Here is a 71,224-nt window from a genome sequence, read left to right as displayed (position 1 = left end):
GCCCCTTCCAACAAGCCAACAAATCCAACACTCTTACACATAACCTAATGAACTCCAAACAAAGAAAGGACTAATGTCCAAAGTTTTCTGGCCATAGAGCAATGTAGCAGTAAGTGATTAACTGACTCTCCCTCTTGCTTACACATGCAACACCAATCTACTAAAATAATGCCTCGTCTTCATAAGTTCTCAGAAGTGAGAATCTTCCTAATGCAGCAGACCAAACAAAAAAAGCCACTTCGAGGGGAGCTTTTACCTTCCAAACACTATTTTTTTAGGTAATAAAAGTGACTGCAAGTATACTAGCAACACGCAGCACATCAGACTAAATCTCTAAAATTACAAAAATCAATAAGCTCAACTAAATTGGAAAAAGAAAACAACCCTGAAGTTGTCATCCACCCTAGAAGTGTTTTCATAAAAAGACCTTCCTAACACTCTTCCAAGGGAAAGCATCTACGCCATCACCACTCAGCACTCTATGGTAGGATTTAACCTCAAAAAGTCTTCTTTTTGTTGGCATCCAACGGATAATATCTTCTTCATCCCTGCAAACCTTACTGGATTAATTTAGAGCAAAGAAATCTGCCATCAACCCCTGCTCCCAATCATGAAGGTCTCTGTAAAAGGAAAGTGTCCTTTCCGTGCACCAGCTATCATCCTATAGCAATCTGTGTACCATATCCATCCTCCAAAGTAATGAACCCAGAAAACCTCCAAAGTAAGTGCATAGTTTTGATTTTCATTTTTGATTTTTTTTTTATGTATATATGTATAAAGCTAGCATATTTCTTTGAATTGACTTTTATTGAATGTGTAGGCCCCTCTCATTTAACATTCCAATGCTACATAATAACTTCACATTCATTGCTAACTTCCATATACTAAGAAATTATTAAACTAAATAATATTGATGAATATATCACAATATCAGAAACTCCTTCATGAACTTAAAATTGAGGTCTTAAGTTTTCAAATTTGTAGAATTATCTCTATGCACACATTTACTTATATGGTGGTCTAGGATTTTTGCTCTGAAAAGCTCATACTGTTGTTTACTTGATTTGTGTCAATAGCCATATCTGCTTTTAGCATTTTTCAACTATTCCAGTGGATGAAGGTTACTAGCTTGTTCAGTTTGTTTGTTTTTCTTTTTCTTTTTGGTTACTTTTTGCTTTTCAATGGGGGTTTTACTAACCTCGTAACTGTTGAGCACATGTAATGTAGGATGTAGCTAGACTTATTATGTGGTTTCTGCTTTTAGAAGTCAATTTTGAGATGTTTCTATATCTTGTTTATACATTGAGACTTTTACCCTGTCTTCTCCAATCAGGTTAAGATGGCAGTACAGTACATGCGGCGGGTAATTGAAAAGAAGGCAAAGTTTGATATTATGGATCTTAATTGCTTACAGGTGCTTCTAAGCTTTCTTACTGTGTTGAGTTGAAAATTTTAAGATAGCCTTATTAAGTATTTAGCTTGGTATGTTGTTTTGTTTACCAATATACTAGTTGTGACTGTGAACTCAAAACAACAAATTATGGTTTTTTCCCTTTCCCAGCACGATATGTAATAACAAGCTAATTATATGCAGTTATGTATTGTGTTAATGGTCTGGAATACTTGCAGGTTGCACCCAAAACATATATCCCTGCTTTATTTGGACATGCTAGCGATGATAGATTCATTCAATCCCACCACTCGGACCTCATTTTTAAGTCTTATGCGGTATTTTCTTATTCCAGAGATATTTTACTTTTGTTGAAAGTAAAAATTTTCAATTTTTCACATTTGACCATATCCCTGATTCTTTGCAGGGGGACAAAAATATTATAAAATTTGATGGTGATCACAACTCTTCACGACCCCAATTCTATTATGATTCTGTTTCCATTTTCTTCTACAATGTCCTCCATCCTCCTCAAATTTCTACTGCTCATTCAAGTAAACTTGAGAAATATTATGATTTGGGGGATTTGAAGGTTGGTGCTGGTATGGATGAGGTAATTTCAATTTTATATAGCTACTTATAAAACTTTTATAGAGTATTATCCTTCTATATTCAATTGTTAGCATCGGTACTTGACTAGTCAAAAGGACATTTTTATCTGTTTGTGTTAGTATTGCATGTGTAAGTACACCTCTATTCATGCCAATAATGCATTGTAGCTTAATTTGTAGCCATAGTGCACCCTACTGATTTCAAAGGAAGGTTCTGGAAGTTTGTTATAAAACTGAAGCTTCAATTTTTATAGTTTTTGTATGATTGGATGGCTTCTACTTGTCTTTCCTTTTCTAATTCGTTGGGGTTTATTGACCTCTTAGTTGTCAGAAGTTAGATTAATTTTAGGTTTATTGTTGTACTAGGATTGCGCCCTTTGTGCACATTTCTTAACACATTATATATAAAAAGCTTTCTTTTTTTGTATAGAAGGAATAGGAAATCACATTTTATAGTTGTGGCCATAGATTTAATTACATATTAGGCCAGGAGCCTTGCAGCTTAGTGGCATCGCTTGCTCCTTTATTAGGAGAACCAGGGTTCAAGTTCCCCCTCCCATGCCATTGAATTATATATATATATATATATATAAGTTTTTAATTAGGGCCTCCTCTGTATGTAAAAGTGACAGAAGTGTTACATTTGATCATTCGGTGATGAGATCAATTGAAGATCAAAAATGTGTCCATGTGGCTTCTGAATCACGTTTGATGTTATATGCATTTTGTGCTGACCCATGTTATTATTTTGTATTGTGATTGATTCATATCGTGCAAGTATAACATTACGATCAGTATTTCCTCATAACAACTATATGGGGTTTGCTATGTCATCATGATGTAATGGTAATTTGCAGTGTATTTTTTCCCCCCACCATTGTGATGTATCTGCCATAGAGATTCATATGAAATTGTCCCTGCCTTTATTTTCAGAGTCTCTTATATGAGATATTCACTGGTCTTCATTCTGCACGCGCTGATGCTGCGAGTTCATCTTCTGTTCCTCCTAGTGTTTCAACTGCAAAATCTGTGGACGAACTTCTTTCTGAAATTGCACCAGTGACTACCGTTGTATGAATCTTCTTTTGTAGTTTCGGCAAGCTTTTCACTTCATCTTTCTTCTTTTTGTGTTATAGCATTTTGTTAATTATTTATTTGTTAATCATCATGCAGGATTCCATGCTAAATGAAAATAATACACCTGGCAGTCTTGAGACATCACACTTACAGGTGATTTTGTTTGGTGCCGTAAATGAAATTTGGAAAATTTGACCTATCAATATCATATTGTGCTAAGTTCCAACAATGAGATGGGACTTACCAATACTTTTAACTTTAAGGATACTCGCCCCCCTCCAGTATGGATTTTTCTTGTACTGGCAATGGCTGGGACCCCAAGACGCCCAAACGAGGTGTCTAACTGTTACTTGTAGGTTTTCTGATTTCACTATATAGTTTCACTGGAACTCTGCTGTGCGTTTTTACAGGATAAGCCCAATGGCCAGAATGAAGAATGTTGCTCATATACAAGCTCAAATAGAGAAAGTTGGGGAAGGTGCTCATCTTTAGGAGGCAGTGATGAGGAATCCTCTGCAGACTGCACAGCGGCTGATAATGGCCATCAGGTCTCTCTCTCTCTCTCTCTCTCTCTCTCATAAATGAATTAGCATGCATTTGGCTTGACAAGCTTTTACTTTTTTCTGAGTATAAACCTTCAAGTTGCATCATCTTGAGGCCCTTCTAGCCAACTTTTTGTAAATTTTGGGTTGCTGGACAAACAAAAGATGTTTTGCCAGTATGTCATATTATGTAAAAGCCTCCATGTTGACACCCATCAGGTTGGGTTCCTGGAATGGGTAATAATTAATTCTAGATAATAGGGGTACAGTATGCGCTTGCATCAGGACCTCATTAATGTCTGGACCTGGAATAGTCACGGTAATTCTCTGCTTCATCTTTAAAGTTAGGCTGCATAGATGGAATGGGAAAAATTGAAAAACAAAATCATTAATCTTGTATCCCCTTCTGTAATTTCAATCATATAAATAAATAGTCTTCACAGTGGTATTGCTACCAGTGGACGTGTCTAATTAGAATGCCAAGATAAAGGAGCCGTGTAAATGCTAACTTAGACAGCAAGATTTGTGGGGGTTATAGTGCAGAAGTCTCTTCTTGAGCTTGAACACAATTAGCACATATTTTTATTTTGAAAAACATAAATAACACTGCTAGAAGGAAGACAATTGATTGATATGTTCTTGTTCATTGATTTAATCTTTTGGCATAAGTACTGAAAAAAGAAGGGAGTTCGCAAAAATGTATGTATGCATGTGTTATATATATATTAACAGTTTTTCTCCACCAAAAATTTATTTTTTTTAAAAAAAAATCTTTCTCCAAAAATGTAGTTTCTTTGATTAAAAGCTTTCCATATTTTTATTGTTAAATTTTCTATATTATTTTTATACTTTTCTATACCTTTAAGGGCTCTGCTGGTTAGTGGATCCCACCTAGCAATTATGCATGAAAAGTTTCTCAATGAGAGAGAATTGCTGTAGAGTATTTAAAAAGATAATTACAGAGACACTAGGGTAATTTACCCCTGCATTCTTCACTGATCTATATAATAGATGTGCTCAAATATTAATAGTTCTGTCCTTTTTAAAGATGTTTTTGTCTTCTTGTTAACAAACTAGTCTTTTTTTATATATATTTTAGAAAACTCTTAAGGCGTTTGCAACACCTCTTCGGAGCATGAAGAAAAAATCCTCGGAGCCATCAAAAGAGGACAAGAAGAAAACTGCACCAGTTCCAAAGAAACCTAAAAGTGAGAAGTTTGAAAAGTTAGAGGCCCTTAGCAAACGGCTACGGCTTTGCTTTCTGAGGCGGGTAAACCATCGGAGACAACGCTCTTCATGACTCCTGTAGTATAAAATGGTGTTTATAACTGTAACCTAGGTGGTATCCTTTTTAGCTTCTTCTGTAAAGGCATTGAGGCATGAGTGTTGCTGTTCTTTCTTGGTGCCATTTCATCTGACATGGGGTTTTCTGGGGATATGTTTTCTTAAATTTCTTTCTCTCTCTCTCTCTCTCTCTCACACACACACACACACACACACACACATGCACACTATGTTTTATAAATCATGTGGCAAACTTTCATGGAGCATGGAAGTGTTGTGGATGTTAGATAGGAAGGATTTCTTAGGATTCTGAGTTTGTCATTGTGAAAAGTAGCTGGAAACTGGACATCATTTTGGATGGTCCACTTTGGTCATGTAGGTTGCCCATATTGGCCTGTTTCATGTAGTAAATCATGTGAAGTGTCAGTGTCATTGATTGCAAATGTGCCAAGTGTCCTTATGTGGGAATGCAAGTAGCTGAATGGCTGGTCAAGGAAACAGCTGAATGCACTTCGGCTGCACGCAAAATGCTTATTTTACTTCCATTGTGGTCGAATTTCTCTCAACCTCATCATATATCTGATAGACATGTCACAAGCCAACCTCCATTGTTATGATGGTTGTACGCAGATTGTGAAATCACAATATATATGCAACGGGCATGGCATGAAATACAGTACTATTTCAAGTTGGAAATTAGGGACTTACTTCGAGCTTCAAGCAAATGCAAAATTTTAAGCTTGTTCCGAGTTGGAAACTCTTTCGATTCCTTAGTTGTTTTTTTATTATTTTTGGAGGGGCGATGAATGAGTTATTTTCATTTCTAAAAGTAAAAAGGTGTGCAATCAGTCCAAGCACAACAATATTACAAGCAGACTCCAGGCTGCAAACACAGCAACTCAACTCAACTCAAATTAGACTCAGCTATCAGAAACACTGAAATCCTCCACCTTACTGGAAAGAACTCTATTATGAGTGGCGTTCTGACTTCTGAGCTTTCTTGCATGCACTTGCTCAACCTCATTCACATCTTAAATCAAAATTAGCAGTCGCTGTTATTATTTGTCCATCATGAACCCCAGCATTTCTTTGCAACCACACATGATGAACTGCAGAAGCAAAAGCAAGCTTGAGTATAATAACTCTTAAACGGGTATCTTGATGTTTGGGAGTTTTTATATAATCAAAATACCAAGTCTGAAGACAAATGAAATCATTCATCACAGATCAGAATAACAATTTTGGGAGGCGTACAAGCTCGAGTATAGCCAACTCTTCCACCAAGTTGTTTTATGATTAAAAATATGCCTAGAGCCTTTTGGTTTAGAGTACAATGTTTTTGCCACAGCTGCCATTCTTTTTGCTATACATTATCCTCAACACCACAATTTTCACTTGACTAGAGAGGGATCAGATCATCAGAAATCTGGGTATCTCCAAGTACACATCAATGCAATAGTTGTAGGGTTCTATGGTATGAATATCACATGATAATAGGACCAAATCCCCTGACACTCCTGTTTACAATAATTATCTAAATTTAATGATACATCATGCCTCTACGGAAGTTCTTTGACACCAAAACTTAATTATAACAGAACATTTATCATGACGTTTGTTTGGCCTAAGTCTAACTAGAGATACATCCTCTGAAGAAACTAAAAATACAAGACAAATTGTTATAGCCTGCGCATAATCACAGATCACCACTGCCTACAACCTTTTCCATGTGATCTTCATTCCTGATTGATATCCCTGATGAGAGTTCAAACTGCTCTCTAGGCAGGAAAACAGAATGAGGTTGCTGGTAAGAGGAGCTTAAGCTTGACTCAAGTATCTGATGTGGAAGCACCATTTCTGATTTAGCATACACTCCACCCATGCTGACTCTTTGCTTCTTCATTGACCTTTCACCTCTAGGACTCTCAGTTGGGGAACCAGCATGGCAACTAGAATCTGGAGTCAATGGTTCATGGTGAGATGAGAAAGATTCATCAATGGAAAGGCTGGCTGGGGCACCTTCCTTTGCAGCCTTGTCTAGTAGGGGCGCCTCAGAGGTTGGGGCAGGGGTTGCTGGGTCAGTCTTGTCAGAATCCAGGCAATTGTCACCTGATGCTGGACCTGGGACCCCCGAATCTGTTGTTTCTGAAAGAACTCCGCTAAGTCGTTGCTGCTCCTCAATTATCTTCTTCAAGTACTTGCCCTGGGCTTCTATCCGTAACTGCAACTGTCTCTGGACCTGTCGTAATTTAAATACGCAGAAATTACATGCTTGCTAAGCATTCAGCTAATTTAAACTGATTACCTATTACACTAGGGCACCACAAATTACAATGAAAGGGACTAATGGCAGCTCTGTGCCATTTTCCTACTCAAATTTAAAAATTAAATAGGGTGATTCTCTCTCTCAAAAAAATCAGAACAACAGGATGCTAACGAAGATAATGATGAAAGAAAAACCAAATAATTATGTAATGCTTAATTCAATACTGATAGTGAAAAGAAACCATGCCTCTAATTGTTCATGCAGCCGCTTCTGCACCTCCATCTGCAACTTGAGTGCTTCAGTAATTTGCATCCCACTGCAATAAGGAAACATTTATTCTCATACCAAGTAGCCCACTAACAATCCATTTTAACAGTCAGATGTTTTGTAACATGAACATAATTCACAAATTTATGTTTCTACGCAAATATTGAACAAGGGAAAAAAAAAAAAAAAAAACTATATAATTATTAATTAATGTAATTTTGCATGCATAATGAGGGAGCTATAACTGGTTAATCACCTAATACATGTTTACTTATATATTATGGCATGAGTTCATTAGTCTTTTCAACCTTCAACTTCCAGAAACATGTGGCATGATCAATTAATCTATACATGAAACTGGAATAAAAAACAGAAAATCAGCAGATATACTTACGATGAACCATCCAAATTTGAAATCATATCCCCTGTTTCTTTCTTATCAGCTTTTTTTCCTTGCATTAAAATTTAAATAAGGATCAGTAACAATAATTTTGAGGGAGCTCTGATCAACATCTATTATGTTGATGTAAAATGAACATTGAACAACAGAAATCGATTAACTTACCATCTGATGAGGAGTCAGGAAGGTATTTTGCAAGTCGGTATTTCTAAATGCATCACAAAAGCAGAGTTAACATAAATAACATATGTGAATAATGAATTTTATAGTAGGAATTCCCCAAACCCATCCCTCAACCTCCAAAAAATACAAAAAGTACTAGAGAGGAATAGATGAAGGAAGTTTTGCATAGGATGGAATCAACTTTTATGTACCTGTAAATGACTTTTGACATGGTATATTGTTAGACCTTGAACACCCATTACTCTGAGGACACCTTTAGGTGTTGCACCTGGAAAAAGAATTCACAAAATAAAAAAAGTAAAAGGTAGGAAAAAAAAAAAAAAACTTTTACAACATTTCCAGTTACAAAGGAGTTGATGAATTTCTTCATTGAAATTCTGGTACTCCCTCAACAGTAAGTGTAGGAGCATTTTATTTAGATTTTGATGCAGTTCACACATTCTCTACTTCTCAACTGAATAACATCTTATGTAAATAAGCTTGCTACAGGTTCCAGCAATGACTTATCGAGAATCATCTCCCTCATTATCAAGTTGTACACAGGATTATATCTGTAAGAACCCATTCTGAGTCCAGTCTTTTTATCTATTAGAAAAAGAAAGGGAAAAAGTAGGGGCTACTGCAGCCCTTGCTCAGTGCATGATGAGTTTAAGTCACACAGCATTACCAAAACACCAAAAACTTTTATTCCTCGTTTCTCCTATCCTTATGTCACCTTTAACTTACAAAAACAGCCTGAAAATTTTCCACTTTCTCATGTTATTATCTATGACACAAGGGACAGGGAAAAAAATTGTAAAATATGTATGTGTGCACGTGTGTACAAGAAGTATTAGTTCCTATGAGCAATGAAGAAAAACATCTCTAATCTACTAGATGAATGCTGCATCTTGCCAAATAAACAGAACAGCTCAAATTAGGAGAAATACAGCAAAACCCAATAAACCAGATAGAAGTTGAGAAAACTCACGGTCTGGCCCACCAAGTTGTGCCACAGCATCAACAAAACGTTCATGAAGCTCATGTGTCCAACGCAACCGTTGCTTCGAGGCAAGACTAGCATTGCTGAGGTTGTTACCTCCATTGATTGGGTCCATCGTGCTGGCAACACAATCTAAATGCTGACCATGAACTAATGAGTTGTTTCCAACTAAGCTTGAACTATGAACGCTCTTTTGCTGATACATTTGTCATTTATCTAAACAGAAGAAATCAAGGAGCTGTTAAGAGGATAAAGGGGGAAAAATCAAGATATTTCATATCTAACGACAACATGAATTGAGAAATATGAGTGCTTAAAAAAAAAAAAAAAAAAAGGGGGGGGGGGGGGTATATATATATATATATATATATATATATATATATATTATATGAAGAGAGAGAACAGAGCATAGAATCACACAAATACGAACAGAAACAGAGTGAACAAAAACAAAACAGAGAAAAAAAAAAAACTAAAAAAAAAGAAAAAGAAAAAACAAACATAGGGAAGGGAGGACTTTGGGTGGTCAAGTCAGGTTCCTGAGTTTTCAGGACTACACTTTTGCGTCTGAAGAGAGATCCTATTCTTTCTTAAAAACACTAACACCCAGAGAGACAAGAGACAACAAGTCATATCATATTCTCCTAAATTTGCAATTTTTTTCTTGAAATTCAGAGACAGAGACAGAGACAGAGACCAAAATCTAAAGGCAGGGATGGTGAGAGTTTGAATCGTGTTTGAATTGTAGATCTGGGTATGTCTCTTCTCTTCTCCATATATTAATTGTTCATTTACTTTGACTTTTTTTTTGGGGGGGTTTAAATTTTTTGTTTTTCATGTGAATTCACATTCTTAGATGTCCAATTATCTTGATGTCTGAATTTAATTTGTGACTCAAACCCTAATTGTCTTTGTTCTGGATGCTTTGACTGTTGTTTTTGTGAAACGGGTCTTGTTGCTTTGCTCTTAATTTTCCTTTATTCCATGTCAAATCTCAAATGCTTGGTTTTCTTTGCATTTCTCTGCCAACAATATTCAATTTTGTTTTTTTGCTAGATTTTGTTGTGCCTATTATGTACAAATTACTCACTAGAAACTGTGAGCTGGCTGCTTCACATACGTGCAGAATTTTCATATCAAGGCTAATTAAATAAACAAAGCTGAGTATTCCTTAAATGGCTTTTAGAAATCAAAATCAAAAAAAGAAAAAAAAAAAAAAAGGAATTGTGATGTTCATAACTTGGTGTCTCTGACTGTTTTCGGTTACTTTGAGTAACAGATTTCTTAAAAACCTTATTTTGAACAGTTTCTAGCTCATTTCTTTGTTTATGTTGTATATCTGACACAACATAGATTATGAGGTAGTTTGGTTTCATATTTATTGCACAGTATTTCCGTACCTCAGCTCTTTTGTGATTTTGTTGTTATGCGGTCGTTAAAGATGTTTGTTTTATCGTGTAGAAACGGTGTAGCAGTTTTCTTTGGCATTGTATTGTTTTTTGTTATGTTGGAATCAAATAACGCATTTATCTCCAAAAGAGGTAAACTATTTAGGTGATCAAAATCCTTGTGTTTGTCCTGTAGTATTCCAAGTATATTATGATTTGCTGGCTTCTTATTATGACCCTGTATTATTAACCTTCCCAAATTGTTGGTTAATTTTATCATTTCGAGAGTTTGACGTATTGAAGAGAAGATCGTACCTTTCCCCTTTAGAGGTGGTATTGGTGAAAATACTACCAATCAAAGATAAAGAAGTATGTATTATTGGGATTTTTATTTTTTGAGAATCTACTGTGTACTGGAAACTTATTTTTCCTTGTCTATCATCATGCAAGCCATGTTCTTTATTATTAATATTTTACATTTAAGTGTCGAGCTTTGAATTTTGCTAACTGAACAGAGCGTTATTTCCATGCATTGTGCATGACTGAGTAGTATGGTCTTCATAATTAAAAGTTTCTAATTAGGATGAGAGGAAGTTTCATAGAGATCTTTGGACTGTGCCTTCCTTTGTGTCTCACCCTAGATAAAATATAAGACCCTTCTCAGCAACACAATAAGGAGACAGCCTCATCCACTAGTATAATACTGTGCTGGCATTTCTTTCTTTTTGCACCCTGTGCGGCGTGGGCCTGCTAGTTTCCATTCAATCTGGTCTATTCTTGCTCATTTATAGTCCATCCCATCCAACATTAACTTGTTTGACCAATCAATCAACTTGGGGATTGCGAGTAATTGCTAAATGAAATATAGATGCTTTTCTTAAATAGTGTTAATAGCTTTAATGGTTTAATTTTTAAATTATAAATTTCTTCCTTAATGGTAGGTATATATAGTATGGGGGTAATTGAAGTGTTTGCAATGACATCCCTATATGACATTAACTCAAAGTGTTTACCCCATCATCCAGACGTTTTAAACTAATAGATTAGTGAGGAGCTATTCACCTGAAAGTATTGGGGCAATTGCAATATACACCGTAAATTACAAAAAGTATGCTATATGATTACTAATTTCAGATTAATTTTCATGCTAATCAATTAATTTAAGTACTAATTTGGATGTAGACATTGCAAATTTTTTTTTTTTTTTTGACAAGTAACATTGCAAATTAATTTCAAATTAGGATATTGATTGCAAAAATTCTGTAGTGTAGGATGCACATTACAAATGCCCTCATAGTTCAGGGTGGATAGGTTCAATTGATATATTTCTGATGGATTAGTCATGATCAATTCTGTATAATTTCTATTCCCATATGGGGTGAAAATAAGTTGAAGGCACCAAAACGAGTAAAGGAAAGCCAAGAACAGAATGATTGAGGTGGTAAAAATAAAAATGATAGTCAAGGATCTAAGTGGGGATATGGAGTTGGTTACTTTGGGGCCAACTATTGGATGGGTTTTGTGGGATTTAGGGTTCTATGTTTTACTAGAAAGAAAATAGAAATATGTGACTCTAGAGAGAGCTGAATGGCAAAGCAAGATTGGTTAATTTGGTTTTGCTGACCAAAGTGGTTAAGATTCTAGATTGTTACATAAATTATGGAACACAAGTCGAGATTCAGGACTTTTTGAGTTGTGGGTAAAACTGGAGGAGCTGGGTGATGAGGCTTTGTTGACTTGGTTGTTATTGAATTTGACACTGGCTAGAGGAGATTATAATTTTCCTGGTTGGGTTGGGTTGAATGCGGTGTATGACTGTGGCTAGAACAGGAAATGATACCCTTTACCGAGATGGTTGGATTCAGAAGTTTAGGTTACAAGCTTTGGATGGGTGGCTAGATCAGGGAGATTTTATCTGAAATAGTTTAGGAACCCCTTCAGCTTCAGAAAGGGGGGAGTCAAAGCCAGTTTTTATACTGGCTTTATATATTTTTTTTTTTTAAAGTAAGTGACATTTTTACAATATTTTTAAAAGAGTAACGCTAGACACTTTTTTTACATACTATTATTAATTACTTAATAATAGTAATAATAGTAATCACCCATTTTGTTTTTTTAGAAAGTTTCAAGTTATGGGATTTGTTTTTTATGATAGTTCTTTATTATCAGATCAAAATATCAATCAGTTTTATTCAACTATTAGAGACTTTACCAGTTGAGTTAATTGGAACCCACATCACTCACTTTATTAGTAGTTTGTAAAATAGTTTATAAATGGGTAAATTACGTATTTTATTTCTATTGTTTATCCAATTGAAAGTTAATTTAGTATTTGTCATTATCTCTTTGATGAAAATTATTGACATGGCTAACAGTCCAAATAAATATTACTCAATAATATGTCTATTATTTAACTGATTTAAGCTGTGTTTCAAAAATATCATTTGAAACAACCTTATTTAAACAAAATGATAAATTTTTAGTTGTTAGGTTATGTATATTACTATATGGCTTACATTGTTGGGTGAATTTATCACACAAAGTATATTCATTTCTAAGTGGGGGACAATAATTCGAAATTAGGTTTTGAAAAACCTAGGCAATACCTTATTCATTTCATATATTTTTAGTGTTATTCTCATTCTTGAATCTTGATTAAGTATCTTTAAAAAAAAAAAATATTATCTACTAACGTAATAAAAGCTTTAGTATTTTAATATCCTTATTTTTTTTTGAGAGAATTTTTTTATTTAAAAAAATGTTTTTTTTTTTAATAACTAGTTATAAAAACCGTATCGGAGGTTGACTCGGCTTAAGGATTGATTCATTGGTTCATTGATTTAACCGGTGGTTCATTGGTTGAATTGTAGGTTTATTTATTAATTAAATAATATATTTTATCATTATAAAAAGTAATTAAAACAAAATAAAAATACTTCATTTAGGTAAATTAATAATTATAACAATAAAAAATTACATCATATGACATAAATTTAGAGGAAAAAAAAAACATCATTCACATAAATCATCCAATAACCAAGTTATATAGTTCAAAAGTTTTGAAACAACATATTTCATAGAAATTCAAAATAAATTTTTAGCTTAATCATTAAACCCTAGAGATACATATTTGTGAGATGTTGGAGCAAGCCGTAAGATTACTTTCTAACTATCTCTTAATGTCTTTAATCTCAACTCTCATCTTATGGCACAACTCTTATTTTATCTCTTTAGTCTTTTAGTCTTTAACCTTTATCACTTTATGTCTCTATTAGGCCATCTTTTCAATCTTCAGTAGTTTAGTAAATACACACAGTATTTTTTTGGTTTTAGCCATAGGTTAAAAAGATTAATTCTTTCTCAAAAAAAAAAAAAGGGTTAAAAAGATTAACCCATGCAATCTATCAGTTTACTCTGTTTGACAATGAGTCATAGCATATTCAATATTTTACACTAAACCATTCTAGATAATATTTTAGTTCACGGTTTGACTAGTGGTTTAGTATAGTTTTTATAACTACACTTGTAGTAGAATTATTGTTAATTCCTCTGTATGCTTTAAGTCTTCTTTTTTTAATACTTTAATTTTCTTATAAAAAAAGGTTATTATACTTTAAAATAAAATTTTAAATTTGAAAAAAAAAAACACAACTTTTTTGGGATATAGTTTTATCTAAACTACTAATATCAATTTCACACAAAAAAATATTAGAACATATAAAAATTGATACTAAATTTAACAAAAATCTAAAAAAATAGTAGAAAAGAGAAGGCAGTCCCATCAAAGCAGGGGAAGTAGCAAATGATGTGATGTATGTGGGAGTGGACGATACTAACGTTACAATATTTTTGGGCAGAGGTGAGATGATCTTTTAAATCTTTGTTTTAAGTTTTAACATTACTTGATGTCCGGCTTTGACAGAATCTGCTCTGTAAATATTCCGTCCTTTCTCCGACACTGCACTATCTTTACAATTCTTCCGGCTATTTCGTCTTTTTCCTTTTTCTCCTTTTGAAAATTACGTTTTTTTGGACCTAATTGAATGTTACTCTTTTTTTTTTTCCTCCCTTTTTCTATTCATAATTTTAAAATTAGTGGATCTAAAAAATTTTGTATAACTATACTGTAAAACATATAAAATTCTCTCCATCCACTTATAAATTTTTGGTTGTAGCTTCACGTTACAACTCAACTTAGTATTTTTTTTTATTGGATATTAGTTTTGACAAATTTATCATTAAATTATATTTTATTTTTATATTTTTTATGCTTGCAAAATTTTTAGTAGATCAAAGATCAATAAATATATTATTAATTAAATGTTTAAATTTCAAGTTTTTATAGTATAAAATTATGCATAAAAAATAAGTTTATGAATTGAATAGTAGATAACATCTTATTGGCACGAATTTTGACATGTGTGTTAAGAATATAAAGAATATATAATCTAATAGTTAGATTTTCAAAATATATAACCATTTTTTTAGTGAGAGTTGTAACCTTAGGTTACAATCAAGTTTGTAAAAATTGGAAATATATATTATTAATAAAAAATAACATGGTATGTGATCAAGTCTTCCAACCAACAATCATTAAAAAACACAGTCAGCATAGATTGCCAACAATGCTTCAAGATGAAAGGAATATGATTTTAAGAATTTCATTGTGAAATTTCTCTAAATTTTAGAAGATCTTGATCCAAATGGAATGAATATCTCCTACTCATTCCTTTGTTTTTAATCTTAAATAATCTGTGGTTTATTTTTATCATACAACTAGTTTATAATTCTTGTTATGGAAACATTAAACAATAGTGATGATAATAAGATGGTCATCTCACATTTGCAATGAGTATATAATTAAGTTACTTAGCACCAAAATTAAGAAAATTAAAATACACGTAATATAAAATTAGACAATAATTAAAAATTAATTTGGGTTCTAAATCACTCATCAATAAAATCGTATGTTTTAACTTCAAATGCTAAAAAACCAAACGGAAGTATATTCCTATCCAAACAAAGTAAACCTTGTATGTAATCCAAAAAGTCAAAGCCAAATTGGTAATGCACAAGAACTTCACCACTTGGATTGATAGGAACAAGGCATGGGAGTACTAATCCTTTAAGGACGTCTATATACATTATGGTGCTACTTAGCTCGTTTAATTAATAAGTGGTTTGAGACTGATTCAGTGGTTTATTCAAAGTTGAAAAAACTAAGCTGTACAAAACGTATTAACTTTGAAAATGGGATTGTTTGTTAATTGTTTATACCTAAAAAAAAAATTAAATTAAACCAAGAATGTTGTAGTTCAACTGATTAGCACTTTTAGGTGTTTTCAACGTAAACATTCAAGTTCAAATTCTCTACCCAATTATTAAATTTAAATTAAAAAAAAAAATTGTATTTTGCCAAAAAGAATTCGAAACCACTTTACCAAACCGCCAATGATTTGAAACTAACACTTAATATTTTTTTAGGTGTTTTCAACGTAAACATTCAAGTTCAAATCCTCTACCCAATTATTAAATTTAAATTTAAAAAAAAATTGAATTTTGCAAAAAAGAATTCGAAACCACTTTACCAAACCGCTGATTTGAAACTAACACTTAAAAAAGTACCATTTTTAAAACTTATTTTTTAAAGGATTAAAGGTACAGCTTTTCAAAACAGATAAGCTGTATCAAAGTTCTCATTGGCTTGCAAATGTTAATTTTATTGAATCAAAGTAAACCCTGATAAACAACTGGTATTGGCCCAGCTGATCAATTTATTCAGTGTGACAACAACTACCATTTAACAAGTTTCTTGGGCTATAATATATTCATGACAATGTACAATTGAATATGGAGAATTCCAAGTGTAGAATTGGCTTTTTTTCTTGATACCAAACCCAATAGCAGTTTAAGTATTGCAATCAAGTCACCGGAGATGCCCCCTATAACACTGAAAGTCGGCATTTCCACAATCCTCACCTACTCCACAACTGTATTTGAGTATCAACCTCATGGTTCTATTAGAGTTTTGTTTATTATTTTCCCCAGGACATAGACAGAAGAGCTGTCCATGAGAGTTTTAAAATAATATCAATGCACTGCTTTGGGATTCTCAGGAAAAATTATCTTATGACTTATGTGACAACCATAATTATCTTGTGACTTGTGAGACTGGCATGTAGAGCACTCTTCTCACATGTGTATAAGATCCACATGTTGTGATGGTGGCGTTCCTTTAACCGGTCACATGAGATACTTTTCTCCTTCCTTAATTAGCATTTGTCATTCAAAGATTATGACACAACTACAAGCTCACATACCTTTGAGTACATCAGAACTATGACTTCTTCCATTTATGAGACTACCTGTGAATGAGACATTAACAAGGCCTGTAGAAGCAATCACTGATCTTAAGCATGCAAGAACTGATTAGACAGCACTATAATTTGGAGTTAGGCCAACCACTACGGATTTACAGAATACATGATTTAGTATAATCATGGACAAATAGTTTTAAATCTCAAATGCACTGGCATTTTGAATTTACAGATTGGACAAGCTGTTTTTGCCTCAGTTCCTGCCGACTTTATGGACAAGAACAGATGGAAATTTTACAATTATGTTCCGCTTACAATTGTAATGCCAGGAGTGAAATATGAATCTCACTTGGTGATAACATGATGAAACATTGAGCAGAGTTTTCAGTGCTACATGCCATACCCAGTGATTGCATGGGCATTAACTTGTGCTACATTGATGTCTTGGGACTTCATCTTGGCTTCCCAAAGCAAAGACGCAGTATTTGAGTCCATGCTTAGCATCCTTCTCTTCCCTCCACAAGGAGATCCTTCCAGAGTCAATCCTCCAGGACTCTCATGTGAGGTTAGGCAGCTTTCAGTGGAACAGTCGGCCCTCTGGGCATGGAGGCTAGGTGCAACTTCTTCTTCTGAGCCATGTACTCCAGCCACCTCAGGAGAATGTAAGCAGTAGAAGCCAAGTGGATCTATGGAGGAATTTCTTGGTGTCTTACTCACCAATCCTTGACCATTGCTGTCTGTGTCAATAACTGAACCTGAAATAAATTGATCTGCAAGCATCTTACAAGCTCTTTCAAGCATAGCCATATATCTACGCTCTGCGTCCTGTCGGATCTGCAAGTGTTTCTCAGCCTACACAACAATGGTAGGAAGATAAGCAAGCTAGATCTTGGATCCAGATCTCTACTCTAATGAATTCTTACTCTCAGTTTAACATATTTGCGTGCACAAGGAAGTTTTTGAACTTTGTCCAAGGCAATAAAATACATAAAAGTCAGAGTTATCAATTATGCCTTCCATAACTAAAAGAATATCCATAGGTTACCTAACCAAATCCACCACCAATTACTCACAACTAAGGTCTGCTCTTCATTAAAATAACCCACAAAAGGAAATGTACCTCAACTTGCAGGTGTAATTTGCTTTGCACTTCCATTTGTGCTCTCAAGGCCTCCTTGACTTCATAACCTCTGAACAGACATTAATTCCATTTAGTAATCTGATAATTTTCAGGTACCATAAGAGTTATGAAGAAAGGATGAAAATTCTATCTTACTCATTATCAGAAGTTGGCAAATTCGGAGAAGAATTACCAGTTCCAGGACTTTCTAAAAGGTAAGCAGATGGCATCCCTTCAATAAGTGGCAAAAGAAGTCAGTTTAATCATTGAGATTCTAATGGTGTGATTTAACGTATATGTACTCAAATATAATATGGACAAAGTTTAGCTACAAAATTGGTTGTAGTTTTAACATTACTACATATTTTGAAAATCTAATAGTTGTATTGCATGTTCTTTATGTTCTTAATATATGTCAAATTTATATGTCAAATTTTGTGTCAATCGGATATTATTTATTATATGATCTATAAGTTTATATTTTATGAATAATTTTAAACTACAAAAATTTGCAATTTAAACAACTTATTGATAGCATAGCTATTGATTTTTAATTTTCTAGAAATTTTGCAAGCATGAAGAATATAAAAAAAAGATATAATCTAATGGAGAATTTGTCAAAATTCATTTCTAATAAAAAGATACTGAGTAAGGTTGTAGAGCCTAAGACTACAACCAATTTTATAGCTAAACTTTGTCCATATAATATTTCTCTCTTTCTTCCCTCCCTCCCTCCCTCCTGGGAAGTTCAAATATGATAAGTTGGTAGGGTATAATTCAATATCTATTGACTAGACAGGTCAAATTTCCAGATTTAACCTATTTGCGTGTGCACACATATATATGCAGAGGGAGCACCTGCAGCATTCTTTAAAAGAAACTGCAGAAAGAGAGAGAGAGTTACAGCAAAACCCACCATCTCTGGATGCCTCACCCATCTCCTTCCCTGATTGCTTACCTAGCCTGTATTTCTGCAGCACAGCAAGAAGCATCTAAAATCAATTATAAGTCCATAAAAATTTCATTTCACCACAAGCTCATCCTGCTCAGTTTTGCAACATCACAAGTCACAAGAATATTAATTATTAAAATAACAAAAACCAACCTGGAGATGACTCTTTAAATGGAAGAGTGTCAGTCCCTTCACATTCATTGTCCGCATGATGGCCTTTGGCGTAGCTTCTGAAAATATTATTTATGCTCCATTAGGATACTCTTTTTTTGATAGTTGAATAGTTAGGGGTGGGGGGATATGAACCCTAGATGTCTCCATTGGAAACACTAGGAGGTACCAACCAGTTGAGCTACAAAGCCCTTGGCATTCTCCATTAGGATACTATAAATGATAAACAAAACATACAAGATTTCCAACTAATCAACTACGACAGAATGTAGTTCTTCATAAGCTGGTCACCAAAAAAGCAACTTGTCAGCAACTGAAATTTGGCTCTTTAATGAGCTTTGTCAATCTCATACACAAGCCTAACCATACTGAGTCCAAGTCTTAATTATCTCAAATCTCCTATTAAGTTAACCCTTTAACTTGCAAACTCAGGTAACATGCTGAAGGGTAAAATTTACTGAGTCAAACCCCAGAAACTGTAAGGACCCTGACATATAACATTGAAATACTATATAATTTAAAATGTGTTCACTCTCTACTACTGATATGAGGAATAAGAGTATTAATGAACATAAAGGAGAATGTGAGCTCCTTGAGAATATTCATAATCTGAAGAAAGAAGAAATCCAACATATGGGAATTGCAAAATATTAAAAAAAAAAAAATCATGAATTAGTGCACCTCTATTGGCTTAAATCTGCCTAAGTCATTGGATACATGAGTAGCAGTAGCAAGGTTGATAATCTTGCTTATGAAATGAGTATAATTCTCCCAGACAACAAGAAATGACCAATGTCCTAAACCCTACAACTCAACAAACAGGCGAAAAAGGCCCATCTCTAAAGCATCAATTGTTGCCCAAAGAAGCCATACTTAAAATGAAAAAGTAATAGAAACTCTACAACCTTTATGAGGACCATCTATCATAACCAACATTCGGCCATCAAACTACAGTAAACTTCCTCTGTGAAGAGGAACCTAAGGACTAAGCCTCATCCAAACACACCAAGAACTAAACAATATTACAAAATTTTTTACACCAAAAACAATCTCACTTCCCTTTTAATAAGTAATAAATTTTAATGAAATGCATGAAAAAAAGAAAGGGTGCAATAAAGGAATATGGATCTACAATAAAGTGCAGCAAAATCAAAAGGCACAACACAGTATATAGAAGTACAAATGAAAGAACCCCACAAACCACTGAAAATTTATCTTTTATAGTTTGTCACATCCAACATGTCTACGAAGCTAAGAGGCATGCTGATTCCTCTTGAAGATCTAAAAAACAAAAGCTTCAGTTAATGTAGCACAAAGTTACTTCCCCTGTACTCCTAAATCCTAATTGATAGACAATGTGAGGACAATAAAAAATAAATTATGACAAGAAGGAAACAAACCTCTGACTTCAAATCTATGGCATAAATTAGTAATCTAGCGCATACTATCCAAGAAATGGATTCCAAGTGAATCTAGTTTGTGCCAAACTTCCCCACTTCAATGTCTACAAGACTAGCTATTTTAGGAGTCTTCTTTTTTTTTTTTTTTTCCAAAACAATTCAATCATTAACCCAATCCAGCAAACCTTAGTTGACTAGTTGAACTTGTTATGCAGAAGTCATGATCAAAGGTACAGGTATTGGGTTTCAAATGACAGCTAATCATAGTGGCGTTCTTTGCGGTGTTCCATGTCTATGTTTCATATCTGACCTCCCCACTTTCCCACTATCTACCCATCCAAAACAAAGATCAAAAGTGCAGGTACCGCGGTTTCAAACCACACTTTTTAAAACTTCCACTTTCTTCTTTAAGTACAGTTTTTTTCAAACAACCACACAACAACATCTTCAAAAAGCTGTACCAATCGGGCACACAAAGTTGGACTCTTTGTGAATGTATTCTAAATTAGAGATTCAAACAAATATCATGTATGCAATGATGCAATACACACAAATTTCTGAAATCTCAAAGAGAATCAACAAATTTGACATCCTTAAATAACTTAGTAACAAGCACAATGTTTTAAAAATGGGTGCATTCAGCAAAAAACGAAAAACCCACCAAAAAAAAGAGACAATTTTGGGTTTTGGGGACATTAATGTAACAATAAAGATTATAACTTTGAAGAAAAAGGAAAGCAATTAATAATAAAAATAAAAATTATACAAATTTAAGTACTTCTTACACAAACAGGGAAGTGAGAAAGTAAAAGAAAATACTAACTAGAGGCACCACCAAGCTGAGTAACAGCATCAACAAAGCGTTCATGGAGCTCAGCAGTCCATCTGAGACGAGGTTTGGGATCCGAAGTCAAAACAAGACATGGGTCTCCTCTATGATTGGACCCACCACCACTCTGTATTGCTATTTCTTCCTGACCAACAACTATTCCTTCATGGTGGGGTTGAATCATTCTTGGATACATTTTCTTCTTCTTCTTCTTCTTCAAAATTTTCCCAGAAAGAGAAAAAGAAGAAGGGAAAAAAAACCCAGACAAGAGCACAGTAAAAAAACAAGTTCAGAAGAAGAGCTAGGGTATACGTATACTATAGAGAATATACAGATTCTAATAAAAAATGAAAGGGAAAGAACTTTTTTTTAACGGTGAAAAGGGAAAAATGGACTATTGGGAGTTCCAAGGAGGGTGAAAACTGAAAAAGAATAACACCGTACCAGTACCACTGGCATTGGCTTTTGGTGACACAAGCTTTTTTATTTTTATTATTCATTGTTTTTATTTTATTTTATTTGGTCTCTTTCTGTCGGCTCATCTTCTTCTCCCCTAAGATAATCAACTTTGTCATTTTGTTGAAAGGCAATAGGCAATAGGCCCATTTAGACTTTCGAGGGTTGGAGCCATAGTCCCCACCCACTTTATTTCTTTTCTCATTTTAACTATAACAACTAATTTTATAGGGATTAAAGGTGATTTTTTTTTTGCTTTTTGTTATTAATGCTTTTTAAGAAAAGGGACTTTGAAATCCATATAATGAGGACAAATGTAGTAGACTTGGGTCATGCCTTGTACTCCACTATTAAATATCCAAAAAAAAAAAAAAAAACCCAATTACGCACCTTAGGAATATGATATGTTAATGAACCCATTGTCACATAACTAACTGCTCGACGGTGTGTTTACAAGGAGAAAAATAGTTGAAAGTAGCATTTATGTGGTTTTGGCTTAATGACTTCGATGCCTAATTGTAGGTGTTTCTGACTATGCTTTTACTAGGACGTTGTGAGTTATAGTTGGATACCTTCATCAAATTTGAGACTTTCATTTTATAGCCTTATTGGAGGGTTGTTTTCACTGATTATAGTCACTTTTTGGCGGCAGACACAATTATCTCTTAATGAGAGGGGTGTAATTGTTACCATTATAGATGGGATTAACAAGTTTGGCATTTACATAGAGAAGATTCTATGTTTACAATCGCATATTTATATAAATATAAACAATGGTTTTCGAATATTATACTCAAATTTCTAGATTAGATCTCTTCCTTCTTAGTCAAACATGCTCCTAAATCTCAGTGTAGGCTCATCCTTGATTGGTGGACTACTCCCCATTCCTTACTAATCAAGAATCCAAGTCATCTAGAGGGAGGTAGCTCATCCCTATTTGCAATGACATGGGACATTATTCAATTTACTACTTACATTTCGCAATTTCACAACATTGTTGGTATTAAGATGCATTGGTGTTTTGGCCTTTGAGACCTAATTTCTATTACTAGTAACACCAATAATATCAAACTTTCTAGAATATAGTATCACGTTCATCCACTTAATATTGTCCATATATCTCTCAGTTCGTCTACACTGCTCATCCAACTTAAAGATAGAAGAGATAAAGAATAATGATGACATGATGAATTTTGGACGACTTAACCCCACTTAGGAAAGCTAAATTATTGGAGCACATGAGCAATATTTACACCATGTCGTGTTCAAACATGGATGCATGATCTTGAGGCATTTGGTCTAATTTTTTGCACAAACATGCTCCACTACTCCAATAATGGGATAAGACATAAATCAAAGGGAAAACGATAAAATCCCTATATAAACCCTAGACCTTGCGTATGTCAAGGCACGAGAAAATTTCTTAACTTATTATGTGTACAGAAACATCGCATCATTGTGAGTACTGAATTAAGCACTAGAAAGACTTTAGCTGATATCACGCTAGTGCCAACTTTGAGTTATGTGCTATCTTTTGTTTGGTTGATTATTAGCATCATTAATGAACAACACAATTACAGGTAATAGGAACATCAATACCCATAGAATAAAAGGTGTCTTGATTAGGGCTGTCCACGGGTCGGGTCGGGTCGGGTTTGTGCCCAACCTGGACTCGACCCGAATGCATCGGATGGGGAAAAGTTTAACTCGCAACCGACCCGGTTCTAGTTTCGGGTCTGTCGGTTCTGGTCGTATCTGTTTCGGGTCCGTATCGGTTGGTTTCGGGTTCGCCGGAGTGGAGCAAAATCTGGCCGAATTTTGGCTGAAATATCGCCGAATCTCGTTAGATCTGGTTGGATCTAACGAGATCTGGTCGATATTTCCCTATATCTATAAATATCGGGCCGAGATCTTGATGGATCTGGCCGAAATCTGCCTATCTGACGGACTTAAGGGTTTGGACTTACCGGTTTTTGGTTGAGTTTGTGATTTCTGACGAAGGAAGAACAGCTCATCGGGCGGGTCGGGTTCGTCGGTTTCTCAGACAGCCAACCTGCAACTCGAACTGATGGTCTCGAGTGCTTGTGCCGGCGACCCGCGTCCGACCATGTACAAGCTTCAATCCGGCGGTTTCGGGTGAACATGATCGGGTTTCGGGCGGTTTAGTCGGGCCGGGCGGGTCGTGGACAGCCCTAGTCTTGATGCTAATGTTATCCACTCTTAGACACATGTTTTTGGGGGAAAAAGGAAGAAGGATGATTTAATGGCTCTTGCTTTGTGGCCCAAAAAAGAGAAAAGAAAAATAAGTGGGCTGGATGCAAAATATAAAGTAGTAGGGAGATACCCACAAACCCACCCGGCCCGTGAAAGCGAAAGAGGAGAGAGTTATTAGAAAGAAGGCTTGCTTGCTGCCTTTCTCAGAGTTTCTTTACAAGAAGAAGAAGAAGGCGTTGATGGAGGAGGAGATTGAGGGAAGAGGAGAGCTGTCGAATTCAATTCCAAGGGGCGGACCCATTTACGTACCCAATCTGGTGGGTCCCCTCTCTTCTGTCCCCAACTTCGAGTCTTCTCTTCTCCTTCAACTTCAGGTACTCTCTCTCTCTCTCTCCAAAATTAATAAAGCAATCAAATTTTTTTTTTTAATAAATTTGTTTTTGTTTATTGGTTATGTATCTCATCTATGCAGAATCTAGAGGCAGAACTATGTACTTCGGATTCATCTCAACCACTTGATGAAGATATTTCGTATGTTCTTTCTTTTTCCCCCCCTCTATCTAATGCTTATAATTCCTTGTTAATTAATTAATTTATTAATGTAGGGTTGATGAGCTTAAAATTTTGAGTGAAGGAGAATTAGTGGATATGGCTATGAAGGAAGCATTACAGGTATCCTGCTAAAGCTCTAAACTTTGATGTGCTCCAAAACTCCACTGCTTGTGCAGTTTAATACTTTTGTCTCACTCTTTAACACAAATTTTTGTTCTTGTTGCAGCAGGGGGAGAACCATGATTGTCCCCCGCAGCCTTCACAAGAGCCGGCGCAAGAGTAAGTCCTAATCAAATCAAATGTGCTATGCTATGCAATTCCTTATTTTTCAAATATGTATATATATATATATATATATATATGTTGTTTTCAATGCTTTTAATTTGGACTTGTATTATGTAAAATTTGTAGCTTTAGATGTTCCTAGCTCTAGTTCATATGGCTGCAGTTCAATTCATTTCATTACAACGTTGTTATCATACTTCTTTTGTTGTCTATGGCTTCACATTGTCCTTGAGAATACCAAAATTATGATCAGATAGGTTTTTATTCTCATGTATGTATCTGTTTGTTCTTTTTATCTTACCCTCTCTTCAAATTCATATTATTACAAATAGGATAGCATTAATGTTGGCAAGAGAAACACCTTAATATAACATATAGTGACACCTCTTAACCAAAAAGGTTTAAGCCCAATGGGCATGAGATCAACTATGTTATATTAACCACTCTTTCTTCTCATTAGTATCTAGTGTGGGACTTCACTACTTAACCAACCACACTACTCACGTGAATATTCCAACAATCTCCTCTTCACATGTGAGCCTTCTACCAAGTCACTTGTGGCACTTTGGTTAGTCTCCCCCTTGAATGTTAGTCTTTTTCTTAGCAATTCAAGTGTCATGCATCACTAGCACCAATAGTGTGCCATTTTACTCAACCATGCTTGGGGTAGACATGGGGAGTCTTCCTTGCACAACTATGGAAGTCACCAATATACACAATCGCCTTGACTCACCACCATTAGAACCCTTACTCAACCATGGGTGAGAGTACATAGGAGTATTCCTCGTTCTACTTGGTGGGACCCAACAAACACTTGCCTTACCTCAAACGATCAGCTCTAATACCACTTGTTAGAGATATAACACTTTGGGGAAACTCCTTAATTAGTTAATATAACATATAGAGAGACCACTTAACCCAAAGGCACACTTAAAAATCTACATGTTTTGTCTTAATCCTTGCATTATTGAAAAGATTGGGAAAGCCACTTGAAATCTTGTTAAGCAAAGCTTTCAATTTGTATGGACAGTTTCTGTGTTTCAACTATTTATTTCTACTGAATATCATATTGCAACATTCCTGATGGATATGTGAAGCTTCACCATTAGACATTTTCTCTTCATGGAAAATGTTAGGTGCTCATCATCTGTGTTTGTGTTTACTCATGAGTCATGTCTGATACTGCAGTTAACAATAGAATCCCCTGGCCATGATTTCAAAAACGATTCTAATTGAATCCCTTCAAAAATTGCATGTTACTAAGTCCATGTGATTTGTTAGGGCTTCCTCTTTATGAATGAATTTGTGTTTTCCATATGTAGATCCTTTAGTCACTAATACATAATGTGTCAATAAATGGTTCAATGAATTTTTACAAGTCCTTTTATCACATTAAATGTTCATTTAGAGGTTATTGATTTACGACTCTTATATTTCTCATCCACCCTCCACTTGTTAATCTGTTATGTGATTCAATTGATGGTTAGTCCTTGCACCAAATGCCATCTCCTCTACTCATAAATAAGGGTTGGAGGGTGAGATCACAGATTTAATTCTATATGGGTGTGTTTATACAACAGATTAAACTTTTTTGGAACTTATTTGTCTTGAATTTTATATCCAGGAAACGAGTTTATCGCAGGAGATCACGGAATAAACATGAATCTCCAGAAAGCATTACCAGAGGAGAAAATGTTTCATCTTCTTTGGAGACCTCAAGTGGATCTCCCTCAGCAAGTGGTTGCATTGAAAATAACAACTTAAGGAAGAGAAAAAAAAGAAAGGCGAATAATCATGCCATTGAAGTATGCTTCCCATGAATTATATTTATTCTGCCTTTCCATATTTATTGCTAATATATATATTTCTTCCGGTCACTCAATCAGTACTCAGTAGTATAATTTTATGCTCTTAAATCTCTTACTGCCCTCTAATTTTATCAAAATTGATCTTTTGGGCCATTCTAGTTGAGAATATGTTGTCTGAATGTGCTATATAACATTGTGCAATTTTCAATTCTTTCGTTTCTTGGCTTTGTTTTCAAATGTTATTTAAGTAGTGGAAATGTGGCTTGGTCACATTAACCTCTATTTTCCTATAGAGTTTTAATTTGAAATGTTTTGGCATATGGTAGTTGCTTGGTATTCTTTTATCATATGGTTTACATGCTTTTTGTGCTGATTGTGGACCTATTAACAATTTACTTTGTAGTCTCTACATTTATTCTTGTTTAGAATAAACTTGGGTGATACTATATATATAGGTTAAACAAATATTGCTGAGCTGTATGGGTGCATTATTTTTGTCATTTTTTCTGTAAATGTTTCATCCGTTGTTAATCAAATTTAATATTTATTTCTGGAATCTGTCCAGAATAGTTATACTGCAAAGGTGGAGGAACTTGTGAAAATCAAACAAAAGCAGGACGAAGACAAAGCTGCAGCAAAACTGCACTCATTCAAGTTTGTATCATTAGACATCTACGATCTCTTTAACTGGTATAATTATTGTGGTTTTGAATTATATTTCTCTCGTTTTGGTCCAGTGCCAGTTGTAAGATAACTGAAGGTGCCATTACATTATCAGAAAGAACTGAAAGGATGAAATCTCTCAGGTTTACACGTTCTGCAACAAAGGTATGATTGAAAATTGCCTATTCTTAATGTTTATTGCATAATGCAGATGCTTTGCTTTTGATTTATCATTTTATCTTGAAGAAAGTATATGGAAATCTAACTTGAAAATGCTTTTAGAGTAGTGTTATAGCTGTCTTCTTCTTAATTCAGAGTTTTTCTTGAATTTATTTGGTATTGCTACTACAATCAACCTCCTCTCCATAGCTAGTTTCTCCCTGATACAAACCCATGGGTAGAACTCACCCTTGAAAACTGGCTTGTAAGGGAAAGGTGCCAAAGAGCTTATATACACTTGGTTAAGCTTGCACTTAAGCCATGTGGGACACTTGATCATAACACAAACTCTCTCTCTCTCTCTCTGAGTTAGACAAATAGTATTTATATGTTTTTAATTTCATAATCCTCAAATCAATTGAGAAGCCCGTGCTGCTTGCTGGTTCCATATATAAGGAAACAAAACAACACATAACTTAAGGGTTTTTTAAAGTCAATTGACTTCAACTACTGAAGCTTGCACATACTTTTTTGTAACCAAACCCTTTCTTTAAGCCTAGACATGAATGTTATTCATACAGATAACTTCTAGTCATATGCTGATTCTGACTGTTTAAACAGTTGAAGTTTCATATTTATCCTCTCTTTCTTATCAAAAAAATTTCATATTTTTCCTCTCTATACTTTTGTACAAATGTCCTGCAGGTGAAATCACCAAGCACTGGGGAACAAATTGCTGTGCAGTATCCAGAAGTTGTTCTCTCTGTTGAAGTTTACCATAACTCACGGAAGTGGGCCAAGGTATATCTAATATCATTTTGAAAACAGTCAATGTTGGTCTCTATTGGATGATTTTTTTTAAAATTAATTAATTAATTAATTTTTTTAAATGGGTAATGTACATATGCACTCTATGGGTCTTGAACCCACAACCTCCCCCTCCACCCAGCACTTGTAGGGGGAGGAGGTGCCAATTGAGCTAAAGCTCATTGGCTTTATTTGATGATTGTATTTGGATGCATTGAGGCAAGATCATTTAACTTCTTTCTATCTTGGGCTTTTGATATTTGAAGTAGATCATTGACGGGAAGAAAAATCGTCTATCTATTTATAGCTAATTTGCTATTTACATTTTTGTGAATTTTTTTGTAGACTCAAGAGTTTTTGGTCCTAGGACGACAAACCTTGACTGAACTGAGGGACAAAATCTATTGCTTAACTGACCAAATGATGCAGAAGGCTGGGCAGCATGATCCTTCTGGATATTTTCTTATAGAAGTAAGAAGCTCTATGCATTCACTGTTTTCATGAGGACGATAGTTTGTTACCAAATCTAATAGAAGGCTAATTCTTTGCAGGATGTATTTTGTAATGATTTGAGGGATCCCTCTGCTATAGATTACAGTGAACCTATATTTGATTGGCTCAGAAACTCTAAGGATGAAGCTCTTAAAAAATGGGAATGCATCATTAATGGGGAATTACAACAGAAGCAGAAAGCAATTGTAGGTGATGTAACAGGCCTGCGATTGCCTCACTTCAAAGCTGTTAACATGCACATGACACGGTTTTGTGATCTGAAGTTTCGGCTTGGTGCTGGATATCTCTATTGTCACCAGGTACCATTTTCTGTTGCCACATTTCATGATTTTGATGGTAGAAAGTAGAAACATTTTGTGTTCTTTGTGCTTTTCCTTCAGTATGCTGCACTGGTAAAAGAAATGGCTTCATGAAAATAGTATGTCATTATTTGTTAGTTGTGTCCTCGATGTCATGATGAACTGTGGTGTTGGCAAAGTTATCTTAGCATATGCATGGCTATTATAATTCTTTTGTTGGGAAATTACTTGGTACAGGGAGACTGCAAGCATACAATTGTGATAAGAGACATGAGGTTAATTCATCCAGAGGACGTGCACAACCGGGCTGGTTACCCAATAGTCTTATTTCAACTAAAATTTCGTGTTCAGAAATGCAATGTTTGTAAGATATATAGAGCTACGAAGGTCACAGTCAATGACAAGTGGGCCCAGAAGAATCCTTGTTATTTTTGTAAAGACTGTTATTTTCTTCTTCACTATGGTAAGGACGAGTCTTTACTGTACAGTGACTTCTCAGTGTACGATTATCTACATGATTAATTGCCGATGCCCATCTGGGCATATGATAGTAAGAGGTAATTATGAACTACTGATTTATGTTGTTGCTTTAATATATATGCCATCCACCTATAATGGGTAAAGCCAAACTACTCAGAAATGTATCATGGATCTCAACAGTAGCTGAAATATACATCTACATTAAGAAGAAAAGAAATGGAATTGACTAACTAAACTCACGTAAGAGCTAAGTTTGTCTTATTCTATTTCATTACTCTGCAATGTCATAACATTGTAAAGAATGCTATTGCTGCAATAAAAATCCAATTGAACCTGCAAAAGTGAGAATGATTCTACTACTTTCAGGAAAAAAAAAAAAAAACTATTTTACTTCTGGGTTCAAACTCCCAGGGATATTGGGCTTTTGCCCTTATTTTGTAAAAAATCTAGCACAATGTCTATGTTTTGAAACTATTTAAGTTCGTGTCCCTGTTTTAGTACTTGATATAAAAAAAATTGAGTTACAAGTAGAACTCGACACTACTAATGTCAAGTTCTATGCATATTTTGTCACTTAATTTAATTTTTTTAAAGTGAAACTCGACTTTGCTAAAGTCGAGTTTCAATTAAAAATTTACATGTAACTCGATTTTGAGGATATCGAATTTTATATTGAACTCGATTTTGTTAAAATCGAGTTTCAAAAACATAGACACGGACTTAATTAGTTTCAAAATAGGAATATATTACTGTTATTTTTGCAAAATAAAAACAAAAGCCCAATATCTCCTCAAACTCCCTGCCTCTAGGTATGTTGGGAAAGCCTTATGCAGTAGTCCAGGAAGCATGAACTCAGGTACGAGTATGGACATGAGTACAACATAGTAACATGAGCAATTTTTGAAAAATTATAATAAGAAATAGCCAGTATGACACTGTTATGTACAACACGAGTACAATACCCTAAATGAAGCGTCCGTACTTCTTAAGCAATAATAGATGGTTTAGAGGCTGTACTTCTTAGGCAATAATAGTTGGTTTAGAGGCCTTCTGACTATTGGATTTTTTTTTCCCTTTTAATTGGTTCATGTCATCTTCTCCAATTATAATTGGTTTCAAAAACATTAAAATACATGTTTACTTACATCTACCTACTGCACCAGGGGCTCTGAGGAAACCAACTGAAACCTTCATTTGTTTTAATAGAATTGCTGTTGCATCTACTCAGGTTGGTTTAGTATCTAGGATGATAGTTACCTTAAGCAAAAGCAACATGAGCAACAGTTGATATTTGTACGAAAACATGAGGTATGATTCAATAAATTTAAATCCTTAATTGTAATGGTAAATCTTGGGTAAGTAATAGTATCTTGTACATATTTTCTCAGCAGTGTCTGGGAGTAGAAGGCCAGTCAATATAGCCAGAATCAACATTGGTCCTGGATGACTGAAATCATCATCTAATGGTTGCTGCTTTGTATAGATATCAAGACATAAAAATTTTGTTGGACAACTTGCGGATCAATTTAAAGTCTGTAGCCATGTAAATGCTTAGCCCATCTTCTAGCCATGTGAGGATCATGGTAATCCCAACTTTCAACACTACTAGTTCTCCCTCCAATGCTCACATCACTCCCTCCACTTTCTGTAGCATTACTTTTATCCCCTATACCCACTACAGTTTCGCCTGTTCTGATGCATTCATCAACCTCGCCCTCAATGTAGCTATATCCCACATAAACATGTCCATACTTTTCCAAGTCTAATAAGATCCTCTTTTCATCACCACCTTTTAGCTCTCCGATCCTTATAATTCCGCAGTTATCATCCTCCCCAATTCTCAACTGGATATCTCTAATAACACCTCCCAGCAGTCTGGATAGGAACTGTTCAAATTCGTGCATGACAAACCCATTTGAAGTGCCAAATCCGAACCCTACATGAAACCGATGGATTGGAATGGGCACTTCCATGTTGAAGGCATGGTAAGATCGTGTTGGACTATCAGACAGATGCAGGATATGTGACTCTGGATTTTTGTGGGCACGATCTTCAAGTATCTTGATCGCTTTCTTTAGTCCTTCAAGAGGATCTGCTTGCCCTGTGTAGAAAAGACGATCAATGACTTGTAGTGCAGTTCGCTTCCCATAGGACGTCATGCGCCTAAGGGGAAAGACACGTGCTGCAGTTGATGAGTAAGCAACGATGGCTAAACGATCAATAGGTCGAAGGGAGAAAACCACCAATGCCATTGCTTGCTTGAGAAGCCTTAGGTGTGGTCCATTGGGGCTCGCAACCAAGACCAAGTCAGTTGCTTGTTGCTGTGCCAGTTTTACCGAAAGAAAAGCTCTCTTTGAGGAGGTGCACATGAGATAAGGTGCTTGCCCAGTTGGTGATTGTAGTAGTGATGAGGAACTGCACGTCAATTGATGTAGGGACGGATGGTATGGGTAGGAGCTACGACTAGCCATTTGCATGGATGGACGAAAGCTGGGAGGTGCACCTGATGGGATGGGTATTAGAGAGAGAGAAAGACGGGGACAATTAGGCAAGTGATCAGGCTCAATAGGGTCATCGTCATCATAGCGGGCAGAACGCAAGAAGGACCGCCTGTGGACACGGAAAGTAGCGATGGAGTCATCAAGGATTTGGAGTATGGGATCATTTTGGTTGCAAGAAGAGAGTGAAGCACAAGGAGTGTTCAGGCTGCGGGGCAGTTGGGTCCAATGTGCACGGCAAATGGGGCAAGTGACACTACCATGGTGAACATTGGAGGAGATGCAAGTAAAGTGAAAAGAATGAGAGCATTGAGCTGTAAATATTGCCTGCCCTGCGCTGCTATCCCTGCTATTGTTACTCAAAGGATCTAAACATATAGCGCATAAGCTCTGCCACATGAATCAACAAAGATGAAGTTATTAATTAAAGTAAGGGAGACAGATTTTAAAGTAATAAACAGATGAATGTGACAAGACCAAAAATGAAAGAATTGCATTTTGGCACATTAAAATAGAATCCACTTAGAATTAAATAATGACAATCTGATATGTAGCTCTAATTATTGTGTCTAATTCCAAAATTCATTGGCAAGTTTCTAAAATGAAAATGATTATATCAATTTTTGGATGGTCTGAGGTATACGTTTGAAGGTTTTTGATCTTAGCAATATTGGTGAAATAAATAGAAAATCACCAGAGTTCTAGATTAGAGACTAGTATTACTTCTCATTAGAATATGAGCCACTATCTCTACCAATATATAGTGATTTCACATAATAAGCTACACAGCAAGAGATCCAGGATGTTCTAGTGAAGCAATCAAGTGCTTGTTAATAAATTCCATCCAAACAAAAAAAAAAAAAAAAGTAAAAAAGAAAAAGAACTTGTTAATATTTGGAAAATATTAATGATGGTTACTCAACAACAAAACCCTTGTCAAACTCAGCTCTCCTATTATAAAATAAATACAAGTGATGCCAAAAGCTTGATTAGATAATTCAACTTTCAGCAAAAAGGGGCCAGTGATATCATTACTAGTTTGTTTTTTTTGTTTTAAACCACATGTACAAGTTGTAGATTGCTGTGTTTGGTGCAGATCCACTCAAATTGTCCCATTCGTTTGAAATTTTCATGCATCAAAGCTTTTATCAACATGAAGAATGGAAAATGGTAAAAGCTTTTTGAAGCTGAAGTGACTTTTCTAGTTGGGAGATCTGACTGTTTTACAGGAGTCAAAATTTAAGACCATCATATTGAAATGGGTAAATAAATTTTTTATTTTTTTATTTTTTTAGTTTTATTTTTATTTTTTTTGGGTTAGAGAATTTGACACTTTATTCAATAGTGCTTGAAAATGTAATAATGAAGGAGTGTTTTGGGTAGGTGGAACTTCAAAAGTGGGGTCTTCTTTGCCGTGTGTTGTGTAGTCTTAAATTGATAGTGGTGTGGATTCTTGGCTTCACTAATGGGCTACGCTAGCCGCTATATTTGGGGGCATCCACCCACACCACATGTTAGATTTCACATACATTAACCCAACTTGATATTTTTTTATAGTAACTCGTGATTTAGAGTGCGTTTAAAGATGTTTCTCAAAAAAAAAAAAAAAAAAAAAGGTGTGTTCAAGGATATTAAATCAAACGTTGGTCATGTCATGTAGTGCCTAATAGTAATTTCATTTGGGTATAACTAGAGATTTTGTTAACAAGTGCCGTGATACTTTATAAAGTGGTTTTTTTTCTTCCATAAAGTAAAATCAAACAGTACATTAAAAAAAAAAAATGAAGCAAATACAATTATTTGAAATTGTCAGGTAAATTAATATATTAGAAAAAAGAAAAAAGAAAAAAAAAACGTGGTTAAATTTGAACCTATTAAATTCTAGTGAAAAAGACCATTATGGCTCAATATTTAGCAACCAGAAAATTGGTTTCTTTGCCTTTTGTTGATTGTGGGAATGGGATATATACCTTGGAAGCAAGGGCGTTGTTGTTGTGGCTGGACCATTCTGCAATATCATCTCCAAGTGAGATATTCTTTGCCTTTGTTGGAGACACAGATGAAGAATCTGAGATCTGTCAAAAAAAAAAAAAAGCAGAATCAGCTGTCATAAATCACAATTCATCTCTCCTTTCTTTCTTTTTCTGGGAAAAATAAAAGATTCTCAAAAAATAAAAATGGGCAAATAAGGCTATGATTATAATTTACATCATCAACATTTTTACTAATTACTAAATGTTTGGACTTTGGAGGAAAGAGATGCAATGGAGGAAAGATTGAGTAATTAAATCGCATAAATTTTAGATTTTGGGGAGTTGATTAGAAAATGAGAAATGGGTTGGGGGTGAAAGTAAAAAAGGAGTGGCATTGTGAGCTTACAGAATGGAGGTCCATAAGAGCTTTACTACTTCTGGACAAGGACAAGGACCCACATGCATATGCAGCTGCTACCACCACCTTCCAAGCTGCTTTTCTCAGCTTTGATGTTGTTCCTCCTCCTCCTCCTTCTCCCATTTCTCTCTTTCTCTCTCTCTCTCTATTAGTACTATTTTTGTTATATATAGCTGCTGCTTCTTCTTCTTCTTCTTCTTCTTCTTCTTCAAGTGTTGCTGATTTTGAATTCTCTTTCTTATCTATGGCTTGAAGAAAATAAAAGAGGGTGGGGTGGGAAGAGCAGAGCAGACAGAGGTCTCTGCCAATTCTGCAATTTGTCCCTCTCTCCCAACCTCTCAGCTCTTTGCTGCTATTGCTGAATGAATGCTGCCCTTTCTTTATTTCTTCTTTCTTTCTTTATTTTTCCTTTAAAAACCATACCTACCACTACCACCCATATATATACACACAACTGCTACCTGGCCCCTCCCTCAGCCCAATACTAAATAGTACTAGTAATAGTAAATAATTTCACCAATAAATGTATCTGGATTAATCAAGAAAAAAAAAAGGATTAAACTTATATTTCACTTTTTTTTTTTTTGTTGGTTTTGGGGTAATATGACTATGCAAATATATTAACTATGAATAAATTTGTTACAAAATAGTTTAGCTTTGTCAAAAGCAAGCAAATTCTCCTTTATAAGCAGTGGGATATCAAAATTAATATGGTTAATAAATTGATTGGCTTCTAACTTAACTAGTGCATCAACACATATTCCACATTGACCACTTCTCTCTTGTTTTCTACCATTTACTTCCTTTCGTTAAGGGTTTCCTTTTCCCTCTTTTTATGCACTAAATAGTCCCCTCTTACTCAAAATAGGAAAAAAAAAATCTAATTTTTTTTTGGCTTTATTCTTCTTTGCTTAGTAAAAGCTCTCTAGAACTTTCAAACCGATTACTTCTTTGCTTTGCTTGTTGATATCATTGTTCATACCTACAACTTTAACCATGATTATATCACTTTTTATTTTTTTAATTTACTTAATACTTTGATATTAGTTAGCTAAGGGTATGTTTGGCTGGAATGGAAAGGGAGATGATAGGAAAAGAAGAGAAAAAAAAATAAAATAGGAGAAGAGATTAAAATTTTCCACCAAAGCCACTTGTAGGGTCTGTTTTTGGGTTTTTACCCCCACACCACTAATTCCATTCCTTTCAAATTGTCTCATACCTACAACATTAACCATGATTATATCACTTTTTATTTTTTTTAATTTACTTAATACTTTGATATTAGTTATCTAAGGGTATGTTTGGTTGGGATGGAAAAGGAGATAATAGAAAAAGAAGAGAAAAAAAATAAAATAGGGAAGAGATTAAAATTTTCCACCAAAACCACTAATTCCATTCCTTTCAAATTAAGGAGATAATAGGAGAGAAAATGATCATAAATAATGTGATTACAAAAGTAACCCCCTTATCCCCAATTGCTTCAAACTATATAATAAGGGCATAATATTTATTTGATTTCTATCATTATGCTTTTCCATCTCTCTTAAGTCTTAATGATGTGGGAAAACAAAAATCTTTTCTTTCCTCCCTACATATTTTTCATCCTCCATTATTCTATTATCTCAACCAAACATACCCTTATTTTTTTATTGGTTGGATCCCTAGCAACTACAAAATTTTCAAACAAATTAATCCTGGTGAATTGCTTGCACATATGTAGACACAAATTGAATCTATATCCTTTATAAGAACATGTTTATTCATTTATTTTTGTAACAATGACATTATTCAAATACTGTTGTTTCTATAAACTAGTTGGATGTTGCCATGAATGTGTGGTGTGTGGTGGTCAATAGTTTTTGAAAGAGGTGTTAAGTTTGCCTAGATTTTAATTGTAATAATAAAGAATTTTGAATTGATGGGGCACAAGGCAAGACAGCACATGCAGATAAAGATGGTTCTCTCAATTCTCAAAGACACTGTTTTTTTGAAGGGGGCCACAGGAAGATTAAAAAAAAAAAAGGGACACTGTTTTTGAGGGGGCCACAAAAACAAATTTTCACTGCCACCTGATTCATTGTTGATTACAGTGCAAGCAAAACTTCTACACCCGATGATTGTACTACATTTATGCGTGTATGCTGCTATTTATTCTTATTAATTGCAGGGTTGTTTGCCTTGCCTGCAAACCAATCCCCCTTGTCATGGCTGTCATAATTAATAACTAATAAGTGGATATTAATAGTTCAAAACTGGCTTATTCAATTTTAGTTCAAACTTTTAATAAGTGTGTTTGAATTCTACATTTTAAGTTGGATTATATGTTTAAACATAAGTTCTTTTTTTTTTTGGGGTCAAACAAACTTAAAATTATTTACAAAACAATTAACTTATTTTCCTATTAAACAAACTTAAATAAGAATTTTCCCGAGATGAACCAAACTATTATGAACATTTTGATTTTTCCACGTTTAAATGAAATTTATGACACATATTTATGGTCAATTTCACTCATATATCACTAATTGTATTGGAACATTTGTAATATGTATTTTACATAAAAATTAACAATCAATATCCTAAGCTATATATATATATATGTGTGTGTGTGTGTGTGTGTGTGTGAAAGAAAGAAAGAACCTCAGATAAAAACTTAAAATAGTCTAAGGTTATGTCATGTAGTACATCCCTTATAATTCTCTTTAATTAGCCTTTCATCTACTAAAACTTTGCATTTATGTGAAAGTGTTACTACTAATCAATTGTCATGCTTTAATGGGATAAATGTTTTTATTACTGTGTGTTAATTATCTTGGTGCACTAATTACACACACTTCGGTATGCATGTTTTCATACCTTCAAAATTAATTCTATTATTTAAATTTCTCAAAAAAAAAAAAAAACTCTATTATCTAATTGAAAAATGCCTTAACAATAAGAAACTAAAGGTTTAAAATTAAGACAATAAGACAAGTTAAGAATATAAAGGTTTAAAATTCAAGTTCAAATTTCATAAAACTAGGACAAATTTCATACTTAAAAAACTAAAGCTAAGTCCACTTACAACGCAAAAATTGTTATATTTTAATTAACAAAATTAGTCTTTGAACTCATGCATACCGGCCACGTGTGATTTATATCAAAGGAATTTATATAAAAATAATTTATTTTGAATAGAAAAATTAATTGATTTGGAATATTATATGCTTCCTCATATTTAGTTATTTTCCTAACATTTGAAACAAAAAACATCTAGAGGCAAAAGCAGATTTGATAACACAACATATTATCCGTTGCATGTTTCATTAAATCTTACTCATACTCTAAATCTTACCCATATTTAGTTGCATTAGAAATAATTGAAACAGAGTATTAAAAGTTGAAAGCCATTTTATTTTATGGAAAAAAAAATCAAATTTAATAACACAAAATCAAAGAATATGAAAAATAATAATTACTCTATGCTTAAAGTTAGAGGAAAATAATAAATTATTTGTCTAATCACTCAAGCACCATGTTCATATTTTTAATTGTTTTAATTTTATCAATTTGTTTTTCCACTTTCTAATGGCATGTAGTATAATTGAAGTCGATCTCTTAAATATACATAAACTGTAAGATGGTTGGTTTTTTACAAAATATTTCAAAATGCACAGAACGTTGCAAGGGACATCGAGTGGTTTAACATTAATTAATGTGTATTAAGAGTCTTGTTGCTCAATTGGTACCTCGTGTTTTGAATAAAGATGTTTATTGATCAAATCCTTACTACTCAATTGGAATTGTCTAACTTTTTTATTGACACCTTAATCTAAAATTAGCTTGATAATTATTCTTGTGAAAAAAAAAAAAAGCTTGATAATCTCAGTTTTAGAATTTAAAGTGTAAATAAAAAGGGTCCGGTTAACGTGTGCCCTTAGGGCACACATTAAGCCATCCAAATAAAAAATGCTCTTATTATTTAAGGTCATCCTAATGAATGCCCTTAGGGTAATGGTTAACAATCCATTTTTAAAAAGTTTTGATACCACTTTTATGGAAAATGAAAAAAAGTTGTAAAAAATTCCTTTTCCCATAAAACTTTTTTTAAATGGATTATCAACCATTGCCCTAAGAGTATCCGTTAGCATTTTCCATTTATTTAAGATGGATGTACATGAGAAATGCTTCTATCATAACTATTGATTTCAAGGGTAAGATGAGCATTACAAATTAATCTTGAACTAGGATGTTGATTATAAAATTATGTACTTTAAACTATAAAATTATGTAGTTTAATCTTGAACTAGCATTTCTCAGAACAAGTGCCCTTAGAATAATGGTTAACAATCAATTTTAGGAAGGTTTTGATATCACTTTTATGAGAAATGAAAAAAACTGTCAAAATATTCGTTGCTTTTTTTTTTCCCCCATAAAAGTTTTCTCTAAATGGATTGTTAACTATTGCCTAATGACATCCGTTAGCATTTCCCATTTATTTAAGATGGATGTACATGACAAATGCTTCTACCATAACTGTTGATTTCATGGGTAAGATGAGCATTACAAATTAATCTTGAACTAGGATGTTGATTATAAAATTATGTAGTTTAAACTACAGAAAAAACCTCATAATTATTTATTTATTTTTTGTTGAGAAGATCATACTTTAAATTTTATTGTCAGAATTTAAGTTAGATAGCTATAATTAATCCATAAAATCAGTGTAAAATTTTGAATTTAATACATTAAGCCCACAAAAAAAAAAAAGGGTTTTTTCTTTGGCGGGACAGTGAGATGTAACTCTTTTGAATAAAAACTTATCTACCATTTGGATTATAGTATAAATGTATAACGGTATGAAAAACAAGGTAAGGAGGAAGAAAATACTTTCAAGGAAAAAACCAAAAAGGTGGGGAAACAGACCGTTAGATTTGAATTTGAAAGTTTTAAAGAAAATCAAAATCCATAATGGCATGCGGTCCTTTTGTCAAAAAACATATAAAAAAATGGCATGTGGTCTCTACTTCTTTTTTTGAAAGCTTGGGCATATGTCATACTAGCCAGATTAAAGCAAAGTGTTCAGGAAAAGATTAGATGAAAAAAAAAAGGGATAAAAGCATAGCGACTGGTTGGCTGGCCAAAAATTTGATAATTGGTACATAAAATTAACTGCATCAAAATGGTTTGACACAAACAGCATCTACATAACCTCATCCCTGGACTTCAAACTTATACATGGTATTTTTTTGGGCGGCTGAATTAGAGACCATCAAACCGGTTAATAGATGAATATTGTTTATTCGGGTGTGCCGTAAATTCAAAAGTTTTAAGTTCTATCCACCAACTTATTAGTTCATGGAATTTTTAGGGTAAATAATAAAACTAGAAAGGGTGTGGAATAGTGTCGGAGCCAAGATTTTGAATTAGCGGGGCCGAAGTATAACCATGAGTTGATTTGTGATATTGTTTTGGCTGATTAGTGAAGGGAGGCCAAGATTTTGAAAAGAGGAGAAGCTAAGTTTTATTTTGTTTTTGGACCCAATTTAAATTAGGCCATAATATATCTTTTTTCCCCCCTTAACTCAGGGGAGCTAGGACCTTCTTGGGCCCTAATGTGGCCTTGCCCTTGGAGTGGAATAGATGAAAAACTTGAAACACCACTTCCTTTTATATATATAAAGGATGAACAATAGCCACACATTGTTATGTCATACAGATGATAGGGGCCGAAGTATAACCATGAGTTGATTTGTGATATTGTTTTGGCTGATTAGTGAAGGGAGGCCAAGATTTTGAAAAGAGGAGAAGCTAAGTTTTATTTTGTTTTTGGACCCAATTTAAATTAGGCCATAATATATCTTTTTTCCCCCCTTAACTCAGGGGAGCTAGGACCTTCTTGGGCCCTAATGTGGCCTTGCCCTTGGAGTGGAATAGATGAAAAACTTGAAACACCACTTCCTTTTATATATATAAAGGATGAACAATAGCCACACATTGTTATGTCATGCAGATGATGGAAAGGAGAGTAATAAATGGTTTGGAATGGATATAAATCAACACTTACAATAACTGGTGATTGGCAAAAGATACACCAAACAAAGAAGTGTTTTCATTAACAATTCTCTATGATCAGGGCTTACACAAGTAAGATTGCGCAAGGGATGGGAAAGCAAATTTTTAATTTGAATTTTACACAGAAATGACATGCTTATACTTATTATTTCCAATAAAAGAAAGAAAGAAAGAAAGAAAATATCATTGAGATTAATTGGTAATACTAGTGGTTGTATTGATACTTTTGTGGGCTCGTAGCTTTGCATTTTCCCTTTGTAAAGATGAGTTTGTCTTTTTGAATTGCGAACTTTAATTTTACAAAAAATGTGTTCATTTTGAAATAGGGATTACCTATCTATGAAGGTGTGAATTGTGAGTGTCATGGGACCCCAAGTTATTGTGCTGATAAGTGATAGCTACCTTATATGATAAGATTAATGTAGATTGACAATACAAGCGTCCTTCCTAACACTTTGAATTAAGAATAAGTTCCTGCACTTAAACAGCAAAATTAGTGGGTCACAATAGTGATTATCAGTGCTATAAATACAAAATAAGTAGAGTGGTTTACGCGGCTAATGATGTTGATTAGACATAAAAGATCACTAATAAACAAAATAAATACAGTGGTTTACGCGTTTAATGTAGATTGACAATATAAGTGTTCTTCCTAACACCTTGAATTAAAGAATAAGTTCCTGCACTTAAACAACAAAATTAGTGGGTCACAATAGTGATCAGTGCAATATATACAAAATAAATAGGGTGGTTCACACTGTTAATGTTAATGACGTTGATTAGACATAAAAGACTAATAAATGGGACAACTCCTACATTATTGGCAATTGATTAAATGAATGCAACTTTGCCAATAGCAATTAAGAAATTAAACTTGTACTAAATATTCCTACAATGCAAAATGTATTTTGCTCAAGACAAATATATATATACGTGTGGTTACTGGATATTTTATCAGCATAGTGCATACTCCCACAAATTCAGCACCCTTTCCCAATATATATCTTCTATTTATCAACTCATAACCAACTCTTATTATCTGCACTTGCACATAGTTTAAAGTTTTAAACAATGACAACATCCCACCGGTCAAACATAGACAATCATTAGGGTTCAATCATATTTGCCGACCTAGGAATACTCTTTTGTCTTTTTCTCTGTAATATATATTTGAAAAAAAAAAAAACACAAAATTCCATCTTTTTTTTCTTAAAAAAAAAAAAATTGGAACCTGTATATAACACTTATTACTCAAATGATATTATTTTACGTGTAAACCATTAATTATGTAAAACTTTATCCTCTGAGATTTTTGAGTGTAACATTTAACCCCTTGGGGGTTTTGAGTATAACACAAAATCTATCGCAATACTATTTTATATGGAAATGTAGTTTTGAATATAAACACGTATCATCACACTGACCATTAATAATTTATTTTCATGGATGTTTTAACAGCATACATAATACTACATGCAAGTTGAATATTATATTCAAAACTTAAGAGGTTTTTTTTTTTTTTATATTTTTTTTCATCATTCTTTATAACAAAAGTGAATGGAGAATTCAAATCCAAGTTCTTATAATAAGGAGAATTAAATAATATCATTGAACTGGGAAATAGTTTAATATGTTAATGACAAATTATGGTCCCTACGTTGGGAAATTATATATATGTTTTTCATGTTTCATGGTCAGGTCCTGTCTAGGTCCAAGGATGACCAAAGAAAAGATCAAACAACTTCCAAAACAAAAGTCCTAGAAAACGCCTAATGCATTAAAGGATAGTATTGACAGTATTGAGACCTTAGGGGAATCTCTCTTTTTATGACTGACATATGGGAAAAGCTCTCAACGATCCTCTTCTATACATCAAAAGAAGTAAAAGAGTAAAGGTTTCAACTTGCTAGTCTACAAAGCAGAAATGTGTTTGATCCTCTTTTTTTTTTTTTTTTTGGACAAATCAAAAATATGTTTGATTACTTAGTTAATAAGTGCATAAACTTTGTGCATCTTTGACTTAGTCAAATCAATTTAAAGGGGTTCGAAGTAGATTTTCGAATGATTAGCTTATTTAGAAGCTGGGTTATTTGTCTAATTTTATTTTATTCTATCTTTCTTTAGTTATACCTTTTTGTTCTTAATCAATCATCTTCCTTTTTGTATATAAAAATATTTTATTTTATTTTTTTGATGGGAATAAAAATATTTTATTGATTGGTCTAGCGTTGGTATCTTTTATAACGATTTGAACATGTTTAACGGAGGATCAAAGAAATAAAAATGGTTTTGCTGTATCATATATGATAACCTTAATTATAAGAGGTCATGAGAGTTGGGACCAGATTTGATGGTTCCTACAGAAAAGCCTGAAATCTTACACTCTGTCACAAAACACTTTGTGTTTCCCTCTGCATTTCTTCAAAGCTGATAGTTCAATTTTTTTTTTTTGAGAAAACTGATAGTTCAATTTTATATTACCTATTTCCAATGTTTGAAGACTTCATACGATATGATATTTTATATCATGTAACGGTTGTATGTAACATCTCTAACGAAGTGGTAACTTAACGTAATATTTTATTTCTTTGATTCAATTCTAAAACGAGATAGTGCTCCTAAAACCCAAATCTTACTTATACTTTGTTCTAGTACTAATTGTTAAGGTTGATTTTACATCCTTTTAAGTTTGGGTCAATGGTCAGTTTGGTTATTGAAGTTTTAATTTCCTCAATTTCATCTTTTAAATTTGCAATTACTACCCATGTCCGTCTCGGGCTACCAATAATTCAAACCATCGCATATAAATAAAACTTATGAAAGATCAAAATGAATGATTTTTTAATGTTAAAGCTATCAACTTGGGCTACCTCTTCCATGAAAAAAAAAAAAAAAAAAGGCTACCATGAAATGGACGGAATACCTAGTTTTAGAAAATAATGGTAATTAAATTGATTAAATTCATCATTTCCTATCTTAAAATTTTTGGAACAAATAATAATTTGACATGTTATCAAAGTAGGTTAAGGACATTGTTTCTGATCAATTTATCATTTAAAAATAAAATATTATGTGTTGTCTCATTTATTGAGGGGAGTTCGGACCCACATTTGAGGGATAGTATTAGAAATCTATATAATATCTAAAAGTTGAAGCATAACATTTATTATTACCATGCTTCTGTTGAGCCACATCAACGTAACATTTCGGTCCACTTCTAATAATTCAATCCATTTCAATTGTAAACTCTACTAGTAAATAATTAATGAGTTAATTTAATTATTTTGTCCAAATCCATTAGTACATAAAGTCATTTAAGCTTGATTCTCAAAAAAAAAAAAAAAAAAAAAAAGAAAAAAAAAAAAGAAAAAGAAAAAGAAGAAGAAGAATTCATTTAAGCTTTTTTAAAAAAAAAAATAAATTAATATTAACCAAACAATAAGATCTTTTATATAATTCATCTTATGAATGCTTTCATTTAATTTTTAATAGTAAAAGGAACATTTATATGATATTTTTTATTAACTAAAATCTTTACAAAAAGTGATATGATTGGTTAGTTTCACATCAACAATATAATAAACAAATTCCTAATTGATGTTTTTTTTGTAATGTAGTTAATTAGTACAAATTTTACTACATATAATTTTTACTAATATATATATAATATCTAAAAGTTAAAGTGTATAATTTATTTTTGCTATGCTCATTCTGAGCCATAGCAATGTAGCATTTCGGTCAAATTTGGTCTATTTCGGTCTACTTTGGTCTAATTCGGTTAACTTATGTCCACTTTGGTCCATTCCTTTCACTTGGCTCCACTTGTGTCTATTCGGTCCACTTCAGTCCATTCGGTCCACTTATGTCCACATTGGTCCATTCCTTCCACTTGGGTTTATATGGTCTAATTCGGTACTTTTAGTCCCCTTGGCCCATATCGGTCCACTTCAGTCTATTTAGTCCATTTTGGTTTAATTTGGTCCGCTTCAGTACATTTGATCTAATTCGGTCCTTTCAGTCAACTTATGTCCACTTCGGTCCATTTCAGTCAACTTTAGTCCATTCGGTCTAGTTTAGTCCATTTAGTCTAATTTGGTCTATTTCGGTCCTTTTTGGACTAATTGAATGTTAAATTGATTTTTTTTGTAAGTTGCCATTTTTAGTTTTGGGCTCAAAAATTATTTTTTTATTCTTAATTTTTGGGTTAAAAGTATGAAATTTTTTTCTATTTGAGTCAAATTTTTTAGTTTAGAGCTGAAAGCAATAAAAAAAAAAGCATTATAAAAATGATAAGTATTCAAAAGATTGCTTTAAAATTCAAATTTCAATAATATAGGCATTATAGTTATATTTTGAAGCATTCTTGAAAAAAAAAGGTTATATTTTGAAAGAAAAAAATGCTACAATTCTAAACTTATATAATAATTTAAAGTTAATGTAACATGTTACATGTGTTCCATAGAATGATGTTGTAATTTTTTTTTTTTAAATTTAAATTCTTGAATATGTTCAAATTAGTCAACCGATTATAGTATATTTTTTTTAAAAAAGTCTTTTTAATAACATCTTCTCCATTTATGTAAAACAATATTATAATTATGTAGTTTAAAATATCTTTGTGGGTACTATAGGAGTGCTTCACATGTCCTAGGCCTGCTAGGCGTGCTTGGCATTCACCTATGCATGCTTGGCAACCACCTAGGCCATCATCGGATGGCCTTGCATTCACCTCGGCATGCTTTGCATTCGCCTCGGACGGTGTCCTAGGAGTCCCACATCGAAGGAAAACTCCCCTACTTGCTGCCTTATAAGCTTTGAAGCGAAGGAAGTAGTGTACCATTAGTTTAGTTATTTAACCAAACTAGTGGTACTCTTTCTCATTGGTTCATGTCTTATAAGATGATAAGAGGAAGGAAACCCTTCCAATGTGGGACAAAGAGAAAAAATTTGCCTAAGGAGTACTCATGAGTTTCCTTAGAGCAAAAAACTCCCCCACAATAAAAGGGTCCTTTTATTGTGGGTATCATAGGAGTGCTTCACACGTCCTAGGCCTGCTAGGCGTGCTTGGCATTCACCTAGGCATGCTTGGCAACCACCTAGGCCGTCCTCGGATGGCCTTGCATTCACCTCGGCATGCTTTGCATTCACCTCGGCACGCTTTGCATTCACCTCGGCATGCTTGGCATTCACCTTGGACGGTGTCCTAGGAGTCCCACATCGAAGGAAAACCCCCCCACTTGCTGTCTTATAAGCATTGAAGTGAAGGAAGTAGTGTACCATTAGTTTATAGTTATTCGAATCACTAAACTAATGGTACACTACTTCCTTCGCTTCAAAGCTTATAAGGCAGCAAGTGGGGGGGTTTTCCTTCGATGTGGGACTCCTAGGACACCGTCCGAGGTGAATGCTAAGCATGCCGAGGTGAATGCAAGGCCATCCAAGAACGGCCTAGGTGGTTGCCAAGCATGCCTAGGTGAATGCCAAGCACGCCTAGCAGGCCTAGGACGTGTGAAGCACTCCTATGGTACCCACAATCTTTATATTAAATTACGTTTCACACACACACACACACATATCACTATATATTGTTGTTGAATGAAAAATACATTATATGTTCTATTAAATAAAACTTATAAAAATATAAAATACTTTTAAATAGTACATGCACTATTTAACTCACAAATTTTACATTATATTTTTATAAAATAATTATGTGGGGTCATGGGCCCAGATCATACAACCGGATTTTGGGCTTAAGGCCCAAGCCGAGGATAAGGGGTCGTCCGAGGATGGGTAAGTATAGCCAAGGAAATCCATGCTAGTGGATAAGGAAGACAATATTGAACATAATGATCTAGGAGTTTTTGCCGAGGATGAATTTGTCCTCGGCTAGCCAAGGCCGAGGTCTGTAAAGAATGCTTGCCATCTAGAGATGCGATCCATGAAGCTCTGAAAATATGGATAAGCGTTGCAGGAACAAAAGACAGAAGAATCCCAAAATATCTTGGGAAAAGCTATTGTCACCGCATTGAATGCACCCCAGCTAACTCCCTAGCCGCATTAATGAGGAAGTGACCTCCGCATAGTATTATTGCAGCCTTGCAACCACCCCAGAAAACTGCTAGAGGGGGCTGATGGGATAAGTATCAGGATAAACCATCAACTGTCCACGTGTTGGGTAAAAGTGAAGGAATAGATGTAGTATAAATAAGGTTAGAGACTTAGAGAAAGTAGGACCGGAAAAATAGAGAAGAGGCACTGTAGCAATCTAAATTGCACTTGTACTCTGTATTAGTCAATTTATATGGAGACCTACCTCTTCGGACAGTGAGTTCGTCTCCTCGGACAATGAATTTGTTCAGCTCTATGTCCCTAGTTCTTGCTTAATCATCTCCTATATCCATACTAGCCGTTGTCCAATTCATTAACGCCTAGTTTTTTAACCCACTCTCTACAAATTCATTATACTGGGCTCACTGATTCAAGATCCCATACACCTTGGGCTTGAGTTGCAAAACGTGTCCCTACAATTGGCGCCGTCTGTGGGAAGAGCTTGTGTGATAGTGAGTGCAACGGTTAGTCATGGTAAGATCAAGCTCCCATCAGCAAGAGTCCCTGGAGAAGACCATTTTGGCAGTGGTGTATGCTATACAAAAGCTTCCCCATTATTTCCAAGAACACATATAGTTGTTGTCATAACTCCACCTCCGCTTAGGTCTACACTTCGAAGTATTGATTACGCAGGGAGGATTGCTAAATGGGGCACAGTTTTAGGGGCTCTTGACATCAAGTGTATGCCCCGTACTTGTGTCAAGGGGCTAGTTCTTGCAAATCTGGTGGGCGAGTTTGCTGAACCTCCACGAGAGGAAGTGGCAGTAACACAGAGCAAAATCTAAAGAGGACAATACCTGCTACTCGGGGCTGAGCCTTATAAGGCACCCGGGGAAAGTGTTTAAATGTGAACTTTAGTCATGCCTGTAGTCCTCGGACCAGATGCTAAGGGGAAGTTAACACTCTGTTACTACTGCTACACATGTGAAGTAGAGCAAGTCTCAAAAAATGCTACCTCATGCTGTGGTAGTGCACTCGAGGCTGAGCCTTATAAGGCACTCGGGGCTAAGCCTTATAAGGCACCCGGGGAAAGTGTTTAAATATGAACCTTAGTCATGCCTGTAGTCTTCAGACCAGATGCTAAGGGGAAGTTAACACTTTGTTACTACTGCTACACATGCGAAGTAGAGCAAGTCTCAAAAATTGCTACCTCATGCTGTGGTAGTGCACTAGGGGCTGAGCCTTATAAGGCACCCGGGGAAAGTGTTTAAATGTGAACCTTAGTCATGCCTGTAGTCCTCGGATCAGATGCTAAGGGGAAGTTAACACTTTGTTACTGCTGCTACACATGCGAAGTAAAGCAAGTCTCAAAAATTGCTACCTCATGCTGTAGTAGTGCACTTGGGGCTGAGCCTTATAAGGCACCGGGGAAAGTGTTTAAACTTAAACTCAATCATGCTTGTAGTCCTCGGACCAGATGATTAGAGTGAGTTAACACCCCAGGCCATCTTCGCCAAGTGTTTAAACTTAAACTCAATCATGCCTGTAGTACTCGGACCAGATGATTAGAGGTAGTTAACACTCCAGGTCATCTTCGCTAAGTGTTTAAACTTAAACTCAATCATGCCTGTAGTCCTCGGACCAGATGATATGAGTTGGTTAACACTCAACGGCAACTTTTCCAAGTGTTTAAACTGAAACTCAACCATGTCTGAGTCCTCGGACCAGATGATGTGGGGAAGTTAGCACTCTAGCATCTCTCTAAATGATTAAATAGAACCTTAGTTATGCATGGATCCTCGGACTACATGCTTTGAAAAAATTAACACACATGGCATCTTTCTATAAGTGTCAAGATAGACCTAAAATTATAACCCACTTCTCAGATTGGTAGCTCTGAAAGGAGCAATTTACAGTACAAATATGGGGCGTGAAACAGCACTCCTCCGGGTGTAAATCAAAGGATCAAAGCAGAATTAACTCTTAAGAGTTCAAAACCCCACCTTTTTCCTCGGATGAGAGAAAAAAACCGGAGTTTTGAGGGGCTATTGTGGGGTCATGGGCCCAGATCATACAACCGGATTTTAGGCTTAAGGCCCAAGCCGAGGATAAGGGGCCGTCCGAGGATGGGTAAGTATAGCCAAGGAAACCCATGCTAATGGATAAGGAAGACAATATTGAACATAATGACCTAGGAGTTTTTGCCGAGGATGAATTTGTCCTCGGCTAGCTAAGGCCGAGGTCTGTAAAGGATGCTTGCCATCTAGAGGTGAGATCCATGAAGCTCTGGAAATATGGATAAGCGTTGCAGGAACAAAAGACAGAAGAATCCCAAAATATCTTGGGAAAAGTTGCTGTCACCTCATTGAATGCACCCCAGCTAACTCCCTAGCCGCATTAATGAGGAAGTGACCTTCGCACAGTATTATTGCACCTTGCAACCACCCCAGAAAACTGCTAGAGGGGGCTGATGGGACAAGTATCAGGATAAACCATCAACTGTCCACGTGTTGGGTAAAAGTGAAGGAATAGATGTAGTATGAATAAGGGTAGAGACTTAGAGAAAGCAGGACCAAAAAAATAGAGAAGAGGCACTGTAGCAATCTAAATTGCACTTGTACTATGTATTAGTCAATTTATATGGAGACCTACCTCCTCGGACAATGAGTTCGTCTCCTCGGACAATGAATTCGTTCAGCTCTATGTCCCTAGTTCTTACTTAATCATCTCCTACGTCCATACTAGCCGTTGTCCAATTCATTAGCGCCTAGTTTTTTAACCTACTCTCTACAAATTCATTGTACTGGGCTCACTGATCCAAGATCCTATACACCTTGGGCTTGGGTTGCAAAACGTGTCCCTACAAATTATATTACATTTTTCTGTGTGTTTATGACTAGTAATTATTATAAATTAAGCTTAAAGTTTAAACTTTTGGAACAAATGACAGTTTATCTCACAACAAACATTAACAAGTTCAATGGGAAGAACATAAGAAATCAATCTCTCTCTAGCGTTTTCTTTCTTATTATTATTATTTTTTTAGAAGTAAGAATTTTATTAGAAAAGCAAAATGAAACCAAATACTAAGCCCCAGCCTCCGAGGAAATAACTTCAGAAAAACTCAAAGAGGACCAAGAGCCAAATCAGAGCATCCATACACAAAATTCCTTAATGATCAACTTGCTAATTCATGGGCCAGCCATATTGGCTCCTCTATTAACCTAGCTAAATACAAGAAGATCAAGAGGGCCAATAGATTGAAGAGCTTTAGAAACAAAATTGACCAATTTCCATGGGATCATATCCTTTGGAGCCTTCAAAGTAACAATACATAACTGACAGTCACTTTCAACAATCACACTCAAACCAGCTCTGCTTGCCTAATTGATTATTGACAATATAGCTTTTGCTTCTGCTTGGACATTGGTATTCACCTTTTTTTGAATGAGCAAACACCAAATTCCCTCTTCAAACTCGAGAAAATACTGCTACACAGGCATAGTTCCCACTGCAGCATTACAATTCAGCTTCAAAGTCCCCTGAGCTGGTCTTGGCCACTTATAGGTACTTCTATGGGAATTGCTGAGTTCATAGCCTCTTCTGATCCCCCAATGGTTTTTGAAAAGTTTATGAAGCCTTTTACAAAATGCTTCCTCCAAAGGAACCAAACCTTCAAACATTACTTGATTTCTAACATTCAAAACGAGGTCAAGCGCCAGTTCACTTAACAGTAAGAATTAATCCTTTTGCTCTTTTATCAAGCTGGAATGCTTAAAGAGGGTTTAACAGTGCTGCTATCAATTGTGAAGAAGATTGTATTCGAAGATTATCAATTCTAAGGCTCCAACAGCTTGCAAACCATAAGTTCCAAGCTATTTGGCGATGAGTAAACAGGTGTTAGGTTGTTTCCAATTCAGAACTACAAAGAGGGCAATCTAAATCAAGATTAGAAACATACCTGTTCAGTTTTTTCTTTAGTTGGTAGAATATCCAAGGTTATCCTCCATAGATGCATTTTGAGCCTATAATGGAGTTTAGACTTGCATATCTTGCTTATTATAGGATCTTCGATTGCACCAATATCATTTTCCATGAGTGAATTATATGCAGATTTCACTATAAACTGACCACTTTCTGTTCTTAACCATGCCTACCTGTCCAATTGGCCACGCTGCCACAATGGAAGCTTCAGCATTGCCCTGAAGGACTCCTAATCAAACAGACAGTACAACCTTTCTTCATCCCAACCTATTCTTCGCAGATTCATCGTTCGAGATACTACTATATACTATTTAGCACCATGATTGCTATGGATTGAAATGAAGCCTAGTTTATTAGAGAGCCAGGGATCCTCCCAAACTAAAATAGAGTCTCCTCTTCCCACTATTTTGTAAGCATCTTTTGCCAATAAACTCTTCACCCCTTCCAAGCTTCTAAAGGTTTAAGAAGCCAAGGGTGTAGAAGGGACTCTCAACCAGTGGAGACAAGTGATAATTTATCATGCTACCAAAGTAGGTTCAAATCTTGTCTCCACCCTACCTTCCATTTGAAAATTTAATATTCTGTGTGTTGAGTCCTACTAATTGAAAGAGATTTTGAATCTATATGTAAGGGGGATTGTCAAAACACATAGTGATTAATTTAATTAAAGTTCAAATTTTTGAGACAAGTGGTAATTTATCACACAGCAGTTCAACAAACACTGACAACTTCAATAATAAGAACAACATAACAAAGCAACCTCTTTCCTGTACAAAAGTAACAATGAACTAAATAGTCTTCCTTAAATGATAAATCCAATAAAGCAAAATTAAGTTCAAAATATTGATACCAGTTCCCAGCATAAAAATGCAGTCAGAACTCAGAAGTACAGAGTTCATATCATTTGGTGAAAGCGTTTCCTAGGAATTTCACCAATTCGTACCTGAGTTGTCATGACCTAAGGCATGACAACAGAATCCATGAATCAAAATCTATGGACAATCAACGACGACTCCAGCACCACCTCTTCTCCTGACAATTATGCTTCCAACAGCCTAGTAGAATCTGTAGTATGAAATAGGAAGAACAAGAACAAGAACAAGTGTTGGGGTATCACAACCAATAAAACAGAAGAGATCTTTGGGGTACCATAAATAGAATTAAGAACATGGTGTTTCCAACGAAGACATCCAGTGTTCAAATCCCACCACTCCCAACTATCAATGTATCAAAAAAAAGGAAAAAGAAAAAAAGAAAAAAGGAAAAACGAAAAAAAAGAAATGAGCTAAAAATCCATGGAAACTCTAATACCGTCAAAAATTGACTTGTTATATTTCAAACCAAGACTAATGTGGTGAGAGCAGATCCATTTCTCAACGGGTTGAAGACCACTAGACAACTCTCGCTTAGAGTAATGTGATAATTGAATCAATGGTGCCCCCAAACGTTGAACTAAACTCTAGGAAATAAGATAAAAAAAATATTCATCTAACAACAATTCCACATGGCTTCAAAAGACAAAGTTTAGCTCTAAACTGGTTTGGAGTAATCTTCTTCAACCCAGTACACGGTGATTTATACGACTATTTATGTGTATTATTTAAACAGGTCATATGACTCATTTAAAAAAGTCATATAAAGTATAAACTATACATGGATGGTTTTTTCAATTGCCACATATTGGGTTAAGGAAGATAGTTTCAGACCGGTTTGGATCTAAACTTTTTTCGCTTCAAAATACTCATTTGGTTATAGCTGAAATGCAGTGTGTCTGTGTTTTAGCGTTTTTTTTTTTTTTTTTTCATTGAGAAGTATGTTTCAGTGCTTTCTAGTGGGTCCCATGTACTATTCATAAGACCCACAAACCTCTTTTTTCAACAAAAATTTCATTAAAAATGAGTTCCGTGGCACTATTTACACATTTAAGAATTATTTTACTACTGTGTTTTCAGTTTTCAGCAAAATAAGCGGTATCCAAACGGATCCAAAATATTGTTAGCATAGAAATAATGCTCTATAATTAACTAATCATACATATAAACTAATCATTAACCCTATAAAGAGAGCTTCTTCCCGAGAGAGAGAGAGAGAGAGAGAGGCTTGTATTCTTTAACATTGCAAACATTAATTTTTACTAATTTGAGTGTTGCTATATACAGCAATTCCAGACTGTCAATAATTAGAACGGTATTAAATCATATTGACTTACTGAAGATGCTATTATGTTGACAGGTTGATAACGCTCACCCTGCCCCTCTCAAGAGTCAAGATGAGGAAACTATAAAATCTGCCAAAAACTATACAGTCAGCAAATTATCTTTGACAGACTCCATTAGGCAACCAAACGCGCCTCCTCACTATCAGGGACAACAATGTCAAGCCTCATCATGGGTACATATTTTCTAGGGATTTGAGCACCAGCCTGCATGCACACTTCAACCACAGCAGGAGCCTTCCCATAAAATCTCCTGAGTGCACCCCTCATCGGGGGCCCTTTTGGGTCTTGAACATGCCAAACATAATTTGAAGGGAAAACTTCATCCACTGTGGCATCCTGCCAACCATGCTTCCCATCTCTCCACTGGTGCTTGAATTCCCCACACAGCTTAGCATTGTGACCCCAAGGACCCACATGAACCTCTGAACAATACCCGCATGCCTTCACCGTGTATTTCTTCATCAACTTCTCCACACCCAATCTAACAATTTCATATGCATCCATTGTCTCTTGCGCAATCCTTGCTACATCTGATGATGTTGGAGGTGGAAACCGTCCACATGCCCCATATGTATCAAGATCAGCGAGTGAATATGAATTTGCAGAGCGCCATGGCTTAGGCTCCTCAACATATCCACCTCGGTCGATCACTCTTTTCCCAATCATTCGAACGGGTGAGGTTCTTCGGCGTGAAGGGTACTCTGGTATATCCAAACCAGCTTGGATGCATAGCTCAACAAGAGCTGGAATTCTATCATATTCAAATCGAGTCTCATGCTTAATACGCCGACCAAAAGGGTCATAGAGATGGTATGACTCGATGGGAACAAGCACGTCATTAATAGAGCCCTTGACCCATGAGTGGAAGCTTCGACGCGATGCACTGGTTTGACCAAGGCAGTTCTGAATGTGGTGTCCAGTCTGGGCCACATGAACTTCGGAGCATTCACTGCAAAAGGGCTAAAACAAATTACACTCCAATATCTAGACCTAACTTACTGCATAAAATTTGCTAATAGAATTATGAGGAACATTTTATGGAATGTGCCCGACATTGAAAGTAATGCCCTCAGAAGCTCAAATATAAATAAAGAGGAAGAACTAAAAAAAAAATACAACTGCAACTGTAGCAAAAATACTAAAACTAATACACATTTTTTTTTTTTTTAGGGGGGGGGGGGGGGGGGGGGGGGGTGTGGGAGGATACAATTACCTGCAAGCATACACAGGAATAATGTGCAAGAGCTTTGCAAGGCCTTTAATCAAAACTTTCCAGGCATCTACTACTTCATATGCAACAGGGATCAGATCAGGAACAAGTAATCCATTTTTTGGAGGGTCAAGGGGTTTCTCTATGCCCATTTGTGCAAGTTTCTTGTCTTTTCTTGCAGCCTGCTTGATCTTCTCAAAGGGAATGGGATAGGGTTTCTTTTTGTTCTTGGGCAGTCTCTGTGGAAGATCTACATTCTGTGAAGATGCTTCTTGTATTTTGAATGACGGAGATTTTTTGCGCCTTTGACTGGCACAAAGGAAGGTGCCCAATATTATGGGTCTACCTTTCTGAAGCTGTTCATGCCCAAACTGTAATAAGAATAAAACTGACATTTGAGGTTTTAGAGCAACTATTTGCAAACTCAAACTCACAAATATTTTAACACTTCAACAACATTAAAAGGAAGGACAATTTATAGCATCCTTTAAAAAAAATGTTATTATAAATAAATCGTGGAAGGATGAGTGATATATGCTAATCCCCTAAACACCTTCCATTTAGAAACCTCAGTTATAGCATTTGTATGGTCCCATATCACCTCAATGCAACAAATAAGTTTCAAAATTATAAATTAGACTATTTCAATTGAATCATCAAGACCCTAAAGGTGGCAAACAAAAACACATAATAGATAAATCATTTCCTACACACATTAGTAGATTGATTTCTAATCGTTTACAAATAGAAATTAAACAAAAAAAAAGTTGCATCAATGAGAGAATTTACACCTTCAAACCAAGATTATATGACCTTAAAGCTGATAATTGTGGTCTCTTGAACTCCACTATGCCCAGGCAAACACCTGCAAAGTGGTAGCCAAATCAATATGGATTTGTGAGGAGATTACCCTATAACTAGGGCATTTATTGTCTACCCTTTTTGTGGCATGTCGGATTCTACAGTGTAAATTCAAGTTTAAATATTTGCTGGATTATGATATTATAGAGTCAGGAAAGTCATCTTTTATGTCGTAGACTGCACCCATGTGAGCATTTGTGTAAGAGTAAAAATACAAACTGAAAAGAAATAAGACGACTAGTAAGTTCACCCTTCTGAGATGGATCCCATAATGCAGATGATACAGGTAGCAGCTTCAAGACCATTTATCTATGTTTGTATCCTGTGTGATCGCTGAGTCCCTGCTGACATCAATATACTTGAGTTGATATTTGGCTAATGCAAATGATGTTCTTCTCTCCCACCATAAAAATAGAATTATTTTAGGCCAAAATACACCATTTGGTCCCAAAACTTTTGCTGATAAACGATTTTAGTCCTTAAAGTTCAAGTGATTGCTTTAAATCCCTTAGATGATGTGGCCAAAGTAAAATCTAACACGTCATTACTCTGTTAGATATATTAGGGAATAAAAGTGATCACTTTAAGTTTGTTACTTTATTAAGGACTAAAATAGCTCATGGGTAGTTTAAGGACCAACACTGTATTTTGTCCATTATTTTATATATTATCTTCTAGAACTTTTTTTTTAAGAGGAAATTAAAATAGCCACTTTTTATCAGCGACAATGAGCTCTGGCACTTCCTCTTCCAAGAAGAACGAGGGAAGAGTGAAGTCATGGTTCAAGACCAAATGGGTAATATAAGAGAGCTACTTTTTTTAATTCTCTAACAGGTTTCTTCTTTCTAGAACCAATTGGTTGAGTCATTTGTGCAAACAGATGGTGTGCTTTCGTATACAAACTACAAACCATCTCCTTGATAACATTATTAAGATGAATCATACTTGGGCACTAATTCTAATTCTATGAGGCATTTCCTCAGACACGTGGTGTGCAATTCCAAATAAGAAATCCATGCAAAAGTATGCATGAAAAAGAGCGATTTTTGGGTATTGGGTCCATCCAATTCTTAACAAATGACATATTTTCGTGCTTCGGAGACTGTTCAGTGTACCAAGTATAAATTTGAGTACAGACTACAAAGAGAGAGAGAGAGAGAGAGAGAACATACCAAGCGACAAAAGCTAACAACTGTGAAGTGGAAGTCACTGGTTTGATTCTCTTGAAGTCTTAGCAGCGAGTGAGTGAGCTGCGTGGATAATAGAATAATTTTTATTAGTTCACTTCAATGTTCAAATCATAGGAGCACGCAAGGGGAACTCAGCTACTCAGCCCAACCAAGTTAACAAAAAAAAAAAAAAAAAAAAACAGAAAAGAGAGAAGTATCTCGTGATTTTTTTTTTTTTTTTTAAATAAAGTTTCTCTTCAAACTATTCTTCAAACTCTTTCTATATTTTTTTATATGTCAATTTTAAAAATCTAATCATTAAATTGCATATATTTATTATATCCTCTATGCTTACGAAATTATAAGAAAATCAAAGATAAATAGCTATATCATTACATATTTAAATTTCAAGTTTTTATGATAGAAAATTATGTTTAAAAAATAAGTTTATTGTTTGAATGGTAAATTATTTCTGATTTGAACAAAATTTGACATGCATGTTAAGAATATAAAGAACATAAAATCTAACTGTTAATTTTTTAAAATTCAAATTTAGTTTGGAGAGAAACTTTATCTTTTTTTTCCTTGACTTTTACATTTAAAATTTTTTATTCTGGATTTTCATTTATTATTATGATTTCATATTGGATCTATTTTTGTTAGTAATCTTTTTGATAAATTGATTACAACAGGGACAGGGATTTTAAACCATAAAGGTCTTGGAAAGGTTAGGAAGTGCTAACTAGTTGAATTATAAGGCTCTTGGCATTTTTGTTAGTAATCTAATCTAGTTGTTAAGTGCCTTTCATGTTTAACTCTTTCAAAATATAGTACCTCTAAAATGTGGTGAAATACAAGAATTTCATTATTGTAATGAGAAAAATCATATTATGGATGAGCATATTATGAACATAAATGGACTGCAAGAAAAATAGAGTCAAATTAAACATTAAAAACCAAAAAAAAGTTTTAAAACATAAATGGCCAAAATGAAAACAATTCTAAGTTTAAGTGTACTTTAGTCTACAATCACCCTTGCAAGCTGCAATTGAGACGTTACCAAGTAATGAAATATTAAGGTGCTAGTGGCAACAAAATTGACTCAATGTTACTTGTCTACGTATTTTATAATTTTCAGTAGCTTATTTGCACTATTTATTTTAATCAAAATATATAGTTTTTGGTAGTTTTTGTGCTAAAAATGTGACAAAAAGCTAGTTTGATTTATATTTTCAAAAATGTTATGTACACCAAAAAAATTATAACATAATAATCAATGAGGATTCCTACTAGGGAAGCAACAATATGGAGCAAGAGTATTCACATTTGTTCTGCAAAAAATTTAGCATGATTTGCTAAATAATTTAGCATTTAGCACACCAAAAAACTACTTTATTTATTTTAGTATACCACTTAACAATATACCTTACATCCCATACCCTATTCTTATACCATTTTATTTAAATATGCTTTTTTATTTATTTATATTCTTTATTAGTATTTTTTTTTTTGAGAAGACTTTATTAGTATTTCTTTATGCATGGAAGAGAGTGAAAATTGAATTAAGAACAATTTTTTAATGTTTAGCGTAGTTTAGTATTTGGGGTGCTAATGAATGCTCTTAAAGACCATTATAGGATAAGGAGGGAACATAAAAGGCAAGGGCCCCAACTTAAAGAGAAGCTTCAAACATTATCTTAGTGGCTTACTAGTTACTAGTGATTAACCCACACTTTCCTTTGCACAGGTTTATGTCCCTAATTTTTGTATTCTATTTCCAACCATCATGCATTCTTGAAAACACTTTCTCTAATTTGCATGGAATTAATTTTCTTAGAGAAACCCCAAGTCCTTGATCTGGAAATTGAGAAATTAATCAGCTTCCTAGCCAAAGAAACTCTATTCCAAAAGAAGTACTCAATTTACATCTTTGGCAAGTGCTTTATAAAATCCCTGTTTTATAATGTTAATAAGATAAAAACAAATTATATGTAAACATACTTACTGGAACCCCTAAGTTTTGAGGAAAAGAAAAAAAAAAAAAACTACTAAATATATTCATCCACTCTTATTAAAATTCATTTGGGCCTTCCCAAATGAATTGATTGTTTGGAATTTGAACTTTGTTGTGGGATGCAAAAGGCACCCAACTTGTAGTCGAATGTAGTAGGAGAAGGACTCATTCGATGTGAAAGGGTGAATACATGTAACATAAACATGATAGATTTTCTCAAAAGGGAGAGCAAGTAGTGATGAAGGGCAACATATAGCAGGCATGCGTTATGGGCTAGAATTTGGCACATTGTTTGGAGTGACAGATGTTACACTAGAGGGGTCCAACAATACATCCTCAAAACACTTCATGAGTTCATATCCATGTCCACCTCCACGTGTCTCTCTCCATTGGGTCACATTCTTGAAGAAGTAGGTTCCGATAAGGAAGCATTCTAATCCATTTATTGGGCCGCAAGTCTAGATCTATCAATAAAGCTCTTAGGCAAGATTTGCTCCATGTAATTCCATAGACAAAACAGGAAATAGCATAATGAACTTCCTAACATGCCTAGTCACTTGATGTAACTCTTTTTACATTACTTTAGAGATGTTCGATATTGATTAACATATTATGGGAATGTCATGTTAATTAAGAATTTTATCATGAAATATTTTTTTTAAAGAATAAAAATATAAATAAAATCAGGAAACACTTAAAAAAAAAAAAAAAAAAAGGGCTCTGTCGTTGGATGCTAGCTTCCCCAAATCCAAAGTTCTTGCTCCATCTTGGTGGTGGTGGTGGTGGTGGAATTAGTCGCGATCTAGCAGTGGTTGTTGCTGTCACAAATTGCCACGCTTGAAGGTCGCATATCGGAGATTTGGGTTTTCTATCTTACCACCACCAACTTTCATATTAGAGACTAGCTTGGTTTGGTTTTTGTGGTGGCAAATTTGGGGGACAAAATTGCTAAATGCCCTTTTTGGGCAAACTAAGTAGCGTTTTGCCATATTTTTCAAACTAATTAGGGAAATGCCCCTATTTTGAAACTTGATTTTCTCAAAATTGAGTTATTAAAAAAAAAATTTCTAGAGTCCTATAGTGACATTTTTAAGGACCTATAGTGACGTTTTCAGGACCTATAGTGACGTTTTATAACTCGACTTCCATTAAATCGAGTTATAGGCAATTTTTTTAAATTTTTTTTTACCTATAACTCAACTTCACATAAATTGAGTTACAAAATGTCATTATAGGTCCTGAAAACGTCACTATAGGCTCCTTAAAAAAGCCGCTATAGGACCTAACTCAATTTTGAGAAAATCAATTTTCAAAAGAGGGGCATTTTCCTAATTAGTTTGAAAAATAAGGCAAAACCCTGCTTAGATGGCCCAAAAAGGGTATTTAGCAATTTTGTCCCAAATTTGGGTGTTTAAAGGTTGATTTTTATAAGAAAACAACAACCCATATCCATCCATACATACTTGCATCCTCATAAGCCAGCTCTTATATCAACCATTTTGATCTCATTACTATTTGGTAGTTGGCCTTTGTTTTTCATCAATCCTAGTCCAACATAAAATCTGGGTTTAAATTAGGAGAAAATTTTTGTTTAGTAAATCATCCATTGATCATTTCAACAAGGGATATTACACAAAGCATGAAATTATAACACAATACGAAGAAATGCCAATTCTCATGCTTAAACCAAGCATAATTATCTTTCAGTAGTTTCATGCCCCTGTAGTTTGAAAAAAGTTTGTTAGTTCACCATTTTATACATGGAAAACAATAATAGGAAATCCACAGGTTTACATAAGGCGAAAGTTTTTGTTTAGCATTTTGATCATGAATGAGAAAATTCAGAATTATTTGTTTTAAATATAGAACATTTAAATAAAAAAGTTTATAAACATAAACATAATAATTTTATAGGCTAAAAAACATATAATTTTGGATAAAATTGAAATGAATTCAACCACTTTAATTTCATTTAGTTTAATCCTTTTTTTTTATTTTTATTTTTTAACTTCAATCGTTTATTCCTCCTATTAATTTTTGTTGTGATTGTCGTTAACTGCCTAGAACAACGTAGTTATGTTTTTTTAAAAATTTATTACATTAAAAAATTTCAAAAAATTAATAATAAATATTTTTTGAAATGGACATTATAATATTGCACAACTCCATGTTATGAAAGAATGAAAAATTTAGATTATTTTTCATACTTGTTTCGGAGTGTATGGGCATCTTGTTGTGTATTTTCCTTATTGATAGATTAAGTCCATACTCATTCAAAGTGTATATTATTTCAAGCCTAGTAAGAGGCTAAGCCCCCCCTATGAGAAGAAAACAAATATAAAAACTAAAATTTTTAGCCATCAAAAATACAAAATAAGGTCATTATTTTTATTTAAATCTCCACTATTGACAAAGTTAGCTTTCATATATATATATATATATATATAATTATATAAGTATAATTTTTATTATTATTTTGGTTTGTACTTAATGGTACCACTATTGACAAAGTTAGCTTTCATATATATATATATATATATATAATTATATAAGTATAATTTTTATTATTATTTTGGTTTGTACTTAATGGTATTTTATTTTCAATATTTAAATGTTTTGTTATTGTCTTTTATCATTAGATGCTTAATTAAATTCTACGAAATTATGTTCACGTTTTATATACCATTTTAAAAATCTTAAAGGGTTAGGATTATGTAAAAATGAAGAACCATTTTTTAAATACAATATTTAAAATAAAAACGTTATAAACATAAACATAAATAAGCGCAATATATTGATAACACTAGTGAATAAAGTTGGAGTATATGAATAATAAAAGACCCTCCAAGCCTAGTCTACACCATATACTTGAGCCCTCCAAGCTCCTGCTACCAATGGACTTCTCGGAGTCTTGTCTTCACTAGCTTTTTAGATCCCACAATTCAGCCCGATTGCATCTGTCACTAAATGGCTCCTTCTAATGCTTCCCAACAGCACATAAACTTCACTCAACACTCAAATTGGGTGTGGTAAGTGTTTGGATTAAGAACCTCTCAAGGATGTAGAGATGGAGAGGTAAGAGTAGAGAAAAACTAAGAGGAAATGTGTAGATGATTGTGGGTATAACAATCTCTAACTCTCAAGTGTATTTGCTAGGGTTTTCTCTCTAAAAAACACTCCTTACAATTCGTGGGTAATGAGGGTTTTTATAGTGTGGGTAAAGAATTTAGTAAAGTAACTTATCTTTTTGCCAAACAGAATGTTTTGCGGGCACCTTGCGAGATGACCTTTCTTGCAAAATACTCACGAAATGATAGGTTGGCTTGACTCTTCAGTTTCTAGTCATGAGCTTCACATGTAGCCTTTTTGCGGGATATTTTCTCGCGAGCTAGTCGTGAACTGCATTGATTTATCTTTGATGCTTGATTCTTCACCAATCTCTCATACTTATCCTTTACAAATAAACCCACGTAAATACAGGGAAATGATTGAAGAAATTACAATCAAATTTTGCACAGAATTAAAGCCAACAAAAGCTAGTTGGAAATCACAACTTTACACATTCAAATTTTTTCATATAGAGAATAGAATTTCTTTACTACTCTTGGGGTTGCTGGGTACAATTGTAAAGTGAGGAAAGCACGATGTGTTAGTTTAGAGATAACAAAATGGTAGCTTAGTTGCGGGAAGGACGACAATTACACTCGATTCTTCTATGTATACAATTCTTATTGTCCTATGCATATATATATATATATATATATATTGTCCAAAGGTGGTGCTATATTTTGGGTATTGCCCTTGCATTCAATGACTTTGCTGAACTTTTAAAGATTGTCGATAATCTCGAACTTTGATAATCAAAGAATGGACAGAGAGAATTGAGTGCAACTATGATCAAATATTTTTAAGATGATTATTTGACATACATTGTTTATACTCATGTTTTTTTTTATTTTTTTTTATTTTAATAAAAGTAGAATCTTACGATTCTTGATCCAATTCAACGATTCAATAAAAAAGAATAAGCTTGGTTTGGATTTTGAGGTGGCAGATTTGTGTGTTTAAAGGTTGATTTTGTTGTGGGTTTGTGTTGATATTTGGTTTGATTTGTGAGGTGGATGCGGTGGTTGATTTGGATTTAGATTGATTTTTGGTAAGAGAAATTTTTTTTTTAAATGAGTTAGAGATAGAGTATTGAGGTTGATGTAGTTGTCTGTTAATAGTAAATTAGTGAAAGTTAACAAAAATGACCAAATTTCACTTAAAAGTGTGGCGAGGGTTGTGAGGTTGTTGTGAATGCTCTAATTATTATGAATTCTTTGGTCATAATTTGAGCTTGAATGCCTGAGTTCAAGCTAACATATTTATTTTATTTTTATAGAATTGAGTTCAAGTTAACTCAATTTGTAAAGTTATGCCATTGGTTCAAATCCTATCAATAATAATACGTAGTAATAACAAAAACAACTGCATGAGTAAGCCATTCAATAATTAAAAAAAAAAAAACCTTTTTTTTGGTAATTAAAATGGGCAACCATTCAATATTTTGTTAGTACTTGAGAAGTTGTGGTCTTAACCAAGTAGCTTTTGCTTTGTTCGCATCCAGTCCTCCAATATACTGGACTCGACCATGACCAAGTAATGTGTTGGCCTCATATTCGTCCAATTTACTAGAGTACCAATCAAAAGCTGTCCCCTGTCAAAGGTGCTCTTGCTTTTGCTTTTACGACACAAATTTTTTTCATGTATTGCCAAAACTTATTAATTAGTGGGACCGGTATGCACCCCTAGTGATAATGGCACGATGGAACCAAAAATGTTTCATACAGGCCATAATTAAAATAGTGGCATGCCCGTGAATTCAAAACGACAAATTTATTGAGGAAGGACCTGTAAGGCTATAACAATCGCTTGCAATTTTTTGCAATTGAATGCTGGCATTTGCATTGGAAGTATTTCTCAAGTTGGCCTGTATCCACTACAATCAAATTTAAATTTCTTGTTGCAAGCTTGGCTTCTAAATTCCACATGTGATAATGATTTAGAATTTTATACCGTCTATGAAGAGATGTGTTTTTTTTCATGGTACACATATTCTGTTTTACACAATTTTACTCACAGCCCAACAAATAACTTATACCTTGAATTAAAATTGTGATTTCTAATTATGATTTTCAAGTTAGAAATCGTGACTTTAAAGACGGTATCGGTTGTTTTTTAAACTGTGTAAACGGTATAAAACTATTTGTGTTCAACAGGTATTACTGTTGTTAGTTAATTGTCAATTACTCAACCTCGTCTCTCCTAAAAGTTTTGTATTTTCTCAATTTCATATAGATTCATTTCATGATTTATCTTAAATATTACAAATTTAAAAATATGAACATTAATTTAAAAAAAAATAAAATCTTAATCGTGAAATAAAAATGTAGCAGAAAATAAAAACATTCAATACAATTATAAAAAAATAAAACACATTTAGTATCAAATATGAAATGTCTGCAACTAAGTCGCATACAGATCTTAAATGACTATAATCTCGCAAACTAAGAGGTGACAAATAGTTTAGAGACGACAACACAAATTTCACAAAGACCTTTCAAATCCTTATTCCTGGTGGTGAGTGGAGAATGGGTTCCCTTAAAAGCGGCCTGACAGTCATCAGCAGCAGCAGATGCAGTACGTGAATAGTTAGCCAAAGAGTTGTAGGTCTCAGAATCCAAGTCTCCGTAAGCCACTGCGAGCTTTGAAACTGCCTTGGTGTAATCTCTAGCACACCTTAGGAGAAGTGGCCTTTGGCTTGTGTTGGCATTCTTATTAAGCAGCTTAGCTATGTGCTTTTGAGTACTGGTGGCATCGAGATATGCTGAGACAAATATGATGTAGGCTAGCTCCTGACGATTAGCATGTGGGGTTTTTGGATTGGTATATAGAGACTCAACACAGAAGGAGTAATTGGAGGTTTGGTTACATACTTTGTTCACAAGATTGGATGGCTGGATAGTAGTAGTAGCAGCATTGGAGGGAAGGATGAAGAAGGAGGTAACCAAAAACAAGGAGAGACAGAGAGAAGAATATGTGACCACATTCATTTTTGGATACTTGAAGATGAATGAACGAAAGTAGGATCAATGTGCTCTATTTTGCCCAGCCATGTTAGGATTTATAACTTTAGCGTTAACTGAGTAACTATATGAGTAATTTGAACCACAGAGCCAATCAAGGATTGATAAATCTGAGTTGTTATTTCTTTGATTCTTCTTACCATATGGGAAAATTATAGAATACTCTAGGAATACATAAAGTACTCTCCTTTTTTATATGGGTAATAGGTTTCACCAAAAATATGCATTTATTGTATTTTCGAAATCTAAAATGTGTATTTATCACATAGAGTAAAAATATGTAATAAGTGTGCATTTGGGTTGAAAAATTAAAATTATTTCACTATTCAGCTTATTTTTTCTACTATTCATGGGCTCCACTGTACTTTTTGGCACTATTTATGGGCTCTAGTGTGCTCTTTCAACTAATTTTTACCTTTATCTATAGTACTTTTAGCAATAATTTTCAGTTTTAGTAAAATAAACGGTATCAAAATACACTCTAAAGCTGCTAGGATGTTAGCATATTCTTCTTTAGGGATGGGCCGGGGCTCCTCAGATTTGGTTAAAGGAATGCCACCTATTATTTAGTCGTTGTAGTATTAAATCTCAATTTTTATGAAATAGCTATCGTTCCCTTAACTAAATAAATAAAGCTAAGAAATTCTCTCTCTCTAGGTGTAGGTCTTACTTTTTTTTGGAGGATTGTTATCGGTGTAAGGACAATGTAAAGTTAACTTCAAGAATTGGTTTATACTAGTTCCAAGTATTAAAATCCATGGGGTATTAGGTTCGGTTCAAAACTTCTCTAATGCACTACCATTCATATGGCACTTGCAAACTCATAGCTTGAACATTTTCTCCCTTAGACCCCCAAGCATTTTGTGCATGGGGAGGAGCAAATTAAGCTACAATTCTTTTGGCTTTTAACATTTTACATTATTCCTTTTTATTCGACTGAGATTAAAAGTTGAATTTTAACCAAAATATTTGATGGTCCCTACTATTCTACTTCCATGTCATTTGGTCCTCCTAGTAGTTCTCTTAAAACTATTTAAAAGAAAACATCAACCCATATCAATCCATACACACTTGCATCCTCATAAGCCAGCTTTTATTTTGATCTCATTACTATTTGGTATTTGGGCTGCCTCTTGCGGTAATGGGCTCGAGTATTCGGAGTAAGATAGTTGAGACTGGTCCAACTGTAACTCAATTTGGCCCGGCTTGTGCACAAACTATGCCTCGTCTACTAGGAGTGTACTTACGGCAGGCAGAGCTATTTCAAATGAGTTATGACAGACAGATATAATAACAACAAAACAGAGTTCACTGATTTTTTAATAGAGAATGACCGAACAATCCCTACTTATGAAACATAATCACAGTGATAACAATGACTTTTACAAAGAAATAAAGGAGTAAGTGATAATATGAGTTAATCATGAATAAATATGAATCAAGTCAAGTTTGGTTTGTAGGAGTGAAAGACTAAAGAGGAAGAACGCTTCATCTCAATGCAACTAATCTCCTAGGAAAAATCCTGCCGTGGTGATTAATGACTTTGAGGGAACTGGACTTGAATGGTTAGTGCCCAAAGGAATCTTTTTTTTTTTTTTTTTTACATTTCTGGAAGATAGTAGGATTTTGAAAGGGAGAGAGGGAAATCGACCTATTGGTGCATGCCCACCATGTTAACTCTCTTTGTTTTCTGTTTTCTCTTTTATCTTTTTCCTTTCCCTTGTTTTTACTTTCCCTCTTTTTTATTTCATGATCTTCCTCTGTTTTTCCCATCCTCCGTTTCTGGGCACAGCAGAGGTCTTTTTATAGTGCCTGTCTGTAGACATCCCATTTTACAACTTGCATTTAACCAACCGGTAGATCTTCAAATTTGTGATACAAGACAAATCTTGATGTTCTAACGATCATAATGGTATGTCATGGGTTTTGATCGGATCACCTGATAAAAAGTGATCATACAAACAATTTTCAATGATCATGGTTCACTTACACAATGAGCCTGATCACGTCCTATTTTAAACACTTAATTTTGATTGGTTCTCACAAGAATTAATTTAAAATCAATTAAGTGTAATTTTTGATTGGATTTCGTTTTATTTCATTTAAAAAAAAATATATATATGCTTTTACGGCATCTTATCTGCTCTTTTAAAAAAAAGGAATTGGAGAAAGGATCCATGAAAAATTCAAAAAAAAAAGAAAAAAAGAAAAAAAAAGAAAAATGCTCAAAAACCGTCATTATCTTCAGCAGCAAATTGAATCGCATTTTTGGCCCAGAAAAAGTTGAAATTCAGTTTTCTCTATTTCTATAAAAGTTGTAGAGAATTAAATTTCCTTTCCAAAAACATTAATTCCGAATCAATTGGAATTTTGAGCATAAATTTATGGCCAAAATATGAAACAGGTGCAGAAGATAATATAAATTCAATATCATCTTCAATCATCTTTCGAAATCAAATGGGGATCAAACTCAAATCTTTTCAGGCTCATCTAATAGGCTTATCCCTTCCCTTAATTCCAGAAGAAAGTTTTTTGAAAAATAAAGTGGATAGAGAAACAGATACATCCTGTGAAGATTTTCAAAAATGCTCAAAAGACGTTACTTTTTTCAGCAGCAATTTTAAATGCATTTTTGGTCTGGAAAATGTTGGAATTTGGTTTTATCTATTTCTGAAATAGTTGTAGATAATTGAATTTCCTTTCAAAAAACACCAATCTTGAATTGATTCGAATTTTGAGCGGAAAGTTAAGAGCCAAAATACGAAGCGGGTGCAGCATCATCTTCAACTTCCTTTCAAAATTCAAAAGGGGATCAACACCAGCTCCGTCCCAGCTCATTTAAACAGGCTATCTCCCTCCTTAGCTTCAGAAGAAAGCTAAAAACTTAGCTTTAAAGCTAAGCCATCCCTTCTCCTATAAATAGAGAAGACCTCTGTCATTCTCTGGACCCGGAATTCCCTCTAGAGAGCTAGTGAGAGAGCAGAAAAGAAAAAACTGTTGTGCAGCCATTGTTCCTACTTTGGTTGTAGTTTAGTAATTCCTTGCTTTCTCCCTAGCCCTTTAAGTGATCACTTCCCCTCTTTTTTAATTTATGTTCTATGCTGGTAAGTATTTAATTATATTCTTAACTTTCTACACATGCTTGAATAAGTGTTTAACAAGTCATTATTTGTTTCTTTTATGATAAGCTTGGATGAATATGCCTATATGTCTCATTGTTATTCTTTTTACATGCTTAGATGGACACTTCTAGGCTAGCACACAATTTTTCTCTTGAATGCTTAGATGAGCACTTCTAGGCTAAAAACACAACTTTCTCTTCAACACTTAGATGAACATGTCTAGGTAATTGTTTACCTTTTTAAAAAAAAATGCTTGAACGAACATGTCTAAGTATTTTGAGTCTCTCTAGATAAACATGTCTAGGGATTTTCCTTTACTTCTCTTCATAATTATTTGGACGATCAAATATGCTCAAATGTTTTATTTTTATTTGGTTCTCTTTGCAATTATGTTGATTACAAATAACATGACAAAATTGTTTTCTTTTTCTCACATGCTTAGATAAACATGTCTAGGCTAGGGATTCTTTGCTTACATTGATTTCTTGGATGAACATGCCATTACTTTAATGTTTTCTTTACATTAAAATTGTTATCTAACAAGTTTCATTTTTTGTGTCTTTTTTATGTTTGATTCTCTTAGCACATATTTGTTTACAATTTCTACAAATTACCATGTTTATATGACATACTGTTTGTATTTGTTTGACATGACATGACATTGGCCACCTTAACCTAGGAGACCGGTTTCACCGGGCGAGATGGGTGCTTAATCCCTTCCCATTTCGTAAATTAGCCTCCGAACCAAGATCAAGGGTTATAGACTATACTCTTGTAATTTTACATTTTTTAGATTGTAACTAGGGAATAAAGCAATGTAATTTACTTTTTTTAGATTGTATCTAGGACAAAAAAGCATTGTAAATTTTTTGTTACAAATTTGATGTAAATTGCAATATACATTAATACAAAAGAAGTATTATGTTTTATTAAAGGTTTTCTTATTTTTCCTTTTAAGTTAAATAAGTGGCGACTTCATGTAAAACCCTCGATCTAAGGGGGGAAGACATTTTACACTGTCACGACCAGATTTTACTACTTTGCCCCTTAACCACATTTGTCTGGTCTAGGTGTACTTGCCGACCACCAATGGTTCGTCTGTGTGCCACTCCCCTTTACCAGATAAAGGCAAGTTGTTTTATTTATTAGTCTGCTGTGGCACCTTTTCCTGTCACGGTGTAGGTGCTTTCTCTCTCTATCCCTTAGGGCATGCACCTAACAGTTCCTCCCTCAACCTTGCTTCTTTTGGGTGGTCTGTCATCCTACCAGGACGTACCCCCCAAAAGAGCTTGGGTAGGAGCCGCAGAATAGGTCTTTTCCCTTCTCTCCACCACCAAACCATACCCCTTACCTCTGACCCATGACCCCACCACATCCCATATTGGCTGGGTACAGGCTGTTGGTGCCTGGGCCTTGCGCGTGTTTCTCTTTCATGTATGTCCAAAATCTACCTGCTGCTCATGTGTTTGCTGCGGTCTGAGGCTTGCTTGCACAGTCTGTTGCCCTTCTTCGTCCTTTTATGTGGGTTGTTTTATAATTCCCTGCTTCCCTTAGGGGCTGGACTTCATTTGATATTGGGTTTTACATTTCTCCTAGCTTATTTTTTGATTGCCATCATGTCCTGCCATATTACTTTGTCATTCCTACTGTATTGACTTGATCCTGCCGGGCCTTTTTAGGCCTGCCGCTTATTCTTTCCCCACTGGTTTAGCATGGCCATGGGTTTTCTTACTTATGAGCTTCTGTGTCCTTTTTGTTTTCCCTTCGGCATTCTCGGCCCATTTGCTTGTTTTGGGCTTTCTCGGTCCTTTTCCTAACTTTCTGTTCCCATAGGCTTTTACTAACTTCATTGGGCTTCTCCAGCCCAATTACTTCATACTTATCCTTGGGGTTTGTAGGCCTGCCCCTAATCTCCTACTTTCTTTGCTTGCATTGCTTTGGGCCTACTACGGTCCATTCTTACTTTTCTACGTCATACACTGCCCATGGGTTTGCTTTTTGCTATTTCTCTTTTTTTGGGCTCTTTTGAGCCCATTTGCTTCCTCAAGACCCATTTATTTATTTTATGGACCTGTGATCCATTATTCCTGCTGCTTGGGCTTAATGGTTTTACTCTATGCTTGCCATTTCTTTGCTGCCCGTGTTGCTGGGTTGGGCTTCCTTCTTTCTATTCGGGTTCCAAAAAAGGACCCTTAACATTTAGCCCCCTGAGCATATGGAGCGTTCCTGTAGTCCATATGTGAATAAAAGACCTTCTTGTCCTTTCCACTTCTCTTCTTTCATTTCCTGCGGGGGCTTTTTTAAACTATGGACCCCTTCTCATATATATATATATATATATATCTTTTCCTGCCGTGAACAATAGTGACTCTTTGAATTTCCCAAAATGGCAATTATTTTAAGACATAACCGCCGCTTCATTAATTTCATTCTCTTCTTGATGGCTGACCCATCGCCTCCCTTCATGCTGGTATTAATGAGCCAGGTATTTAGGAAGACAGTCCCTTTGCAATCCGAACATAAACTCCTTCTTTTCCAAAATATTCTATCTGTTTCCCTTCCTCCACCGTTTTCTTCTTTTCGAACACCCATACCCATTTTAATTCGATCAAGCCTTCACGCTATGGTGCCGGTGAAAAGCTCAGGCTCTTTTCGCTGTAAAGGGAAATAGACTGTTTCTGATCCTCCTGTCGGACAAGAGATAGGTAAGGAGGCCGTGTACTCCGAATCGGATCAATCCGATGAGGAAGAGGCGCAACGTGACCCAGAAAGTGAGTGCGCCCCTCTGATCGACCCTTGGTATGATGTCTATCCTCCCTTCCCCAAAATTCCCGATGATTATGTGCCACCGTCGCCGAGCCATGTGTGGCTCTCTCTTTGCCGGCGAAACCCCAATGTTTCTTGGGCCTCGGTGTCTTCCTCCATCTCCGATCTAATCATTCGTCAAGGCATTTCACTCCCTGTGCCTATCCATTTCGAATTTGGGTCGGGTACTGCCCTTGGTTGGAAGGAGTGGGTCGATAGTGAGTTATCCGATATGGGCTTCATGAGTTTGCTTCAGCGGGCCGGTGTTCTGAAGGCCGTCGTCCTATCCCGAAGCCTATCCAATTTTCGAGACCTCTACAACCTTCGTCATTTGGTTCGCCGGTGGTGTGCCACCACCCACACATTCTTCTTTTCCTGTGGCGAACTCACCATTACCCTTGAAGACATGGCTAATCAATTACTTTTGCCAGTTCTTGGTGATGTTGATCCTGCCAGCATAGAACTTTCTCCGGAAGAAGAGGCTATTGAAGTTGAGTTGAAGAAAAGGATGATCGAAAATGCTAAGTTATCGTATTGGGTTAGTTCTTCTTCCACATTTTCTGTAGTTTCTCGTCGTGCTGCTTTCGTTGCCTTTTGGCTTTGCAAGTTTGTCTTTGGGTCTCACCCCCATTATGCCATAAAGTTTTTGTATTTTCGTCTGGCCATAAAAATATCTGCCGGGTGAGTTTGCCGCTGGCCCCTATGTTCTTGGGGTATTTGATCATGTGAAGTGACGATAGTCAGGCCGGCTTCTACCACATAGTCATTTCCTCTGTACATAGCACCATCCTGCAGCAGTTGTTATTTGAGCGTTGTGTCTAGCACTTAGCGAAGTGTAGGCCCATTCGCTTTGCTAAAGAGAAGTATCAATCCTGCCCAAAGGTAATTACTAACTTTTGCGGCAGATTTGAGTTTGATTTTCCTCTAGCTTTTCGTTGGTCTGGTTTGAAGCCTATTGATTATTCTGTTGTTGAGTCCTTTGATAAAGGTGTTGGTTTCTCCTGGAGAGCTTACTAACATTTGAGTACAGGTTATACATGTATAGATTCTACCAAGGGTTCGTTTGTTGATACTGTTGAAACTATTACTCCTTTAGCTGGTTTTGATGAGACAGGTATCATCTATTTGGCAGCCACTAACGCTGGATGGTTACCCTATTTGGCCGATGAAGGTGTCAGGTTTGTCCATTATTCTGCCAATTGGGTAAGAAGGCAGTTTAGGCTGGATCAGTACATACATTTGTCCTTCAAATACATACATACATACATACATATATATATATATATATATATTTTGACTTTTCC

General features: G+C 34.7%; 6 protein-coding genes and 1 long non-coding RNA gene across 9 annotated transcripts in view; 3 read left to right on the top strand and 4 right to left on the bottom strand.

The window, feature by feature from the left end:
• Positions 1-5,070, top strand: part of LOC112015636 (uncharacterized) — a 9,170-nt gene extending 4,100 nt beyond the window's left edge. The window contains exons 8-14 of the mRNA XM_024048066.2: positions 1,334-1,414; positions 1,630-1,728; positions 1,818-2,003; positions 2,935-3,072; positions 3,175-3,231; positions 3,489-3,626; positions 4,720-5,070. Coding sequence (XP_023903834.1) covers positions 1,334-1,414; positions 1,630-1,728; positions 1,818-2,003; positions 2,935-3,072; positions 3,175-3,231; positions 3,489-3,626; positions 4,720-4,920 — 900 coding nt within the window. The 3' untranslated portion in view covers positions 4,921-5,070. The remainder of the gene's footprint in view (positions 1-1,333; positions 1,415-1,629; positions 1,729-1,817; positions 2,004-2,934; positions 3,073-3,174; positions 3,232-3,488; positions 3,627-4,719) is intronic.
• A 1,328-nt stretch (positions 5,071-6,398) lies between these two features.
• On the bottom strand, positions 6,399-21,659 carry LOC112015623 (uncharacterized). The gene is made up of 14 exons (XM_024048055.2): positions 21,174-21,659; positions 18,933-19,009; positions 18,744-18,798; positions 17,984-18,059; positions 17,828-17,897; positions 17,099-17,559; positions 16,921-16,974; positions 16,711-16,799; positions 8,991-9,209; positions 8,212-8,288; positions 8,003-8,045; positions 7,832-7,889; positions 7,417-7,486; positions 6,399-7,143 (listed from the first exon to the last, which is right to left on the bottom strand). The coding sequence occupies exons 1-14, from the start codon at positions 21,373-21,375 to the stop codon at positions 6,601-6,603; spliced, it is 2,094 nt and encodes a 697-aa protein (XP_023903823.1). The 5' UTR covers positions 21,376-21,659; the 3' UTR covers positions 6,399-6,600.
• On the top strand, positions 9,408-12,368 carry LOC136071261 (uncharacterized). Its single transcript, XR_010632548.1, has 3 exons — positions 9,408-9,756; positions 10,464-10,543; positions 10,679-12,368. It is a non-coding gene; the product is annotated as an uncharacterized LOC136071261 (long non-coding RNA).
• A 2,325-nt stretch (positions 21,660-23,984) lies between the features above and the next one.
• Positions 23,985-29,506, top strand: LOC112015638 (snRNA-activating protein complex subunit). Of its 2 annotated transcripts, none has more exons than XM_024048072.2 (11): positions 23,985-24,223; positions 24,322-24,380; positions 24,455-24,521; positions 24,631-24,680; positions 26,311-26,491; positions 27,060-27,148; positions 27,232-27,322; positions 28,022-28,117; positions 28,469-28,594; positions 28,675-28,935; positions 29,173-29,506. In XM_024048072.2, exons 1-11 carry the CDS (start codon positions 24,089-24,091, stop codon positions 29,455-29,457), a joined length of 1,440 nt encoding a protein of 479 aa, XP_023903840.1. In that variant the 5' UTR covers positions 23,985-24,088; the 3' UTR covers positions 29,458-29,506. The 2 variants fall into 2 exon arrangements, with proteins under 2 accessions (XP_023903840.1, XP_023903838.1); XM_024048070.2 differs by having other exon boundaries at positions 24,628-24,680.
• A 1,220-nt stretch (positions 29,507-30,726) lies between these two features.
• Positions 30,727-34,527, bottom strand: LOC112015624 (E3 ubiquitin-protein ligase WAV3). The gene is made up of 3 exons (XM_024048056.2): positions 34,293-34,527; positions 33,884-33,988; positions 30,727-32,303 (listed from the first exon to the last, which is right to left on the bottom strand). The coding sequence occupies exons 1-3, from the start codon at positions 34,425-34,427 to the stop codon at positions 30,942-30,944; spliced, it is 1,602 nt and encodes a 533-aa protein (XP_023903824.1). The 5' UTR covers positions 34,428-34,527; the 3' UTR covers positions 30,727-30,941.
• Positions 34,528-52,521: 17,994 nt separating this feature from the next.
• Positions 52,522-56,034, bottom strand: LOC112015637 (APO protein 1, chloroplastic). 2 transcript variants are annotated; one of them, XM_024048068.2, is made up of 5 exons: positions 55,855-56,034; positions 54,933-55,023; positions 54,613-54,686; positions 53,825-54,192; positions 52,522-53,560 (listed from the first exon to the last, which is right to left on the bottom strand). In XM_024048068.2, the coding sequence occupies exons 2-5, from the start codon at positions 54,985-54,987 to the stop codon at positions 52,726-52,728; spliced, it is 1,332 nt and encodes a 443-aa protein (XP_023903836.1). In that variant the 5' UTR covers positions 54,988-55,023; positions 55,855-56,034; the 3' UTR covers positions 52,522-52,725. The 2 variants fall into 2 exon arrangements, with proteins under 2 accessions (XP_023903836.1, XP_023903837.1); XM_024048069.2 differs by having other exon boundaries at positions 54,635-54,686.
• A 7,263-nt stretch (positions 56,035-63,297) lies between these two features.
• LOC112015625 (cell wall / vacuolar inhibitor of fructosidase 2) lies at positions 63,298-64,140 on the bottom strand. The gene has a single exon (XM_024048057.2). The coding sequence runs from the start codon at positions 63,958-63,960 to the stop codon at positions 63,415-63,417; it is 546 nt and encodes a 181-aa protein (XP_023903825.1). The 5' UTR covers positions 63,961-64,140; the 3' UTR covers positions 63,298-63,414.
• Between the last annotated feature and the right edge of the window lie 7,084 nt (positions 64,141-71,224).

Source organism: Quercus suber, unplaced genomic scaffold (genome assembly GCF_002906115.3).
Source record: "Quercus suber isolate HL8 unplaced genomic scaffold, Cork oak 2.0 scaffold_297, whole genome shotgun sequence".
NCBI classification, from domain to species: domain Eukaryota; kingdom Viridiplantae; phylum Streptophyta; class Magnoliopsida; order Fagales; family Fagaceae; genus Quercus; species Quercus suber.
This window is presented reverse-complemented; position numbering and strand designations above follow the sequence as displayed.

Excerpts from the sequence above, each read along its gene's own strand:
- LOC112015637 (XM_024048068.2), bottom strand. The coding sequence starts at position 54,987 with ATGGTCTTGAAGCTGCTACCTGTATCATCTGCATTATGGGATCCATCT. Across the intron at positions 54,193-54,612 it reads CATATAATCTTGGTTTGAAG|TTTGGGCATGAACAGCTTCA; the intron begins GTGTAAATTCTC and ends TTCTTATTACAG. Across the intron at positions 53,561-53,824 it reads ATTCCTGTGTATGCTTGCAG|TGAATGCTCCGAAGTTCATG; the intron begins GTAATTGTATCC and ends GCCCTTTTGCAG.
- LOC112015625 (XM_024048057.2), bottom strand. The coding sequence starts at position 63,960 with ATGAATGTGGTCACATATTCTTCTCTCTGTCTCTCCTTGTTTTTGGTT.
- LOC112015624 (XM_024048056.2), bottom strand. The coding sequence starts at position 34,427 with ATGGGAGAAGGAGGAGGAGGAGGAACAACATCAAAGCTGAGAAAAGCA. Across the intron at positions 33,989-34,292 it reads CTCTTATGGACCTCCATTCT|ATCTCAGATTCTTCATCTGT; the intron begins GTAAGCTCACAA and ends TTTTTTTGACAG. Across the intron at positions 32,304-33,883 it reads ACAACGCCCTTGCTTCCAAG|AGCTTATGCGCTATATGTTT; the intron begins GTATATATCCCA and ends TTCATGTGGCAG.
- LOC112015638 (XM_024048070.2), top strand. The coding sequence starts at position 24,089 with ATGGAGGAGGAGATTGAGGGAAGAGGAGAGCTGTCGAATTCAATTCCA. Across the intron at positions 24,224-24,321 it reads CTCTTCTCCTTCAACTTCAG|AATCTAGAGGCAGAACTATG; the intron begins GTACTCTCTCTC and ends TCATCTATGCAG. Across the intron at positions 24,681-26,310 it reads TCACAAGAGCCGGCGCAAGA|GAAACGAGTTTATCGCAGGA; the intron begins GTAAGTCCTAAT and ends TTTTATATCCAG.
- LOC112015623 (XM_024048055.2), bottom strand. The coding sequence starts at position 21,375 with ATGTATCCAAGAATGATTCAACCCCACCATGAAGGAATAGTTGTTGGT. Across the intron at positions 8,289-8,990 it reads ACAACTTGGTGGGCCAGACC|GTGCAACACCTAAAGGTGTC; the intron begins GTGAGTTTTCTC and ends TTCTTTTTCCAG. Across the intron at positions 7,890-8,002 it reads TCCTGACTCCTCATCAGATG|GAAAAAAAGCTGATAAGAAA; the intron begins GTAAGTTAATCG and ends TTTTAATGCAAG.